The 72,089-nt window shown below is 35.9% G+C and overlaps 1 pseudogene; it reads left to right on the forward strand.

Annotated features, from left to right (window-relative positions):
• The first annotated feature begins 9,012 nt into the window (after positions 1–9,012).
• LOC125118074 (60S ribosomal protein L36-like) lies at positions 9,013–54,885 on the forward strand (annotated as a pseudogene).
• The last annotated feature ends 17,204 nt before the right edge of the window (positions 54,886–72,089 follow it).

Here is a 72,089-nt window from a genome sequence, read left to right on the forward strand (position 1 = left end):
TTCCATCTAAACTTTTGTTTAAAAAGCATTAGAAGGTGTAAGTAAGGTAGCATTTTTGTTTGTATTTTTGTTTGTATTTATTGTTGTCTCTACTTTTTATTAGTTTTTCTACAAAAATGAACAGTAGGGAATGTAAATATCTCTTATTTTTTTGTCTCTGTTTTTTTATGTTTTCTACCTTTATTTTAATAATATATTGTTGATATAATTTCTATATATATTTTCAGTAAAGATCATATACAAATTTTATAGATTTATGTCTATAACCTATTTCTCTACTCTTTAGTAGAGTTCGAGACATTGAAGTGCAATAATTGTGCCCAAATTAGGCAATTATTTGCTAAAAAGGGCCCCTTTCTTTTTTTAATCAATTTATCTTTGTAGTTTAGTATGTAGTGCATCAGAAATCATGTTGCATCTGTCATCTTAAGTCTATAGTCCACTATTAATTGGGTCTTGATCTTCTGAAATTTGTATATAACAGCCTAGAAAATCACAAAGAAGGTGGATGTATTCAACACCTAATTCAAATAAATATACCTGTAGATAAAATCACATACTAAACTTATAAGACTAAGGGATTTTTGTCATTCTAGCTCAACCTACTGAAGAAAACCACTGATAACAAGATAAAAGTCAGGAAGGAACTTTTCAAGAGATGTAACTATAAATCTACATCAAACATGTTACTGTATAGAATTTTAAGGAAATGTGCAGAGGGAGAAATGAGGTTCATGACCGGCTCTTGGGGTAGATAATAAATACCCCAATAACACACACACACACACACACACACACACACACACACACAACTAACAAAATCTCACATATGAAACAAAATATGTCATTCTAAACAAAGAATACATGAGTATTCCTAGGGAATATTAATTTCCTTCTGTTATTGTTCTTTATTTTATTCTTTATCCTCTTCACTGGCTGTGATCTTCTGTGTGCACATTTCATCAATTTACAGAAACACCATCAACTTAGTTTTCCCCCATAGCAAAACTGAGAAAATGTCTTGTTTCAGTATTACACTAAACCAACAGACAATTGATGTTTTTGTTGGATTTTTGGGGGGTGGTGAATATTTCTTTTTGATTAAATTAGATGTAGACTTTGTAATGTGCAACTTGAAGATATGTAATTTATGATTAAATTGTGTGTAAATGTTGTATTATAAACTGTGGTAAATTTCACATAATTTCATTGGTGAAAGTTTCTACTGAATGTTGTAAAAGCTTCTCTTCATGTCCCCAGCAGGTCACGTAGCGTTTTGAGAATATATTGTTCCCATTATGAAGCTCTTTAAATCAAGTCTGATTTGGTGTGTAGAACTTCTTAACTTTTAACTACTAGAGTTTAATTACCAAAATTTCAAATTAATTAGAATTATTGATTTTTTCCTCCTTTGTGTTTGTTAATGTTCAAAAGAACCTGGAGCATCCTGGTATTCAAGTTGCATGTAAATCTGGAAGGACTTATGCTGTTTGAAAGTTTATTGAGATAAGACCATGTATATGTGTTGGTATTATTGCTGCTATGGTTGGTGATGAGGATTTTAGACCTGGGGAAGATAAAGAAACCCAGAATGACAAAATCAGTGCTTCCAGTAGATTTTAGAAATTTTTTCTTTCTCTAAAACTTGCAAAGATAATGTGAGAAGTTTTTCTTCAATTTTAGTCACTTCCACATATTTTTCTCTCCACATTATTGGTAAAGATATACACACACAAGGAAACAAATAAAAAAGGAGATAAAAAGGAGAAACTGAAAAGTCTATTAAATATGTCTGCAGTACGAACAGTTACTATCTATGTTAATGAAAATCAGACTAGAATCCAAAGTTAGATTTTTTTTCCCCATAGTGTGATTTATTGAGTTATATGGCTGGCTCTTAAATCCTCATATGTAGAAATTTCTGAAGTTTTGATACCTTTCCTAGAGTTATAGGAATGAACAAATATGCTTTTATTGCCCTTTCTAATTCTGATTAGTCAGACTTAGATTGTGTTTAGAATACTAAATAACTGGGCACCCTCTTCTGGGTTTGTACCAGAGAGGCTTTGATTGGAAGCAGGCTCAAAGAAGCCAAAGAGGCAAGGGGTGTGAGCCCAGTTATTGTCCCCTATGCATTCTCTTCTTAAGCTTCCTCTAGGTCTGGCCTTGGCAACCTGTAACTTCCAAGGTTTCAGATTGATGAGATATTTCTCATCACATTGCAAATTCTTTCTTTGAGTGGATGGATAGAGCCGGAGGTTGACAAAGCTCACAGGTGGCTTTTTTAATGTACAAAAAATTTAGTCCCAGTACTCCAAACAGTCTTATTTTACCACTAGTCAAAAAATATTTCCCTTGAAAAAAGTAACATTTGATTTAGTTGGAAATAAGAACTTTGAATTAAATGATAAGTATGATAATAAGACATTCAGTCAGACTGATTCTATTTTGTGGCCATATTCAATTACATGTGATTATTAATTTACTAGTTATAACATAAATATACCACATCTATAAGTATGTATTGAAACACTGTATCTTATGTGCTAAGTGCATACATATTTTTTCCTTGAACTTTATCCTCAAGTTTTAGCTAATACTGTGTCAGTGTATTAAAAACAAACTTACATATGGTACAACAATGTAATAAATTAGAGAGTACATTTTGTGTAGTCTCATTTAATTATTTAACATTTTATTTCTGATAATGTAAATTTGGTTAGAAATAAATGATTGTTAAACGATTAGTGCTATCGTGTATTGTGACAATTATGAAGAGCCTCTGCCTTCCCAAACTAATATTTGTCACACACTTTTATTAAAGTGGAGAAAAATAGACTAAAAAGTCACAAATTCTGCGGTCCTTAAAATGGAATCATGTCGCTCATTAAAAAAAAAAGTCCTTTTCAGTGATGGGAAAATTGTTTTATCCACATGAATATTTTGACATTAGGGTTTTTTTGCTGTTTATATTAAGGCTGAATGTGCATATATCTTCTAATCCACATTTATGAACATCTATTTGTTTGAGCTTTTTTTATATTTTTCTGATATATGTTTTCTACTATGGTTATCATTTCTCATCTTCTATCATATTTGTTCTAAACAAAGTTTTATAAGTTATTTTTAGATAAACTTTTTCTTGCAATCATCAGACACTATTTTGGCTATTTCCAACTGGCACAATTGCCCTGGAAAACATGGGAGCAAGAGAAGCTGAACTATATTTGGATAGGAACCTTCTTACACTAACGTGCCAATTACCACACCAGAGCAATTTTAGGCAGAGGCCTTAAAATATTCATTTATAGTGGCTTTCTTACACTAACCATCCATGTGCTTTCAGTAAATATGGTTTTTAAAAGCAGTGCAAGTTGACATGAGTAGAAGTAGCAATGAAAATGCCACTCAGAAAAATGTGTGTGCACAAATGAAAAGAGAAATGAAGGCAATTTTTTAGTGACTGTATGTGATACTTTTACAAATAAAATATGTGAAATTTATGCTATCTCTGCTTAAAATACTTGGAATTTAATGAAATATGTATTTATGTTTGTATTTTGAGAAGATTCCTCCTCTGTGACATCATACAGCATCTGAAAGTGAACAGCTTTCCAAAGCAGCTCAAGCCATGCTTTGGAAGTAAGAAGGTTGGATATTGTATGGCCGAGGGTGGCAGTATGTAGTCCAGTGGCAAATATGTATTAATTGTTCAATATCACATTCTGATTGCATGCTTTCTTATTCATTAATATAGGTATTAATAAAGGTATGAAAAATAAATGTAATTATTTATTGTATGTGCATGTTAATTCAAAAGTTAAAGGTTTTATTTTATTTTAAATCATTTTTCAAATCTGAGTTCTGTGAGCCACTGCAGCAAATTAATGGAACCTGAGGAGTAGGCACCTCCAATCTGTAGCTGGTCAGTCAGAAGCACAGGTAACAGTCTATGGTTACCATTGGTGTCTAAAGTTGGAGGTGGGTGGGACAGTCTTGTAGGACTGAAGACTTAACATATGGAATCTGATGCTATCTCTGGATAGATAGTATCAGAATTGAGTTGAATTGTAGCACACCCAGCTGGTGTAGTAGAGAATTGCTTGGCGTGGACAAAACCTTGCACACATTCTGTGACTAAAAGTATAAGAGGTGAAGTACTCTGTGTGAGAAGTAAAGGAGACACACAAGAAAAGAAAAACACAGAAGGAGGTGGAAAACAGGTGTTTCCTTTTATATGGCAAGTAGAAGAAGACACTGAGCACCTAAACACACAGAGAACAAATACGATAAGAAAATATAACTTGTTTCTAGGGTTGGGAACAAAAATTACTGGATTCTAATTTGTCTTACTTGTCTTGGAGTTGTGAAGAAGTATAGATAAATTTATTATTATGTGATAGATTGGTGCTTTGAAGCTTAAGCTTATCTACTAGGGGATATTCACGAGATATTGTCAAGGGAAAAATGCTATCAAAGATCTAGCTAATGAAAGAAAACTGTTAGCCCTTTTCTTAAGTCTTTTTAAATTTTACGCATAAACCAATTGGCTCTTTGGCACCATATATCTGGAAGTTAGAAAAATTTATTACCAAACAATACACTCAAAGTGGGAGAGTGAAGTGATTTTTCATGAACCAAAGGGAAAAAGTTGCTGCTTTCAATTTAGAATGCTTCCATAAGAACATTTCAAATTTATAGAGCAAATTACACTGTGATAGCCCAAGGTAAATTTTTCCACTACATTCTTTATTCATAGGAAGAGAAAAAAAATCAATTACTGGATGACACGTGATTGCCTTTTAGGCACAAAGATGATAATGTGTGTCACTATATATTTTCTATGAAAGCATTCATATGGTCAAATGCAATGAAACTAAGGGGCTAAGTCATACACTGCCCATTTCCAGTACTTAAAGTTATTGTCCTACATGTTACATTTCAGTCACATGCCTAGAAGGGAGCATTCATTTAAAGATTAGGCATCAAGTCCTCATATAATTAACTAGTGTGTCCAGTAACGTGTCAAGAAAGATTTTCCTACACATGTCTGTTTCTTAACCGAGAATGACATTGAAAGAAGCTGAACTTTAAACATAAATAGTAAGGATACAAAGTACTTGTCTTGCCATCAATCCAATTAGAGAAAGTATCCAATCATCCTAATATGCTTATCTGCACATATTACTGAGCAAGTGGAAAAATCCAGGAAATGCACTCTATTTAGAAAATCTTATTGTCTGTGTCTCTAGTTAAAAAAAGTCACAGTAGGGAATTCCTTTTGTGACTCAGTGGGTTAAAGATCTGACATTGTCTCTGTGAGGATGTGGGTTCCATCACTGGCCTCGGTCTGTGTATTAAGGATCAAGGGTCATTGCAAGCAGCAGCATAGGTCACAGATATTGCTTATATCTGGTGTTTCTGTGGCTGTGGTATAGGCCTGTAGCTGCAGGTCCAATTTGACCCCTAGCCTGTGAACTTCCATATGCTGCAGGTGCCACCATAAAAGAGAAAAAAAAAGTCACACCTGATTTTACAACAAAGTCAGTTCCAGCAATTAGATTTGGTAGGAAATGAAGGCAGAGTACTGATATTCTGTGATAGTTGATTTTATGTGTCAACTTTGGTAGATCATGTTGCAAGATATTTGGTCAAATATTGGTCTAGATGTTATTGTCAAGGCACTTATTATATAAGATAAACTTTTAAATAAGAAAACTTTGGATAATGCAGATTATCCTCTATAATGTGGGTCAGCCTCGTACAAACAGTTGAAGGCCCTAAGAGAAAATCTACTGACTTTTCTCTAAGAAAGGGGGAATTCTCTTAGCAGACTGCCTTCAGATTTGAGCTACAACATCAATGCTTCTTTGGGTCTCCAGCCTGCCATGGTACCTTCAGATTTTGAACTTTCCAGCCTCTACAACTATGTGAACCAATTTCTCAAAAGCAACCTCTCTGTCTCTGTCTCTATCTCTGTCTGTCTGTCTCTGTCTCTCCATATAGAGTTCTGGAGAACTCTAATATAGATTTTAACTTCAAAAAATATCTTACCTAAGATCATCACACAAGATTAGGCCTGATGAAGTGCCATTCCATTCCATATTTAGGTTTTGAAAGATGTTTCTTTTGATGTGTAGGTGAGCTTATCTAGAATTATGCCTCCAGTATTTATTTAGTGGTTATATTCTAAAACCATACAAATTCTGCTTAAAATATAGATTACTTACTATGGGGCAATTTTTTTTTTTGGTGGCACCCACAGCATGCAGAAGTTCTCAGGCCAGTGATCGAACCTATGCCAGAGCAGTGACCCAAGCCACTGCAGTGACAACACTGGATCCTTAACCAGCTGAGCCCCATGGGAACTCCTCCATGGGATAATTTTTAAGCCTCCATTTTCTAATTTTTGAAATGGGGTTAATATAGGTAAATTTTGTAGAATCATGACAATATGTGACTTGAGAAATTTGGCTGAAGAAGGAAGAAGCTAAATGATAAAGAAACGAAGTAAAAAATTTTTCCTCTGGAGTAACACATATAAAATTCACCTCGCTAGGCTATTACTTCTTTCTTTTCAATGGGGAAGCACAATAAAGAAGAATGGACTAGTTAACCCTTCTCTGCCCTAGAGAGGGTTTCTCAGCCCTGAGATCCTTGAAATCTAACCACCTGATGAAGTGAAGTTTTTAGTCACCTGAAGAATACAAGGGTCTCTCATCCCATTGGAATTGAGGAAATGTTGATGGGTATTTTCAAACACCTAACCTGATCATGGCCATTATATTATGACTAAAATTTTACGCCTATGACATTATTAGTGAAGAAGAAAGCAGTAAAGGGAAGAACTTAGAGAAACAAATATTTAGAGAATGAGGTAGTGAGGCAGGGAAGGAAATAAGAAAAACACGCTTGAAAGAGAATTCATAATTCAGTAGGTATTTAATCAGTGCCTATGAGATAGAAAGCACTGTTCTAGGCACAGAAGATACAATTATGAGATGAAAAAAGGTTTCTGCTCTTATGGAGCTTGGGAACAAATGATATGCAGGAGACAGGCAATACATAAGAATACACATACATTTATTAGAGAATGTCTGGTAGTTATAAGTGAGGAAAACCAAACAAGGTAATGTGACAGAGGCTGACCCTTTACCTAGGATGTGTATTAATTAAGATGCTTTTAGCTTCATATAATAGAAAACCCCTACTCAAATAACTTCAAAATGAGAAATTTCATTATTCAACTTAACACCATATCCTAAGGCAAGTGAGTTTCAGATACGGTACATCCAGGCTCTAACTTTGCTTCTCTGTTAATTCTCTTTGTTTTACCTACTATTTTTTGCTGGCTTTATCTTCAGGCTGGGAATAAGAAGATGGCTGCCATTTTATTGTCACATGTAGACATAGCAACATCCACAGAAAGAAAAGGAGATATTTCAGGAATGAGAAAAATCTTTCTCAGGTACCTCCTAGCTGACTATTTTCTGGGTCAAAACAATGTCACATGTCCCTAATGAAACAATCACTGTTAAAGTGAATGGAGTTGCCATGAATAAGTTAGGCTAGATGGAATAGGTTTGATTTAGTCAGACACAGAACTAGTTTTTTTGTGATTTTTGTTCAAATTACATTTGTTAGGTAAACCTGTGATGCCTGATGGTGAGCTACCAGTTCAACAAAAACCACAAGTGAAAGTGAAATAGATGAGGTTATTACTCACAGGCCCAGGAAGATGTAGCAAGCACATCTCAGAGTCCACATGGGAAGCTCAAGTCAGGGTACAGTCAGAGAGTGAGCACCAGGACTTGGGACATTTGCCTTTAGTAAAGTTCATGGTTGGAATGCTTCTCAGGTTCCTGAACTAAGGCAAGATATGTCAATTCGAACCAAAAAAAAGTGGATTTTAGGTCTTACCTAAGAGGTGCATAAGAAGAAGGAGTTGGAAGTCAGAAGAGACTGTTGAGAAGAAAGAATTTATACTTCCTTGTGAATCCGAAGGCCATTATCTATGGCATACACTTGTTAGTGAGTCTAGTGTCAGTTCAAGTCCCCTGTAGCCCAATTAGCCATGTGAAAATGCTGAGGCAGCATTATCATGGTAGTTTAGCCAAATTCTCAACAATCTTAGAAGGTGTCTTTGAGAAGATATTTGAGGTGAGATGAGATACAAATAATTAAAAGAGGCAACAACATAATGAATTAATACAGCAAAGTAGAGATAACAGAAAAAAACAGCAAGAGTAGTTTGGGGGAAGTAAAAGAAGAAAACAATATCAAAAAAAGAAATGTTTGAGTGTTAAATGTCAGAACTTTAAGTTACTATACTTTTACCTCAAGTGGACCTTAATGCTGCCCAACAGCCGTATCATATTAGTGTATATTTTTCTTCTACTCTTCTAAATGACTAACTTTCATCCTTGACTGACAATATTGCTCCTTATTTTAACAGGAAAAAGTGATCAACTCAAACAAAATTTCCACAAGCTCCTACCACTAATTCCTATTTCCAACTAACTGCATCTGTGGTCCTTCTCTCTTATTTTAACCCCAGAAGTGTCTTTATGGCTGTCTCTTTCTCTGATTGTCTCTGCTAAAGTTCCAGCTGGTCTATGGTTTGTCTTTTTGTTCTCATGGGTCTAGCAGTGTCCTCAGAATTGCTTATCACCAAAATTTGCATTGTCTTCAATGCATTTCCTAGGCTTAAACATCCTCACAATTTTTTCTAAATATAGCCTGATAAAGGGGTGAGATTCAGAATTTTCTGTTCTTAACAACTTGTCTCTATCATTGTGTAAAATCTTTCAGCCATTGCTCCAGACTTTGTGATGCTGATAGTAGCTTATTACTTTCAGACATTCCTGTTTCATGCTCAAAGTGGATGGCAGCTTCTGGATTTCTCAGTTTGCCTCCTTACTAAGGAATTCCAACATTATAAGTAATCTGAAGTGAAGGTAAATAAATCCCAGTATTCTTGACCTACCATACCAAAAGAAGAGCTAACACCCCATGAGTGAGGCCTGGGTGGAGGAAGGGATTCCCAAAATTAGTCTTGCCTTGAATAGAGCTTCTGCAACACAGAACCAAGATAGGTAAGACATACTTGTAGCTCTTCCATCCCTGAAAGACCTTGTAACACAAGGCTGGAAGTTGATGATGGGTAGAGAATCCTATATTCTTGGCTGATTCCACTATGAGTGTATCTCCCAACATGATGAGCTGAAGTTGGAGACAGGGTGTGTGTTGTGGCTCAAATTCCACATATACATTCTGCTCTTATCAAGATTTAGTAGATTTTCTTGAAAAAAATTATTATATGACCTTGTTATAGGCTTCAAGTCCCCTTCAAGGAGATTAAACCCCAAAGCCCCTGGACACGTCTCATTTTAATGCCCTTCCCCCCACCTTGATCAAACTATGCTGCTCACTCCCTACTAGGGAAGGAATGTGACCTATTCCTCACCCTGTCTCTATATAATCTGTTCCCCATGCAAATAAGATATCCCACCCAAGACCAATCAGAAGATCAAATATGGCCCACATAAGATCATAAACACTCAGCTCTTACGCATGGCATAGGGGGCTGGGGCAGGAGAAATGGGTCTCCACTCAGGTCCACATTATGGGATATAAAGACAATTGCAGGGTAAGTCAGGCCCTCTTTTTTAACCTGCATGCAAGTTCTCTCTCTCTGACAATGTATTTTTACTTTAATACATGTGTAAAATGTCCACTGTTCCAATGCTTTGCTACAGTGACAGGGACTGAGAAAACCATGACTCTAACATATTAATGGTGCTCTATACCCAGATCAAGATAGGAATCCCTCCTCCCTAGAGGGTTTGCTCTCCATCTTTCACCTAAGACTGGCTATTCATGGGGGGATGTATAAATGGGAGGTACTGAACTTTTTCTTGCTGCTGCTACCGCATTGTCCACCTCACTCACCAAGCCATGGCAGCCTGAGGTGAGCAGGCAGCAGGACAAATGACTGGGGACTAGGCCTTGGTGGGCGTGCTAGCACCCACTCCTGGGAACCACCCACCCCATGCTGCTGATGCTGCAGTGTGGGCCAGGCCCTAGCTATAGGGCTGAGGCCCCCACAAAAATGATTAAAAATGTGTTTTCCATTTGGGGTATACTTTCTATAATTTCCAGGAATCAAGACACCTGTTTTGCTGGACAAGTAATATAAGACAATTTTTTTTTTCCTCACAGACTTCTTAAAATTATCAGTTGCTATTGTCCTCAATCATCAGGCAATATCAACAAAACTAATAAAAAAAAAATGGAGTTGTACGGAACAAAATTAACAAGTGGGATAAAAACAGCTAAGTATGATTATAATTTTGTGGCTTTTGTTTAACATATCACTGGCTTTTGATCTTTGTTTTTCAGATATAAGAAACCTTTCTGGAGTTCCTGTTGTGTCCCAGCAGTTAACGAATCTGACCAGTATCCATGAGGATGTGGGTTAAGTCCCTGACCTTGCTCAGTGGGTTAAGGATCCAGCATTGCCATGAGCTGTAGTGTAGGTTGCAGATGTGGTTTGGATCCCAAGATGCTGAGGCTATGGTGTAGGCCAGCAGCTATAATTCTGATTTGACCCCTAGCCTGGGAACTTCAATGTTTCAAGGGTGCAGTCCTAAAAAGACAAAAGACAAAAAAAAAGAAGAAACTTTTCCTTTTGAGTTACTTAATGAAGAGCAACAATTTGTCTATTTACATCTGTGGGTAAAATTAAAACATTTTTCCTTAGAGTTCCCATTGTGGCTCAGCCGGAATGAATCCAACTAGTATTCATGAGGATGCTGGAGAGAATGTGGGTTTTATCCCTGGCCTTATTCAATGGGTTAAGGATCCTGTGTTTCTGTGAGCTGTGGTGTAGGTCACAGACATGGCTTGGATCTTGCATTGCTGTGGATGTGGTGTAGGCCAGCAGCAGAAGCTCTGGTTTGACCTCTAGCCTGGGAACTTCCATATGCCACAAATATGGCCCTAAAGAAAAGAAAAAAAGAATTCCTTTTTCATTGCCTGGTCCCTCCAAAAATTCAAGTCCTCTGGGTTCTTCAGCTGTATTAGGTAAATAAAAACTGTCTCCTGAAATGTAAATAATATCTGCTCTGACCTTGACCATGAATATGAATTTTCTTCTAAGGTTACTGAGTTTACTGTTTAGTGTCTAGAAACTCACCCTGGATAGTTCTTTGCTTCTATGTTACATTACTGTAAAATTTAATTGAATTTTAAAGAAAATATTCTAGGTGTGTTTTTGAAGCTGATTGCTATAATCTATATCAGATGCCCTATATGTACTGGGAAGGTTATCATTTGAAAGACTGTCTCCAAGTGAGATAAAAGGATTCTTTTTAGGTATTCCTAAGGGCCATATGCAGAAAGAAATTGAAAAATTAACTCAAATTTATATTTCTCTCTTAAGAAGGGCCTTGCTTTGGACTGGTCTATACAGTGAACTCCAAACTCAAAATAAGGTTCAAATAAGAAAAAGAAAAATGCAAATCCCAGGAAAATAAAGACTACCTCAGAAGTAGACAGCTATCCCAAGACTGCCAGACATGACCATATGGTTACTTTTCTTCTTCTTTTTTTTTTTTTTTTTTATTTTCCCACTGTACAGCAAGGGGGTCAGGTTATCCTTACATGTATACATTACAATTACATTTTTCCCCCAGCCTTTCTTCTGTTGCAACATGAGTATCTAGACAAAGTTCTCAATGCTATTCAGCAGGATCTCCTTGTAAATCTATTCTAAGTTGTGTCTGATAAGCCCAAGCTCCCGATCCCTCCCACTCCCTCCCCCTCCCATCAGGCAGCCACAAGTCTCTTCTCCAAGTCCATGATTTTCTTTTCTGAGGAGATGTTCATTTGTGCTGGATATTAGATTCCAGTTATGAGTGATATCATATGGTATTTGTCTTTGTCTTTCTGGCTCATTTCACTCAGGATGAGAGTCTCTAGTTCCATCCATGTTGCTGCAAATGGCACTATGTCATTCTTTTTTATGGCTGAGTAGGATTCCATTGTGTATATATACCACTTCTTCCGAATCCAATCATCTGTCGATGGACATTTGGGTTGTTTCCATGTCCTGGCTATTGTGAATAGTGCTGCAATGAACATGCGGGTGCACGTGTCTCTTTTAAGTAGAGTTTTGTCTGGATAGATGCCCAAGAGTGGGATTGCGGGGTCATATGGAAGTTCTATGGATAGACTTCTAAGGTATCTCCAACGGTTCTCCATAGTGGCTGTACCAGTTTACATTCCCACCAACAGTGTAGGAGGGTTCCCTTTTCTCCACATCCCCTCCAGCACTTGTTATTTGTGGATTTATTAATGATGGCCATTCTGACTGGTGTGAGGTGATATCTCATGGAAGTTTTGATTTGCATTTCTCTTATAACCAGCGATGTTGAGCATTTTTTCATGTGTTTGTTGGCCATCTGTATATCTTCTTTGGAGAAATGTCTATTCAGGTCTTTTGCCCATTTTTCCATTGATTGATTGGCTTTTTTTCTGCTGGGTTGTATAAGTTGTTTATATATTCTAGAGATTAAGCCCTTGTTGGTTGCATCATTTGGAACTGTTTTCTCCCATTCTGTGAGTTGTCTTTTTGTTTTCTTTTGGGTTTCCTTTGCTGTGCAAAAGCTTTTCAGTTTGATGAGGTCCCATGGGTTTATTTTTGCTCTAATTTCTGTTGCTTTGGGAGACTGACCTGAGAAAATACTCATGATGTTGATGTCCGAGAGTGTTTTGCCTATGTTTTCTTCTAGGAGTTTGATGGTGTCCTGTCGTATATTTAAGTCTTTCAGGCATTTGGAGTTTATTTTTGTGCATGGTGTGAGGGTGTGTTCTAGTTTCATTGCTTTGCATGCAGCTGTCCAGGTTTCCCAGCAATGCTTGCTGAATAGACTTTCTTTTTCTCATTTGATGTTCTTGCCTCCCTTGTCAAAGATTAATGGACCATAGGTGTCAGGGTTTATTTCTGGATTCTCTATTCTGTTCCATTGGTCTGTCTGTCTGTTTTGATACCAGTACCACACTGTTTTGATGACTGTGGCTTTGTAGTATTTCTTGAAGTCTGGGAGAGTGATGCCTCCTGCTTGGTTTTTGTTCCTCAGGATTGCTTTGCTGATTCTGGGTCTTTTGTGGTTCCATATAAATGTTTGGATTGTTTGTTCTAGTTCTGTGAAAAATGTCCTGGGTAATTTGATAGGGATTGCATTGAATCTGTAGATTGCTTTGGGTAGGATGGCCATTTTTCCAATATTGATTTTCCCAACCCAGGAACATGGAATATCTTTCCATTTCCTTACATCTTCTTTGATTTCTTTGATTAAAGTTTTATAGTTCTTGGCATATAGGTCCTTTCCCTCCTTGGTCAGGTGTATTCCGAGGTATTTGATTTTGTGAGGTGCACTTTTAAAAGGTATCATATTTTTGTATTCCTTTTCTAATATTCCATTGCTGGTAAACAGAAATGCAACTGACTTCTGAATGTTCATCTTATGGCCTGCTACTGTGCTGAATTTATGAATCAGTTGAAGGAGTTTTGGGGTTGAGTCCTTAGGGTTTTCTGTGTATAGTATCATGTCATCTGCATACAGTGACAGTTTGATCTCTTCTCTTCCTATATGGATGCCTTTTATTTCTTTTGTTTGTCTAATTGCTGTGGCTAGGACTTCCAAAATGATGTTGAAGAGCAGTGGTGAGAGTGGGCATCCCTGTCTTGTTCCAGATTGGAGTGAGAAGGCTTTCAGTTTTTCCCCATTGAGGATTATATTTGCTGTGGGTTTGTCATAAATGGCTTTGATTATATTCAGGAATGTTCCCTCTATACCCACTTTGGCGAGGGTCTTGGTCATGAATGGATGTTGGACTTTGTCAAATGCTTTTTCTGCATCTATTGAGATGATCATATGATTTTTGACTTTTTTTTTGTTAATGTGGTGTATGATGCTGATTGATTTGCGTATGTTGAACCATCCTTGTGAACCTGGGATGAACCCCACCTGGTCATGGTGTATACTTTTTTTGGTATGTTGTTGGATTTGGTTGGCTAAAATTTTGTTGAGAATTTTTGCATCTATATTCATCAATGATATTGGGCGATAGTTTTCTTTTTTGGTGGTGTCTCTGTCTGGTTTTGGAATGAGGGTGATGGTGGCATCATAGAATGTCTTTGGGAGGATCCCTTCTTCTTCAACCTTTTGAAAGAGTTTCAGGAGGATGGGCACCAGTTCCTCTTTATATGTTTGATAAAATTCACCTGTGAAGCCATCTGGTCCTGGACTTTTATTTGTAGGGAGTGATTTTATGACCTCTTCAATTTCATTTCTAGTGATCGGCCTGTTCAGTTGGTCTGTTTCTTCTTGATTCAGTTTTGGCAGGCTGTAAGATTCTAGAAAATTGTCCATTTCTTCCAGATGGTCAAACTTGTTGCCGTATAGTTGTTCATAGTATTCTCTTATGGTTTTTTGTATTTCTGCTGTATCTGTTGTGATTTCTCCTTTCTCATTTCTAATTTTGGTTATTTGGGTTCTTTCTCTCCTCTTTTTAGTGAGTCTGGCCAGGGGTTGGAGTTTGTGAATGTTGTTGACCTTTCCAAAGAACCAGCTCTTGGTTTTATTAATTTTCTCTATTGTTTTTTGAGTCTCTATTTTATTGATTTCTTCTTTGATCTTTATAATTTCCTTCCTTCTGCTGACTTTAGGTCTTTTTTGTTCTTCTTTTTCTAGTTTGTTTAAGTGGAGGGTTAAGTTGTCCATTTGGGATCTTTCTTCTTTTTTGAGAAAGGCCTGTGTTGCTATAAATTTCCCTCTGAGCACTGCTTTCGCAGCATCCCATAGATTTTGAGCGGTTGTGTCTTCATTATCATTTGTTTCAAGGTAGTTTTTAATTTCCTTCTTGATTTCCTCATTGACCCATTGGTTTTTTAGTAGCATGTTGTTTAGTCTCCATGCAGTAGGTTTTTTCTCTTTCCTTTTCCCATGGTTGATTTCTAATTTCATGGCACTGTGGTCAGAGAAGAGACTTGAGATAATTTCTATGCTCCTAAATTTATTGAGGTTAGCTTTGCGTCCCAATATGTGGTTGATTCTTGAGAATGTTCCATGAGCATTTGAGAAGAATGTGTATTCTGCTTTTTTCGGATGTAGTGTCCTGAAGATATCAATGAAGTCTAACTTTTCTATTGTTTCCTTTAGGATCTCTGTTGCTTTATTGGTGTTCTGTCTAGAGGATCTGTCCATTGATGTGAGGGGGGTATTAAGGGCTCCTACTATGATTGTATGCTCATCAGTATCTCCCTTTATGTCTGTTAATATTTGTTGTATGTATCTGGGTGCTCCTGTATTTGGGGCATATATGTTGACGATAGTGACATCCTCTCCTTGGATGGATCCCTTAATCATTAAGTAGTGTCCTTCTTTGTCTTTCTTTATGTCTTTGGTTTTAAAGTCTATTTTGTCTGATATGAGCGTTGCAACTCCTGCTTTTCTGTCATGTCTATTGGCGTGAAATATTCTTCCCCACCCTTTCACTTTCAATCTATATGTATATTTTGTCCTAAGGTGAGTTTCTTGTAGGCAGCATATTGAAGGTTTTTGCCTTTTTATCCACTCAGCCACTCTGTGTCTTTTGATTGGGGCATTCAGTCCATTGACATTTCAGGTGATAATTGATAGATGATTATTTATTGCCATTTGAACCTCGTGTTCCAGTTGGTTCTATGGTTCTCCATTCTTCCTTTCTTTTTTTTTTTGGTTGGATGGTCTCCTGTTATTATCTGCTTGAGTGTATTTTTTTTTCATTTTTTGCGAATGCAATATTTGGTTTTGGCTTGTGGTTGCCCTGTTTTTTAAGTATGCTAACCCCTTCCCATAATTGTGCGTTTTAGCCTGATGGTCGTGTAAGTTCAAACACTTCATTACTATATTAAAATTAAGAAGAGAAACATACAAACAAACAAAAAGGGTTATTTACTTCCTAACATCCCTTGCCCACATTTATGGTTTTGAGGACTCTTTTTTATTTTTTTCTTTTTAATTTTATTTTGTTTGAGGCCTGTTCATGATTAAATCTGTATGCTGGCTTATGTGAGTGACTGCTCTCTGATTGCGGTTTCCTCAGTCCTAGTTCTTCCTCTTCTTCTTTTTTTTTTCTTTTCTTTTTTCTTCCCTTTCCTTCCTTTCTTTTTGGTTTAGAGAAGCCCTTTCAATATTTCCTTGAACCTGGGTTTTGTGTTGCAGTATTCTTTAAGTTTTCGTTTGTTGGAAAAATTTTTATTTCCCCTTCTATTTTAAATGATATTCTTGCTGGATAGAGTATTCTAGGTTGCATATTTTTTCCTTTTAGCACTTTAAATATCTCTTGCCATTCCCTCCTGGCCTGTAGAGTTTCTGTGGAGAAGTCAGCTGATATTCTTATGGGGGTTCCCTTGTAGGTAACATTCTGTTTTTCTCTTGCTGCCTTTAGGATCCTCTCTTTATCACTAAGTTTTGCCATTTTTATTATGATGTGTCTTGGTGTGGGTCTGTTTGGGTTCATTTTGTTTGGGGCCCTCTGTGCTTCTTGTATCTTGAACCCAGTATCCTTTAGATTTGGGAAGTTTCCAGCGATAATTTCTTCAAATATATTTTCCATCCCCTTATCTTTTTCTACTCCTTCTGGAATTCCTATTATGCGTAGATTGGCCTACTTTATATTATCCCATAGGTCTCTTATATTGCTTTCCAGTTTTTGGATTCGGTTTTCTGTCTGTTGACCGGATTGAGTGATTTCCATTTTTCTATCTTCCATATCACTGATTCGTTCTTCTGCATGATTCATTCTGGTTTTTACTGCCCTTAGTTCGGTTTGCATCTCTGCAAATGAATGTTCTAGTTTTTCTTGGCTCCTCCTTATATGTTCTAGTTCCTTTCTGAGGGTATCTGCATTACTGTTCCTATCTTCTCTTCATTCCTTCAGTATTTTCACTATTTCTCTTTTGAACTCCAGGTCTGTCAGACTGCAGAGATCTGTTTCATTGTTGACTGTTTTAGGTGAGTTCTCCTGTTGGTTTGACTGGGGGTGGTTTCTCAGCTTCTTCATCTTGCTTGTTGTTTTCTTTCTCCTGAGGGAGTTGTACTCTCCGTTATCGGGCAGTGTTTGCCTTGTCACTGCCGTGGAATATTTCCTGAGGGCTGGCATTGTTGGTCAGTCTTTGTTGAGGCAGTGTGGCTTTTCTGGAGTGTTGATGGGGCTAACAGTGTCTCTTTGAAGCAAAGGAGGACTTCCTGAGGGCAGACAGGACTGGGAGGTCCACACCACGATGGTAGCAGATTTCACTTGGTCATGCAGAGCTTGCTCTGGTGTTTTTAGGCTGTGGGGTTCTTGCAGGGGGTTGGTGGTGTTGGGCAGCTGTTCCTCAGGAGTGCAGCACCCCCTGGAGGCTGGAGAAGCTATCTGGGTCACTGAGAACCTAAGAGGCTCTTCCCTAGGGCAGCCCAACTCAGAAGTCTGGCCCGAGAATGTAGGCGGATCGTTTCACAGTCTGGCCAAGCTTGTTGCAGCTTTTCTGGGCTGCAGGGGCTCTTCTAGGGGGCTGGTGGTGCTGAGTAGCTATTCCGTGTGAGTGGGGCACCCCCTGGGGGCTTGGGCGGGTAGCAGTGCCACTGGAAACCCAAGAGGCTCCTCCCCAGGGCAACCTGACTCAGAAAGACCGTCTGAGATCTTTTCCCAGCTTGGCCAGGCTTGTTGCAGCTTTTCTGGGCTGCAGGGAGTCCTGCCTGGAGCTGGCATTCCTATGCAGCTGATCCACTAGGGCACCCCCTGGGGGCTTGTGCGGGTAGCAGGGCCATTGGAAACCGAAGAGGCTCCTCCCTGGGGCAGCCCGACTCAGAAAAACTGTCCGGGAATTAGGCACATCTATTCACTGCCTGGCTAGGCTTGTTCTAGCTTTTCTGGGCTGCAGGCCTTTTCTCGGGGGCTAGTGGTGTTTGGTGCTACTCTGCAGAAGTGTAGCCCCTCCAAAGGGCAAGCAGGCCTGTGCAGGGACAGCCCCTGTGGTGGTAGGCTTCAGGCAATTGTTGAGGCCAGCCCTCCTGGATGGCAGGCAGCCCCAGGTTCGGCAAGAGCATAGGGGGTTGCGGGGGTGGGGGGAGGGCATGCACTGGGAAGCACAGCTTTCAGCTAGCTAGCGGGCCTGTAAGCTTGCTGTGGCATGGGGGGTATTCTATGGGGACCCACCCCTTCTTCTCTCCTCTCCCCAGCACGGGTGCAGACCAGGCTCTTTTCCCAGGTTCCCTCTGATGCGGCTTTCCACTTCCCCACCCCTAGAGTATTGCTCCCTTCCTCTGCGACAGCTTTGTTTTCTAGTCTCACAGGCAGTCTCTGCCCCGTCAAATGGTTTCTAGACCTCCCAAGCAGTTTCCGCTCCACCCCGCCCCCCCAGCCCGGGGACTAACCTCTGGAGCCTAAGTCTTAGTGTCCAGCCCCCACCCAGGTGTCCCCCGGCCCTCCCTGGGGACTAACCTCTGGAGCCGAGGACTCGGTGTCCAGCACCCACCCAGGCGTCTCAATTTTTGGTGACTGTGCCCGTAGTTCAGATGGTCCGTTCGGTTCTTGATCGGCTTTCCATACTGCAACTTACTGCTACACTCTTCTCTGCATCTGGAGATTCCTCCGGTTCATTTGATCTTTCCCCCGTGTAGGTGACTTTCCAGGTTGCGGGATCCCTTTCTCCTCTGCAGTTCCCTTTTGGGAGCGCCCGTCCCGCTCAGATTCACCTTCTCTCACTCTCCTCTTTTCTCCGGTTCTGCCCCGTAATGTCACGAACTTCTTGCCGTTATTGGAGTTTAGGTTCTTCTGCCAGTGATTGTTTGCTGTTCTGTGCAAGTCATTTATTCTGTAGATGTGCTTTTTTTTTTGTTGTGTTTGTGGGAGAGGGCGAGTGTGTCCCTCTACTCCTCCGCCATCTTGTCCTCTCTCCTCCACTGTTCGGTTTCTTTTTGTTTTATACACAAATCAAATGCTTTCTATCATGGGCATGATCCTATGTGAGTTTTAAAAATCAATCTAATTGTTTGGTTTGCAGTCAATTACCCACAGCTAGTACTTATGATTTACTTTGGTGGGTTTCTTCTCTGCATGGCTGTTATTAGTCAGCCCTTTGGTAATTTATTCTAGGAAAAATATAATTTTGTTCAGGCCACTATTCATATTACTATGGACAAACCAGTATATAATTTCCCTTAAAAAGAAAGAACAGACAAAGCCAGGTGAACTGGGATATACTGGCCTGCATTTGGTAAAAGCTCTTGACTTACATTTCTATTTATAATTTTACTAATACTACCAACTATACTATTTTCTAGTAACTGTATTTACAAAACTGTTATTTCTTACATAGCCAAATTTATAATTGAGTCTCTGAAATAACATACAGTTTCATATGAGATCAGTGTAACTCTAGATATGAGAAAATGCAACAAGAGGGTATAATTTCCTTGACCATAACAGACTAGTAAAATAGGTGGTCCAGCAAATTTTGGCTGCTGTTAATAAGGCCTAGTCCATTAACAGCACATTGAGTGACCTGCCAATGAAATCTTCACCTGACCTGGGAGTGACCATTCCTAGCACTGTGGGACAAAATGGTCATGGAATGCCTCCCAAAATCATGGTCAAACTTATGACCAGTGGGATCCCTGTGAACTGGAGATTGACAGTTGTCACATGCCTCTACATGGATTAAATCATGAACCACTGTAGCTGTTCCCTCAACACCCCCTGAAAGGAATTCAGGGTGGAGTTCAAAAATGAGGTACTCTGTGCTCTGGAAAAACTGATGGAACAATATAGATATTTTCAGGTAAAGATTTTTATGAGCCCAAATTCTTGCTTCTTCTCATGTCTAGGAAAACAATAAAATCATTAACAGTGACATCTGCTTTAGCCATTTAGGAGAAAAATAAAATTAAGACAAAATGAAATAGCTGTGTTTCAGACATCCAAGGTAATATCAGATACTATTTTGGGAGTAATTTTAGACAAATGCTTGTATTGCTAAGAACTTAAGGTTTATACACACTTGATGTCACTAGCCATTCTCAAAGCAACATCAGCTGGCAGCTGGGAGATGTGACCTTACATTTTCAAGGACCCCTCTTGTAATAATGAAAAGATAAAAACATATAATGACAAATAGCTCGTGTTATTTATTAGTCAATACCATATTGATGGTTAAAGTCTAAATCTACTTAGATAAAAGTAGACAACTAACTACCTAGAAACGATTATCCCCAAAATGCCAGGTCCAAATTATGTTTCATGCCTGTTCAAAAAATGAAATTTCTTTTGTCTATTAACATTCAAACAGTCACTTCTCCAATTGTTTCTGACTGTGTCTGTTACACCTACATTAAATATATAACTGCATTAAGTGGCTTCATTACTTTACAATAATTCCCTTGCTTATATTTGGCCTCGACTTTTAATCTGCTTCTTAAGTTTGTTTCTTCTAGAATACAACAAGCAAGTCTCCAAAGGATAATTCAATGGGGATATCAACCAGCAAACATCTCAACAACATTGGAACAAGCCATCCCAAGAAGCCACACCTCCCTCTTCAGAAATGCCCTGACAGAGAACAGGCAGAGGGAAACCAGAGCCCTACAATGCCCCTGTTCAGCAGGAAGGAGCTAGAGCAGTTATTGGCCCCTTTCCCTTATAATCTGAGTTCCCAAATGCCATAGAGGGAAATAGGCAGGTAGTTAGACATGAGCAGAGTATTCAAAGGGGACGAAGACTTGGCCCTCAAGAAAAAGAGGGGGGTATGTTATAGGCTTTGAGTCCCCTTCAAGGAGACTAAACCCCAAAGCCCCTGGCCATATCTCATTGTAATGCCCCTTCCCCCACCTTGACCAAACTGGGCTGCTCACTCCCTACTAGAGAAGGAATGTCAGCCATTCCTCATCCTGCCTCTATATAAGGTATCCCACCCAAGACCAATCAGAAGATCAAATATGGCCCACACAAGATAAAAAAAACACTCAGCTCTTATGCATGGCATTAGGGGCTGGGGCAGGAGAAATTGGGTCTCTACTCAGGTCCACATTGTGGGGTATAAAGACAATTGCAGAGTAAGACAGGTTCTCTTTTTTAACTTCTGTGAACATTAGTTCTTCCTCTCTCTGAAAATGTACTTTCACTTTAATAAATTTGTAAAATGTCTGCCATTCCAACGTTTTGCTATAGTGAGACAGGGACTGATGAAACTGTGGCTCTATCACACTTAGAACAATTTCCAGAGACTTTATATGGTTGTTTGCTTTTACTTTTTAATGACTTTTTACCAATTATGGTTGTTTTATTGGAGCAAGCTCCTCACAATGCTATCCTGGAATCCATTTCCCTAAAATTTAATCTTAAAAATTGAAGAAATGGCAAATAAAATCAAAGGTTAATTCTTAAATAAAACAAATAAAGAAGATAACACTCTATCTAAACTTAGTAAGGATAATAAAGTAGCAATATATCACATAAGAAATAAGAAAATATATAATCATGGATATGGAAGTTATTAAAAATTTTAATGTGGAACACTACTACAATAATTTTAAAATCTGAAGGAAATAAATTATTTCATTGCAAATGTAAATTACCAAAATTGACCAAAGAAATGTACAATACCTAGAAATAAAAGTAATCTCATAATACAGAAGAGAGGAAATTAAAGACCAACCTATTGAAAAAGTGACTAGACATAGATGTTTCCCTTTCAACTATATATAACTTTTACGACATATAAAACTCCTAATTTTTTGAAACTCACTCCATTGCTAAGGAGGAAAATATTTTCCTTTATGCTTCTAGGTTCTTCTGGTTGCTGTAAGAATTAAATTGACATGAGACAGATTAAGAGGAGAATATCTAACAAAAGTATAATAACATATATACATGGGAACAATGCAGGAAAACTGAGTAATTCACCAAAATGGCTGAAACTCTTAAATATCATTTTCAACTAAAGACAAAGGAGGATATTGGGGATAGTCTAACCAAGCTAGTGCCCTGTGTGGTTCCTAGGCACACAAGCATTTTTGTGTCCTACATTTCTTGTTTTTAGGGAATAAACCTCAGCCTCCATGACCTTCCTTGAGTTCCAAGGGGCAGTTGCTAATCAGGGAAGGGAGGGGATGCAGAGACCAGGGAGGAGCAGTGCAGCCTTGGGACAGGTTCTGGTTTCTCCTCAATGAATATACATAACAATATCTTTGAGCCTTTCATAGAACTAAAACATCCAACGAAGAACTACTTGATGAAACATTCTTCATTGGGGAAGAAGGAGGACCCCCAGAACCAGTCCTGGGGACACTAAACACCAGCTTTGAAAGACAAAGCAAGCTTGCCTCTACCCTGATCCTTATTCTACTCCCCAAACTATAAAACCACCCCCTAACCCCTTCCAAAGGGGGCACAGTCTTTAAGGCATTAGCCTACTGTGGCTCCCCTTGCCTGGCAAAGCAATAAAGGTATATTTTTCTCCTTTACCCAAAACTCTGTCTCTGGGTTTCAACTTGGCACCACAGACAGAGGCTGAATTTTGTTGACAATAGTGTTTTGGGGCTTCAAAGGGAAGAAGGCAAATCACATGGAGATGGAAAAGCAAATGTTTGGTAAACTAATGTTTGTTTACTAGACCAGGCAGAGACAATGGGACACAGAAAGGAATTTTAACAAATGGATTTTGCTAGTTTCCTCCATGTCTACACACCCAGTTCATACTATAGTTATCTATGATGATAGCACACTTCTTAAAATATGTCTTCAATCTACATTCTTTTAAGCAGTTAAAGAGAAGCTCAAAGTTTCTTCCTGAGCCTTTTGCACCTTAAAATAATAAACCTAAATGAATCTTCATGCCAAAGATACATTTTGGTGAGGCAAACTTTTGCTCCCCTACACCATCTGTAAAAACAAAGGTGCATAATTCAGTTTATGAAACTAACAAAACTTGGCTACTTAAATATTAAAGCTCCAAAGTAACACAAAAGGAGAAAATGTTAAACAAATTTAAATTATACATAAAGTAAAAAAACTAAAAAATATTTAGTCTTTCAAATTAAGCAATAAATGAGGAGAACAATGTACAAATATACCATGATGACAGAGTATATTTTACACTGTATATGTAAAATTTGGCTTTTCTTTAGAAAAACTATCAACAGAATTCACTTTGCCAATAAATTAAAGGGGAAAATATATGAATATATCAATAGATATTGAAATTAAACAGCCAACTCAAATAAAAGTAGATAAATGGAAATTAAAGGAACTACAAAATATGGAATACATTTTACAATAAAACTAACAACAGACATAAATAATAATGAAATACTAATTTCCATTATTGTCAGAAAAAGACAAATACATGCTATCATCACTATTATTCAACATTTTTGGAGATTTTATATAGTGCAATAAGATTATAAAATGAAAGTTTTAGTATAAATCTTAAAAAATTAGAGAAAAACTTATTTTCAATAAATATTGAAAAATTGTTATTTATTAAATGTTCTAGGAATTTACACTCTTCTGTAAAATAGTGAAAATAGTAAGACAACTTGACTATTTGAAATCAAATTAAAGAGTAAAAAATATTTTTTAAAGGTCAATAGCTTTTCTGTAGACTACTCAATTAAAAGTAGAAAAAAAACTTATTCACAATAATATCACCACAAAATATACTGGAATAAATTTAATAGGAATAGAGCAGGGTCTATATGAATAAATCTTTAAAGTTTCAAAGAAAATCATAAAACACCAAATACAAAGTGGACACAAAAGCCATATTCTCAGATGGGAAGATATAATACCATCTGACTAAAGTCAATACATTTCTTTAGTCATCAAGTAATAATCCCAATGGTGTTATTATTTTGAGAATCTACATCAAATTATTTTAAAGTTCAAGTAAGTATTTTTGAAAAAGAAGAGTAATAAGGAGAATGACTTGCCTCACCAGATGTTAAAATTTACTATTTACTCCTTAAGATATGATTCTAAGACAGAAATAGAAAAATAAATCTTTGAAAGGGAAAGATTAGAGGGTCCAGAAATAGACCCAAGTACATACATAATGTTGGCTAGGATTAAGTTAAACTGCAAGAAATCCAAAATATCAGTGGTTCAAAAAGAGGTAATTTAACTTCTCTCATTTGTCTGGTGGAAAAAATTCAATGCTGGTATGCAATGCCACTGTTTTAGTGATACTGACTTCTGTCTTCTCTTATTCAGTCTTCATTTTCAAGGTCATTTTTGATCCAATGTAGTGACTTCAGCTCGTCATTCAACCTGGATTCCACTCAGTAAGAAAGAGAAAGGAGAAAATAAGGGGGGAAAAAAAATCCTTCCTTTATTTTCTGAAAAGTCACAAACACAACTTCTACTCAGAAAGTAGTAACCTAGTCACACCAAATACAAAGTAAGTCAAAAGATGAAAAATATTTACTTTTGATAGCCATGTGCCTAATTGAAAAGTGGAGGATATATAACTATAGAGGAAGGGGAAAACAGATTGATAGACAATGAGCTATTTCTAACAAATATATGACAAGGTTAGAATTTCAATTCAGTGAGGGTGAGATAGGTCATTTCAATGATTCTCAAACTTGAGCATGCATCAGAATCATCTACAAGGATTATTTCAACACAGATAGCTAGGTCTTACCCCCAGATTTTCTGATTCAGAAGTTCTGGGATTCAGCCCCTAAAATTGCATTCCTAACAAACTCCCTAGTGTAATAGAATTTATGGTAGACTCTGTGACCTCCACCACCTATTGTTTACTCTTTCATGGAATTCCCTGTTTTTAATTACTGGCAGTACCTGTGACTTGATTTTAGCCAATAGAATATGGCAAAAGGGATGGGATATATGTGATTATGTGTTTGTGATGATGTTACCTAAGATTATAATTTCTGTCTTGCTAAGAGGCTCTCTTCCTTGCTGATTTAAGAAGCAATCAACAATGCCATAAGCTGCTGTATAACAAAGGCCACATGGGAAGGAAACTAGGACATCCTCTGATTGATAGCCAGAAAAAAAAAATTTAATTCTTTATAACAGTAGCCATATCAAATGCTCAATAACCACATTCATCTAGTGGCTACCATATTGGAGAGTGAAGATAGAGGATATTTCTATCATTATAGAATGTTCTGTTGGATAGTGTTAGTCTGTACACAGCAAAGAAGGATAGTGGCAAGCAGAAACTATTAGGAAAGTCTTTTGAACAAAGAACTACAGTTTCTTTTCTCTCTTATGATCTACATAAGTAATAAATCTGACATTTTGATCACTTGTCTATATCATACATCTATCCCTTAATTGGTTCCTACCTTCACAGAGGAAGAAAGGAATTTTATGTAATCACCTTTAAAAAATTCAATACTGTTCATCAGAATAAAAATGTAACATGATCACTGTCTTATATAAAATCACATGCCAAATGTCTTAAATATCTATTTATAAAAATAAAAAATAATTTGATGAAGGTATATGAGTCCATTGATATCTACTGGGAAAGTCAAGAAAGATAACTTGTTAAATTTATAGAGAATGTGTCCCAGGTTACTAGGAAAATCCAGCAGATGGCACAGAAATTAATATTATGTGGAAAAATACATAAACATATAACTTTGGATTTGAAGACCAATTCAGAATGTTGGGCTCTCAGTGTAAAAAAAAATTAGGATTTTTTTTTTGTCTTTTCTAGGGCCGCACATGTGGCATATGGAGGTTCCAGGCTAGGGGTCGAATCAGAGCTGTAGCTGTCAGCTTACTCCAGAGTGACAGCAACATGGGATCTGAGCTTCATCTGCAACCTACACCACAGCTCAAGGCAACACCAGATCCTTAACCCACTGAGCAAGGCCAGGGATTGAACCTGCAACCTTGTGGTTCCTAGTCAGACTCGTTAACCACTGCACACCATGACAGGAACTCTAGGAATATTTTTAATCAAGTTACTACATATATGTTTTCTTCTTTGTGCACATTAAAGATTATTGTATAAAATCTACATCTAAATAAGTGTTAAATTTTAATGAGATTTTTATAAGCTGTAAGTTATAAGAAAGTATTGTGTCAAAAAAAAAAAAGAAAAGAAGAAAAAAAAGTGTTCTCTGGTGGCCTGGTGTTAACGATCCGGCATTGTCATGCTGTGGCTTGGGTTTGATCCCCCACCTGAGAACTTCTACAATGCTGTGGGAGCAGCCTTCAAAAAACAAACAAAAAAAAGAAAGTATTTTGTTACTTGAATTGGCAATGCCATTTTCTTTCTTTGTGGCATATAAAATAATGATCCATCATAAAATAGATGGTGTCTTAATAGAATTAAATAAAAAAGTAATAATAGTAATATTTATTTTAGGAGAAAATTTGATAAAATATTTTGTATAAACATGAGAGGAGGAGAAATTAAGCTAAGAAGTGAATCCACAATCTGTAAAGCAAAATATGAATATTTTGATTGCCTAAAAAAAGTTATTTGGAAAAGATACCACAAACAATGACAAAATATGAACAGTAGACTGAGAATAAATTTTTCAAAATGGAAGATGGAGTAAGAATTATTTGCATAAATATATAAAGAGCTCTTAAAAATTGAAGTAAAAATCAAATAACTGTTAAAATATGAAAAAGGGATATTGAAAGAAAATTCAACAAAGAAAGATGTTTTAATAAAGAGAATAGTTGCTTCATTCACTAATACTATACTCTAGAAATTCCTTGCAAAGTCCAAAGTCCTGGCTAGAGTCTGAGTGTTGTTATTTATTCTGATCACAAGCTTTAGCAAGAATCCTGCTAAGAAAATTTAACTAGAACACCCCCATTCTTAACATCTGATCAAATTCTACTTTCCCTGCCTTTATGAATTAAAGTCTTCTTAATAATTTTTTATTTACTGACTCCTTCATCCTGCCCATCAGCTATAACTTCACATATGCCCTTTATGTATTTGCATTTGAGTTCAGTTATGTACTAAGGTCTCTCTCTCTACTACAATAGATCAAACACATTCTATGTTAATATTTTTAACAAATGTCTAGTGCAATTTCCTTTTAATAGGTGGGTCAGCCCCATAGGATATTTTTGTGACTGTTTAAGAAATTTCATTAGAGATTATATTTTAGGTATTATTATTGTTTCAATTCTAAATATTTTGGGTATGGTAATGGTATGTGAACCCTTGTTTTAGGAGATACATGTAGAAGTATATACAGGTAAAGTTTCAGGATGTCCAAAACACACTTTCAAATGATTTATCTACCATGTCAAACGTATGCATGTGTATGTGTGTGTGGAGAGATAGAGATAGGGATTGCAGTAGTGCTCATTGTTATACTTTAACTTTGTTGAAGCATTGAAAAATTTCAAAATATAAACAATTGGAGAGAACAAAGAGTACAAAGCATCTGTAAAGACGCAAATCTTGTACCAGCTTCTCCTTCCACACAATTCTTCTCCCCATATGACTGTTTGGACTTTCTCACAGTTATGTTAGCTAAATTCTAAGAATGAGAAACCAAAGAAAAACAAACAGAAGTGTTATCATGTTTTATGTTCTAGCCTCAAAAGCCACATATTGTCATATCTGACATAGTCAAAAGGAGAATCAAAGTCATACTGTAAGAAAATTGTAATAAAAACTTGTAGGACTGGCTATCTTTTGAATTAACAATCTGACACACAAGTTTAAGACAGAAATTGGGAATAATAATTTTAAAGTTCAATGGAAAATAAAGTAGGTTAGAAGAGCCAAAAACATATAAGTATAGAAACATAGAAAAAATAAAGAGGAACTTAGTTTTTCCAACATATGAAAACAATATGGTACCAGCAAAAGTATGATTAAATAGGTTAATTAAACAAAAAGAGAGCCTAGAAGTAGATTTCAGCACATACTGAAATATATTCAAAAGACAGTATTCCATGCAAATGGTGAAAAATATTTTATTCAACAAATAGAATGGGCACATCATTACCCTTCTGGGAGAAAACACGGTTAGACTCCAGAAAACATCATATTCAGAAATAAATTCTAGGGAGTATAAATATATAAATATAAAATTGAGAGCAATCATAACCTTTTTGAACTTATAGATTATATATGTAACGAATGACCTGGGGAGAATTTTCTAAGATAGGAAATACAGAATCTATAAAATATAAGAAAAAAATGCTTGACTATTTAGGAATTAATTTTTTTTTCAAAAGGAGTTAAATATATTAACTACATGAGGTAATTAACGTGTTAATTATCTTGATATTTATTCTATATGTCTATGAATATCAAATCATAATGTACACTTTAAATATATGCAAATATATTTGTCAATTATTCCTCATTAAAGTTAAAAAAATTAAAAATGTTTTGTCAACATGTATATTATACAAAGTCAAAAGATAAACAATAGATTAGGAAAAGATGCATGCAAGGCATATGACCTAAAATGTTGATGCCTAAAGGTGTGGATTTCTCAAATTGAGAACAAAATACAAAAATCTTAATATATAAATGAGAAAAGAGTATGATCAGATAATTAACATAAGAACAAATCCAAATGGCTGATAAATAGAAGATCCCTAATGGAGAAATTCAAATTCAAATTCAAATGAACTGTCTTTTTTTACCCAAAAGATTGATGACATTTTTGAATGTCCATAAAAATATTCCTGGCAAGGAATTGTCTCTGGAAAATGATACTCATTCATTGCCAGTGGATTTGCAAATTGTTTTAATTTGTGGAAACATAGTCTTGCAGCAAGAATATAAAAAATAAGTGAAAATATACCATTGCCTTTTTGTTGCTTTTAATGTTTTTGGTTCTCTCTCCCTTCTCTCTCCTCTCCTCTCCTCTCCTCTCTTCACTTCTCTCCCTCTGTCTCTCTCCATTTTCTCTTTTTCAGCTGTTCTTCAGAGAATCTATCCAATAGAAATACATTTACACAAGAAAAATTGCAGCTTTCTTTGCACAATATTTGGCAAAACATGGAAAACACAATGTAAATACTGATCACACAATGGAATATGATGCAGTCATTTTGCAAAAGAGTTGGAGGTCTACCACTTAATTTCATATAATTTTCACAATGTACTTTAAAAAATTATTGAAGTACAGTTGATTTACAACATTGTGCTCACAATGTACTTTAGATTGATATAAAATACGGAGAAAGATAGTAAAATCCTATTTTGTTAAAAATTGCATATGTAAGTATAAATGTACATTTGTTTGGATAAATATGAACATGGAGAAAGCTATGGAGAGAGCCACACCAGGCTGTGACCATTGGTTAATTAGAGAGTGTAGCTGGATTAGATGCCTAGAGGTAAGGGAATGGGTAGTAGTGTGGAAAACTGCAAAGAGTACTATTTTTGTTTTGTTTTGTTTTTATTTTTTTTTTAAAGCAAGCAAAATCGGGTTGTTGGAATGAATGAGAGATCAGGAGGAGATACTGAAAGGCCTTGATATTGAAACTCTAGAAGACATTTAATCAAATAAATAATTATAAAGGCTCTATAGTGATGTTTCAACAATATATGATAAATATGTATGCTCATTATATGTAAAATAAACAAATTATTGTATCTACTACTTGTCAAGTAGTAACTTGACAATGTATCTATATCCACATCTATATTTCTACATCTGTCTCTATCTATCACCTAGTTAGCTGGCTAACAATATTACATACACATATGTACAAGTACTATAGGGGAACATGGAAAAATGAGTATACTACAATTGTTTGGGATGGAATGTTGAATTTGTTACCATTTTTTGATTTACCATCTATGCTACCATTTGCCACTAAAAAAATCTTTCCACTGGAGTTCCTGTAGTGGTGCAGTGGTTAATGAATCCAACTAGGAACGATGAGGTTGTGGGTTCTATCCCTGGCCTTGCTCAGTGCGTTAAGGACCCACTGTTTCTGTGAGCTGTGGTGTAGGTCACAGACATGGCTCAGATCTTGCATTGCTATGGCTCTGGAATAGGCTGGGGTATACATCTCCACAGCTCCGATTAGACCCCTATCCTGGGAACCTCCTTATGCCACGGGAAGCGGCCCTAGAAAAGGAAAAAAAAAAAAAAAAAAAAAAAGGAAGAAAAAAAAATCTTTCCACAAAATATGAGTAGTTGCAACTTATGTTGTACATAAGACATTTTCTATTTCTCATTTTCTATCACTACTGTGTATTTTTTTCTATCCTCTTTTTTCATATCTAAGATTTACCCTTTCCATATGTTTACCTGTTCATTTTTAGTGCTATTAGTTTTAGCATCTATATTTCTTTTTCTTATTTTTTTCCTTTCTCTGTGTTTACCACATTTTATTTATTTGATTTTTGTTGTGTGCTTTACTATAACTCTCTTATTTACTTATTTATTTTGGCCTTGCTGGGAGCATATGGAAGTTCCTGGGACAGAGATCAAATCTATTCCATAGCAGCTACCCAAGACACTGCAGTGACCATGCCAGATTCTTAACCTACTGTGCCACAAGAGAACTCCCTACACCTCTTTAAATTGGTGAATTTATATTAATTTTCATTCCGGTTGTTCCACATGTGCAATACAGGGTTCTGCCAAGATTCTGCACTGTGACAGCATGACCTTCCTTCCTTCAGCCTTGTGATCTTCTGCCATCAGCATCTACATTTACAGGGGCAATTTTACCAGGTGGAAGATTCCCACACCACTAAAGAGCCATGATTTCCTAGAAGATGGAATTTGGAAGACTATACACTTGTTCCCTTTTTCTCTTTGTTTCTGTCTTTATTATAAAACTTTCCTGTTCGTATGGCTCTTCTTCTATTTGCTGTAGATAATTATATTAGTGTATTTTTTCCTTTTTTATTATTCTCCCTATCTATTTATTATATATTTCTTTGGATTTTATAGACTCTCTGACTCCAACATTCTCTAGGTTTTTTGTCTTGTATTCTACCTTTTTTTCCTAAACTTCTAATTTAGTGTTTTACCTATTTTTCTAATACTTCTATTTCCTGTAATTTTTTAAATCTACTTTTACATCTGTCACCTGCTCCTCTTTCAACCATGGAAGCATGCTGTTCTTTTCAGTAGCTCTTGATTTATGCTGTGTACTGTCTTCATAAAGAAATAATACCAGTAGGAGTTCCCATCATGGCACAGTGGTTAACGAATCTGACTAGGAACCATGAGGTTGTGGGTTTGATCCCTGGCCTTGCTCAGTGGGTTAAGGATCTGGCGTTGCTGTGAGCTGTGGTGTAGGTTGCAGACGCAGCTTGGATCCTGAGATGCTGTGGCTCTGGAGTAGGCTGGTGGCTACATCTCTGATTCGACCCCTAGCCTGGGAACCTCCATATGCCGCAGGAGTGGCCCAAGAAATGGCAAAAAGACAAAAAAAAAAAGAAATAATACCAGTAACTTATTGAGAGCCTACTACATGCTTGATACTGTATTTAATACATGACACCTATATTATTTTATTTAATCTTTAAAATGGACATGGCTGTGTTCCAAAATACTTTATTTACAAAAATAGGCAATGTTCTTAGATTTGGCCTATGGACTGTGGTTTGCAGACCTTTCTGGTAGACATTCATTGATTTGTTCTTTCATTTAATAAATATGAATTGAGCAATCTGTACCTGAAAATACAGCATAGTGGTGAAAACCATATGTCTACAAATAAGACTTTAGATTTCCAATCTGCCTCTACTATTTACAAGTCATATAAATGAGGTAAGTTATATCGTCTGTGTACATGGTCTTCAATCATTAAAGAAAAGTAATAGTTCCTAACTTATAAGGAAATCATAGAGATAAACAATTTCTAGGCATTTTAAATAATGACTATGTGGTAACTATTACTATTCTAGATGTTTGGAATATAGCAGTAAATAATTCACTCACAGTTTGCACCATAGAGTGGAAAGGTCAGATAGGAAACAGATAAAGAATAAATAAATCCCATTGGTAAACATATTGGTGCAGGAGAACAGATTCTAGGAAGCCTAGAGTGGAAGCATAAAAAAAAAATAACAATCTTTTTTAATAACCCAGGCAAAGTATCCCTGGTGAATATGGATACAAAAATTCTCAACAGACTACTAGCAAACTGAATTTGCAGCAAATTAAAAGAATCATATACCATGTTCAATCAAGACTTAGCTCTGGGATGGATTTTTTTTTTTTGAAATTACAATACTTTTTTTAAATTTTTCTTTTATTTTCTAATCAAAAAAGATGCAAATACGCAGGGTACGATATTGTTTACTTTCTTTAGGAACAATGGGAAAATTAATGAGAAATATTAAGACATCCTTGAGAGTTAATCAGCATATGTTCTTGATGTTGTGACTCAGTAGGAAAAAGGCAACTGCTTAGTCTAAGGCTAGGTGCAAGTTTCACTGGACCTCTGTGGTACACATCAATTTGAAGGTGTGGGTTACAGAAGTATTGTAGTAGGAAAAATGCTATTTTTTTTAATGTTTGGAGATTGTTTTTCTTTAAAAAAATCCTTTAAGAAGTATAGTTGATTTAGAATGTCAAGATTTTGAGAGCAGTATGCTAAGTGAAATAAGACAAAGAAAGACAAGTACTGCATGATATCACATATATGGAATATTTAAAAAATGAGCTCATATCAACAGATGGAAGAGAAGTCACTGCCTGGGACTAGGGGATGGGAGAAAAAGGGAGACTTTGATCAAGGGAACAAATTTCCAGTTAAAAGGCAAATAAGTCCTTACATTATAGCATGTAGAGTGTAGTTAACAGTACTGTTCTACATATATATGTTATGAAGAGAGTAGATCTTAAATATTCTTACCACAGATACACAAAAGAGATAATTAAGTGAGGCAATGGATGTGTTAAGTAATTGTATTGTGGTAATCATTCCACAATATATAGGTGTATCAAATCATCACTTTATACCTTAAACATACACAATGTTATATGTCAATTAAATTTCAATAAAACAGGAAAAAAATTCTAAAAATTTAAATATCTACCAATAGGAAAATTTGTCATCATTAAAATTGATGATTGTACATACACTATAATGTAATAAGATATTTTGAATAAAATTTAAAGAAAACAAACAAACACACACAAAAAAACCTACACAAGAAATGCTGGTTGTTTAGAGAATTTAATGGCATTGGAGATGGCTGCAGTCCCTGAAAATATAGTATGTAGCTTAGTATAAAGTTATGGAGAAAATGTTCCAACTAAGATATAGGCTCAAAAAGGAGAAAAGTCACAAATGAACAAGGTTTGACAAATAAGAGTAGACAAGCCAGACTACCTAAAGTGAGTAGACTGCTTGGAAAAACAGTTAAATAAAAATGTATTATTTGGGACATCAGCAAGATGTTGAACTGGGAAGCTCCACGTTCTTATTCCCCCCATTAGAACATTAAATAAACAACATGTAAACCGAAGTAGCTTCATGGGAATGATAGAAACCAGTTAAGAAACTGTAGCAGCAAAGTGAGCCCCAGGCCAAGAAAAAGGCACACCTAAAACAGTAGGAAATGTGGACTTTTGCTTGTCTTTGCCCTATCCTCTCCCCAATGAAGCATAGTCAAGAAGAAGCTGTCCAGTTGCTTCTCTTTGGAAAGCCTGAAAATACTAAAAATTATTTCCAGTTTTATGATTTGTCTTGGAGCTGCCTAAGAAACTGATTTCTGTCTCACCTGATCAGAATACTAGCTTGAATGGTAAAATTTGGATATTAGTTTGGAGGTCAATAAAAGTAGTGACAGGCACCACTGTGTAAGAGAAGCTACAGGGAGACTACAGACCCACAGGCATCTGAGAGCAAGAGACTATAGGTTAAAAAAATTACAATATAATATCTAAGGATCTGAGAATATATATGAGTGGGACTCTTAGGAAAACTCAGATGTTTAAAAGTATCTATGTATATGGAGGAATTGGGTGAAAAGCACATGCACAGGCCCAGTGAAGGACTCATACCAGAACTGGATCTAACACTATAAGTCCTAACTCTAGGCTGATTAATGAAGTTCCTCCTCTGGACAGAACCACTCAGCAAAGACTAGGAGTTCTTCAAGAAATGCTAATATGAGTTCTTCAAGTTAAAAAAAAATTGGCACTAGGTAGTAACTTGAACACAAACAAATAAAACAAGCATTATTAAAATTCTGGTTGGAATCTCACTTTTAATTATTTTATAGGATTTAAAGATAAAAATAAAAATAATTATAAGTCTATGTCAATGAAAAAATAAAGATGCAATTTTATGACCCGAATAAAATAAAGATTGACAGAGATATAAAGGAGTAAAATTTTTGTATGATTGAATTTAAGTTGTCATCAGAATAAGCTAGACTGTTATAATTTAGGGATGTTTTATGTAATCCTCATGGTAATCACAAAGAAAATATCTATTGACTACACAAAAAAGAAAAGAGAATAAAAATTATCTGACTAAAAAAATACCCACTACACAGAAAGGAAGCATTAAGGGAGGAAATGAAGGACAAAAAGAAGCAAATAATGAAGTGACAATGGTGAATCCTTTCAGAAATTACTTCAAATGTAAATGGCTTAAACTTTCCAATTAAAAAAAAATAGTTTGTAGGAATGTATTTAAAAATAAACAAATGAATAAGATCCAACTGTATGCTATCTAGAAAATAATTACTTTACCTACAACCACACATGTAGGTTGAAAATGAAAGAATGGAGAAAGATATTCTATGCAAATTATAAGCAAAAGAGAGCTGGAGTGGCTAAAATAGCATCAGAAAAAAATAGACTCTAAGTAAAAAACTATAACAAAAGACACAGGACATTACATAATGATAAAAGGGTCAATTCAATAAGAAAATACAGTGATACACATACCAAACATCAGAGCTCCTCGATATATGAAGCAGACCTTAACAAAATTAGAAACTTTTATAATAATGTAGAAAATTTCAATATCCCTGTATTAATATTCAATATTTGATAGAAAAAAGAGCTTCAAATCTGTGTTCAGTGTTGATCTGGAGCTTCACAATACATTTAAAATGTTAGGAGTTTGGGTGACAGAATTTTAGAAAATAAAAATATCACGGAGTTCCCATCGTGGTGCAGTGTAAATGAATCTGACTAGGAACCATGAGGTGGTGGGTTCAGTCCCTAGCCTCGCTTAGTGGTTTAAGGATCTGGCATTGCCATGAGCTGTGGTGTAGTTGCAGGCGCGGCTCAGATGGCTTGGATCTGGCATTGCTGTGGCTATGATGTAGGCCAGAGGCTACAACTCCAATTAGATCCCTAGCCTGGGAACATCCATATGCCACAGGTGCAGCCCTAAAAAGAGAATAGACAGGAAAAAAAAGAAAAGAAAAATATCAAAACAATCATTAAATAAATAAACAGTATTTAAAATAGTCATTACTACAGTAAAATATAGACTCAGAAAGTCTACAATATCATCAATATGTATCACTCTATTCGCTAATCTGTTCCTTTAGTTAAATCATTAAAGCTTTTTACTGATTTGAACTTACCCTCTTATACACTCATGAGGCAAATTTCACTAGCTTTCCACGGAATGAAAGATTTTTGTATCTAAAAGAGCTTGATGTTTGCCATACATTTTCCTTCTTTTGTTGCATCTCACAACAGCACAGCTCAGGATTCTGACAGGTTTTGCTAGAAAGTATGTATTCTTAGTTATAACAAAAATGAAATGTATGAGTTCCCGTCATGGCTCAGTGGTTAGCGAACCTGACTAGCATCCATGAGGACACAGGTTCTATCCCTGGCCTTGCTCAGTGCATTAAGGATCCAGAGTTGCCATGAGCTGTGGTGTAGGTCATAGATGCAGCTCCTACCCAGCATTGCTGTGACTCTGGCATTGACTGGCCTCTAGAGTTCTGATTTGACTCCTAGTCTGGGAACCTCCATGTGCTGTGGGTGCAGCCCTAAAAAGACAAAAAGACCAAAAAAAAATGTATACTTTGACAGATATTTGGCAATGTATTGGGAAGGGGTTTATGGCACACATGACTCTTTGAAAGTCTATGTCTTAGTGATGGAATTCAACATATATCTGTTCATTACAAAGGCCCTGTAGTTGTTTACCAAAGTGTCTAAGTGCCCAAAATTGGCTATTCTTCACTTAGTATGACTGGTCAGTCATAGAAGTACAATTATGGGAAAAAGATTAGGAAGATAGAGTAACCGTGAATCATATCTGAGAGTACTATGAGGATAAACCATAATCTCAAAGATATTTTACCCAGATATGGTTACCTAGATAATCTCAGGGAAAAGAGTTCATTCTAAAATCAGGGAAAAGGGGTATTTTTCTATGGCTGTGCTTGTCAGAATGCTAACCTCGCTTATCAAATCCACCAAGATTGCTCTTCACATCATACAGTGGCTACCTGTATTAGAACATCTATGATTTTTAGAATTACTTTCTCTGAATGTTTCCCACTGCTTTCTCAAAAGAAAGATTTATGAGTGAAGTAATACATTATTAATGCTACTTGTCATAAAGTAAAATATATTCTTTTTCAGATCTTGATTCTGTAATCAAAAATAAATGAATGTATTTGAATTATTCAAAGAACTTAAAATTATACAAATTGTACTCAAATTGAATATTTTGAATATTCTACTCAAAATGTAACAAAAGGGATCACTCGACATTAACCTATACTTTTACAAGGTACCAGTTAGATTCTTACATGAAATATTTAATCATGCATTCTTTATGAATTAAAATGAAAAGAATGTCTTATAAATTGGAAAATTTGCATCAAATGCAGAGTAAAAATTCACTTATCTTGACATGAAAAAGTTATTGTGCTAGAATGAACCTCAGGAGGTCAGATTCTAAAGCATCCCATTCCATACCTTTAGCCAAACATCAATCAAGATTGCCATGACAATGTGATAGCTTTCTATCTTAAGTGATATTTATAACTTCTTGGTGGTTTTCAATGGCTACTTGAAAAATGGCTTTCTCAAAATGCTACAAATTAACAACAATGCTTTAATTTATTCTGTCACACCTATGAGAGAACAGAACTACATGAGACTATAAGAGTCTAGGATTAGAGGTAACCTATTTTTATGATGTCTAGTCTTTTTCTTTTTTTTTTTTTTGCCTCAGGCCTTCAGTCTATGGAATGGATATTTTAAATGTATTTTAATGGAGTTTATGTTGTTGTTACTTAATTGCTTAATCTATTAGTTACAAAATTAGTTGAATTCCACTATACTGAAGACAAAAATAACACAGGATTCTAAGCTTTTTGTGTTATAGTAAAATAGAGAGTCACTGTGTACATTAAATTATTTGAAGAATGCAAATCATATTACTTGACAACCAATAATAGTAGCTGGTGCTATTATAACTATAATTCACTCATCTACATTTACACAAAATGGTTCTGCTATCCTTTAAAAGTTCTCCTAACTATACCTTATAGGACATGATAATAACTATTCCTTGCACAATAGGAATTCCACTTCTGTAAGGATTTTCTGTCTCTGTTTTCATTCTTTCTTTTAAATTTGTAAACCATTTCTTTTGCAACCAATCCTACAAACCTACAAAAAATTGTATGATGCTATTCAAAATTAGAAAATATCTTGAAGTGCCCAGGCTCACATCTGTAGTTGAATAAGTTATTGGAGTACCTGTAGGCAGAAGCTTTCATTTATCTGTCAGGTAGACAAGTTTCCATGACATCATGTGTGCTCTTTACAAGTACTCAGCCTCTTTGGAGTTCTGCAGTACCTATTGTTACATTTTCTACTAGGTAAGAGAGTTTTAGAAAAAATATTGTGCAGAAAATAAGAAATTGACTGAAAGACTGAATACTGAAGAGTAAATTTTCCATTTGGTTCCTCTCTCCTAGAAAAAAAACGGGCCACTTCCCAAAGTCTACTGATAAAATTGATTTTTCTAATCAAAAATAAATTGAACCTCCCAGAGTGAAACTTTCTGAGTTCTAGCATTTGGGAAACCACCAATATAATGGCCAAATCTCAGTCCAATCAAAGAAAGCTCTACTAAGCTCATCAGTAAGAAAGCCACATCAACCTATACAGAGCATCTAAATAGTTTTTTGTTCTTGATTCTTACCTTTGGAATAAATTCTTACTTTTGAGGAAAACTGGAATATAAGTCATCAAATAAAATGGAAAGGAAGTGATGTTAGCAAGATGGTAAGATAGGAAATCCCAGCCCTCATTCCCTGACAGAAACATCAATTTTAAAATAATATATAGATCAAAATACCTTTATGAAAAGTCTGTAATTCAGTTAGAAAGTTGCAGTACTCCAGATGAGCACAAGACAAAGAACAGTCACATAGAAAAGAGAAAGAAGAGCAATTTTATTTAACCTGAGCCAGTCCCTCCACCAAGTTGGCACAGCTCAGCACCTAGAAATAACTTTGACCTGAAACTTCTTTCTCTTCAGGGGAAAGAGAATGGAACATGCCTCAAACATCTTGGTGTTTACATGCATTGCTGGAGAAGTTGGTTTCTGCCTTGCCTCATATGTAGTGCTGATAAAACTGGCGGAGTTCAAAAGCCAGGGAGTGGTTAAGAAAAAAGAAAATGGGGAAGACAGCCTGCTATGGCTAATACTGCTCTTTGAGGTTGCAATCAAGTGCAGAACCTGAAACTTCTCCCCTTGGAGAGAAAGAGAGGAGTGGAGAATATCTCCAACATCCTGGCATTTTGCTAGTCTGCCAAAGATGCTGGTTTCTGCCACACCTCAACAAGGACCTTGATGAAAACAACCTAGTTTTATGAAGGCAACTAGAAAGAAGAAAAAGTGAACAGTGTCTTGGTGTTCTCATTATTGCTCTGCACAATTGGGAGAAGGGAAAGATCTTAAGACTTTTTCAAAGGGAAGGAGAGAAAGGAGTAGAGCATGCCTCTAATGTCCCAGTCCTAGTGGTTAGACATCAGAGAGAGAAAGAGATCACAAATTCTTGATCCCCCAAAAAAAGAAAGAAAAAAGAAAAAGAAAAAAAGAAAGAAAGCAGTAAATAACTCTAATTCACAATCTACATGCCCAAGTTTAGGGAAGATACATTCATACAAAAGGTTTGAGAGGCTCCCAGAAACTCTAGCTTGGCTGATTAGTGAAGGTCTTTTCTTGTCAAAGCCAGTCTGTAAAGATTGGAAGATGCCGATGTTTCTTTGAATGCACAGACATAAAAGCAAACCTACAAGGAATACAAAGAACCAGGAAAAAAAGATACAATGAAGGAACAACAATCATCTAGTAATTGACCCTAAAGAAATGGAGATCTATGATTCATTTGACAAAGAATTCAAAATAATCATCTGAAAGAAGCTCAGTGAATTATAAGACAACACAAACACACAACTAAAGAAAATTAAGAAAGTAATACTGTTATGGCAGCTGCCCAGCAGCCCTGCACCACAATGTGTCAACTCTAGTGACAGCCCTGTGGCTGTAGTGTACCAGCTCCAGAAGCTCTGTGGCTGCAGTGTATCAGCTCTTTTACCTGGCAAGAAACCAAGTGAGCAGAGAGTTGGAGAACTCAGGTTTATTAGGCCAGCGGGCTAAGGGGAGATCACTCTCCAGAGTCTGAGCCCCAAAGAAGGGTTTCACAAGGCATTTATGGGCTACCTCTTCTGGGTCCATGCTTGGCTGGTAGGACTGGAGTGAGGTCAGGCAAGGTAGTAGATGTGGAAACAAGTTTACAGAAGCAGATGTATGGGGGGGAATGGTTAGGGGTAGTTGGCTGGACTTTGCCCAGTCATCATGGCCAGGTCTCTCCTACAAGCCCACACTTATGATTAGAGGATTACAGAAGGACATAAAATATCAGGAAATGGGAATTAGAGGTAATCTCAGTGGCTTCTTTCCACCATAGTTATCCTATAAGGCATAATTTTCTGCAGCATGTTTTTGGTTATCATATTTTGTAGATTTATCCATGTCAAGCCATGATTTAATCATTTTAAGTATTGTTTAGTACAATTTACTTAACCATTTTCATCATGTTAAGAGGCTAACATAGTTTTATATTTTATACCTACCAGAATTGTACAAGAGAACATAATTCCTTCAGCTTTGACTTTCAATATATCTGTATTATTTTCCTTTAGTAGAATGATCAGATATGGCTTCTGTACTTAGAACAATTATTAGAAATTATAGCATAAATTAAAATATACATCATTCAAATCTGCGTGTCACTGTGATCAGCCCTATCATGTGACGTTAGACAGAAACCCAATGACAACCACTACAAAGTCCTGAAAAACAATTTAAATCATCATTAAGTAATTTCAGAGGAATGCATATACATGACACATCTAGAAGTGCTAAAATTATCCATCTCTCATCACAATGTCTAACTCTCACAATGCTATTGTCCAAACTCTAAATCCATTATGATCTCAACTTTCCCAAGAATTACTATAGATTTTAAAATTTCAATTTATTTCTCTCAATTGTCCCTCACTATATTATTTTATAAGCCATTGTAGTATCTCTGGATTTCACTCAGGAGTTTTCTTCACCCATTATCCTGTTTGCACATATTGTCCCAAAACTTAACAATTTAGGCAAACACAGGAATTTTCCTGAGAGAGGGGTGAGTTTGATATGAATAAGGGAATTGGAGAGAGAAAACCTGTAAATGCATTATAATTCTTTGTTTCATAAAACCAAACTCTACCTTGAGAAAAGGAAGAATGTATAAAGAATCAACTTGGTTTAGTACATTAAACTGGTGGGTTTTGATAGTGTCAAAATTTAAATCAGTTGCTATGATAAAAATTATTCTACTCAACATATGTTAATGGCACAATATCAGGGAAACTGAATTTCAAATTTCTCTTGAATTCTCTGATCCATCTGTACTGTGTTTCTTGTGTTTTTTTTTAATTAACATATTAGGATGTTTTTCCTAGTAGATATAATAAACACTACATTTTAGTCAAAGACAATTTATCTACTCAGTCAAAACAGAGATATGCATATGAATCATTCCTGATCTAACAGGGATTATACAGAATATTGATTACTAGCTATCTTAGTTGGCTTTACAGTCATTTAGAAGTATTAAGGAACATAGAAGTATTAAGGGACAAAGTAAATAGTCATGCCTAACTCATCTAAATGAGGTCTTCAAAACTAGCATGCATGCCAGAATCTAAAATAAAATAGTCTACGTTATTTAGGCAAGGAAAAACTATGTTGTGCCAAAATAATCTTCCCCTTATTTTCCCACCTTCAAACCTAGAAAGGATTCTAGATTCACAGATATCCTATCCATTCTCCCACTGAATTGAAATGTCTAGTCTCTGTCGCTATAATATTAAGTCATCTTGGAACACATCTTGACTGCAGCTGGGCCCACATCTTTAGTTTCTTATGCAAAAGGGAAAGGTTGTGAATTTCAGTTAGGTCTCCAGGTATCTTGTACTCCAGCAGGATATGGGTCTTAAAATAGTGTTTATAGGCTACCTGCCCTCTCTTCTTCCATTTCTCTTACTAGAAGTAGTGTCTGCTTCTTTTTGATCCATAATTCCCAACACTGTTATATCAGAATCAAGAACCAACTTTTAATCAGAATATTTAAATTTAAATTGCCCTAATTAGAAGCAGATGCCCAAGTGTCAGAGATTCAACTCTTTTATGTTGCTTAATGAGAGAAATTTTAATATGAGTAACCAAAATATTCTTTAGGCCATATAAGCAAGGACTAGTATACAGTGTTTATTTTGCTTTGTCATAATATTTGAGATCATAAAAAAACTTGATTTGTTCTCCTTTATGCGTCCCTAAAGAGAAATAATCACAAGCAATTTGAAGACATTCCTTACTTTAAATCTAAATTGGACTTTCATCACAATATTCCCCAAAATTATTTTGATGTCTGTATGTTCATCTCAACCATTTTTTACATATTTTTCTAAAATTCTAATTTTTTTTTCAGATCTAGACATTACAGTCTCTATTGGAAGTTGTTGAAAAAAGGAAAAGAGCACAATAAATAAAAAATAAAATAGAGATCTATGGAAAGAAAATTTGCTAAAAATTATACATATAAAAATAATCAGTGCATTCTTTAAAAATAGGTCAATTTTCTTCTTAACAATGTAAGTAATGGCTGCAGTACTGATAAATCTTGAAAAATGTTTAAATATATTTTGATATAAAACATATATTTGCTCTATAATAAAATACTTTAAAAATCCCTGTGTATAGAATAAAAGTTGACAATTTATGAGAAGATAATAAAATTCATTTGTATTTAATGTGTTTGGAAGTTATGCTTTTTTTCCTAGGGTATATTTAGTAGGGTGAATAGATATCTATGTCACTCCCATAAAATCTTATTTAACTTCTGAAGTCCCTTAAGCATTGTTCTAAATAGATTGTAGCTCAGAACATTATATTATGTTTAACAAAGCTTCTATGGAAAAATATGTTTACAGTTCCAAATTAGACTACTAGGAATAATTCATCCCTCACTGAGGTAGGTCATTGTAGATAACACTTATTGAGCACTCATTCTGTGTTGCAAGAGGATGCAATGCTTTACATACATACAGCAGAATGAATTTTTCATTATTTCCCTAGATGATTTACCTTCTGTATAATTTTTTTTAACCTTCTACCATTAACACTAAAACTAGAAATTAAGAATTACATTCTTCAAAGAAGAAAGAAAAGAAATATGTATTGAGATAATTATAGATTCACATACAGTTATAAGAAACAATAGAGTAATCTACTGTGTATATTTTACCTGGTTTTCCCAATAGAAATGTTTGAAAATAATACAATAATATCACAGCCAGAATATTGATACTGGTAAAACTCAATGATCTTGTTCAGAGTTCACCAGGTTTACTTGTACTTATTTGTGAAGTGTGTGCATGTACATTTGCATTTAGTTCTACAACAGTTTATCACTCCTCAAAGCTCATGAATCTGCCAGCACAGTCAAGATAATGCACCTTTTGATTAAAAAGAATCCTTAACATTGCCTTTCTTTAACTGCACCCACCTCCTTTCCCCTCCTTCCTGTCTCTAATCCCTGGAAATCTCTATTTTTCCTCCATTTCTAAAACATTTTAAAAATGTACATAAATTAAACCATATGGTATGTAACCCTTTGGGATTGATTTTTTTTTTTTTTAGCTCCATATAACTCCAAGGAGATTCAACTAAGTCAAATCAGTATGTTTACTTGTTTAAATTTCTGAATAGTTTTTGTTTGTATCAATAGTTTAATTGCTGAGGTAGTTTTCCATGTTATGCATATGCCACATTTTGTTTAACCATTCGCCAGCTGAAAGACATCTGAAAATTTTGACTCTAACAAATATGGCTGCTACGAACATTTATGTACATACTTTTGTGTGAATATGTGTAGTTGTTTCTTTGGATAAAGGACCAAGAGTGGAATATCTAGATCATATGGTAATTGCATGCTTACTTTTATTAGAAATGGCCAATCTTTCCTAGAATGGAGAATTTCAATGTATGAGTGCTTCTGTTTCTCTTGATCTGGTTGTGTCAGAAATTGGTGTTGTCAGTATTTTTATTTTAGCTATTCTAATAAATGTGTAGTGATATTTCATGGTAGTTTTTGACTTGGATTTCCATCATGGCTAATATGGTGCAACACATTTTAATGTACTTATTTTATATATACATATACTTTTTAGTGAAATATTCAAGTATTTTGCTCATTTTTAATACAGTTCTTATAAATGCTTAGTTTCGAGAATTCTTTATGTAATCTAGTTCTTGCTTTGGCAACACATATACCAAAGAATTCTTTATGAAATCAAGATTCTAGTCCTCTGTAGGTTATGTGGATTACAAATGTTTTCCCCAAACCCATGACTTTTCTTTTTATCCTCTTCACATGGGTTTTCACAAAGAAAAAAATATGTTTCTAATAAAATATCTTTAAATACATGTTTTTAAAGTTTTTTAAATGAGGTTCAATAAGTCAACTTATCTTTTTATAGATCATGCTCTTGGTGTCAAGTCTAAAAACCTTTTGCCTAGCTCTAAATCATGAAGATCTTCAGTTACTACTTTTCTTACATTTTAGTTTTACATTTTACATTTGTCTGTAATAATCCATTTTGAATTCTTAAAAATTTTTTTTGTGTGTGTGTATGGATGTCTAATTGCTCCATGATCATTTGTAGAAAAGGTTATATTTCCTTGTTGAATTATTTTTTTCATTCTTGTCAACAGTTGGTTGGGCATATTTGAATGGATCTATTTCATTATCCTTGTGTCTATCCCTCCATACAAATCCTACACTGTCTTGATCACTGTAACTACATAATAGGCCTTAATATTGAGTGGACAATACCTCCCACTTTAGTTTTCTTTTCATGATTATTTTAGAATAAGCTTGTTTCTGTCTTCAAAATCCTTGCTCTGATTTTGATAAGAATTGCATTAAACCTATATAGATCCATTTGGGGACAATTAACACTGTGACTATATTGAGTCTTCCAATTTACATATATGGTATATCTTTGCCTTTGGTTAATCTATCTTTGATTACTTTCATCATTTTTTTTTTAAATTTTCAAAACCCATGTATTTTTTTTTTTTGCAGTATCTACCTAAGCATTGAATTTTCTTTACAGTGATTATAAATAATATTTTGGTTTTAATGTTAGTTTCCAAATGTTCATTGTTAGTACACAGAAATGCAATTTATTTTAAAAATTTGATTTTCTATCTTGCAAATTTGCTAATCTCACTAATAAGTTTTAGGAGGTTTTTAGTAGATTGCTTGGGGTTTCCCATGTATACTACTGTAACCAAACCCGATTTCAGCTGCTCTGTGCTCATAAGCCAATAATTTGAGATGCAAGTGTCAGTAGAAGGGAAAGATGCTTTAATCAGAAAAGCCAACAATCTGGGGAAATGGTGGACTCATGTTCAGAGACCACCTCTCAAGATGCTGCTCAGCCATGACAGTTTTTTAAAGGGAAAAATGGCAAAGGTTTGGGGGAGCAGACTCTCAGTGGATAGAGGCAGAAGGTTGAGTTCTGCATTATTCTCCATCGAGTGCAGATTGTGTGTGTGTGTGTGTACATGTATGTGTGTGTGTGTGTGTGTGTGTATTTGTTGCCCCTTATATATTCTGGCTATCTAAGTCAGAGATAACTTTACCTGATGGAGTTCATTTGGCAGTGTCTGTAGACATTTTTGGTTGTTACATTATTGGGGATTCTACTGCTGACAAAACTCAGCTTCTGTCCACTGGTGACAAAGTGAAATGTGGAGAGAGAGTTTTGGGTGAAGGAGAAAATCATAGCTTTTATTGCTTTGCCAGGCAAAGGAGGCCACAGCAGGTTAATGTCTTAAAGACTATGCCCCTTATTGGGAAGAACTGGGGGTAGTTTTAAAGTAAAAGGAGAAAAAATGGTTTTCAGATAGGAATCAGGATTTGGGTGAACATACATTCTTCTTTCTTTGGGGGAATCTTAGTCTTCGAAGCTGGAGTCAGGAGATCTTGGCATGATCATGATGGTAGTCTTCTGGGTTATTGCCTACTTGTGAAAAGAGCCTATTGATCAGTGATTAGAACAAACTGGGAAAGTTCCTAGAAAACATCATGTGCTAATAATCTTTAACACAAAGGGCAATTTTCCTCAGGGTGCTTAAATTTTTTTTTTTTTTGCTTTGTAGGGCCACACCTGAAGCATATGGAGGTTCCCCAGGCTAGGAGTCTAATTGAAGCTACAGCTGCCAGCCTACACCAGAGCCACAGCAATGCCAGATCTGAGCCACATCTGTGACTTACACCACAGCTCAGGGAAATGCCAGATCCTTAATCTACTGAGCAAGGCTAGGGATCAAAACTATAACCTCATGGTTATTAGATTCATTTCTGCTGCACCATATGGGAAATCCAGGGTGCTTAATCTTTAGCTTAGGAGCAATTGTGTTTAGGGTACTTAAATTAAGCCAGGGAGAAGGACAAGGAAGGACTCTAAGATGTTCAATTGTAAATTATTAATTTCTAAAGAAGTACAAGGAATGTAACTTTTCTCTTAAGTGTATAAGATGCCTATATCATTATGTGTATTCCTTGAGGGGGAACCAGGACTCTGCCCCAAGACTGTTTCTTGACTCTTCCTCTCTTGTCTTTGCATCCCCTTCCTTCCCTGATCAGCAACTTTCTGAACCTGCCTGCTGGAACTCAGAGAAGGCCACGGAGCTTGAATGAGACCCATTTCCTAAACCAAGAAATGGGGGATACAGAGAGAATTTGGTGTCCCATGGGGTCCTGCTCAGTTACACTACAGATATCTAGTGGAATGTTGTTAAATACTCTTAAAATGCAAAGGATAGTCCCCCTCACCAAAGGATTATCTTACCAAAAAATTTAATAGTACTCCTACTAAAGCTATTAAACCCTGGCTCAAAATTGTCATCAAATTTGGAAAATTTTTCATGATTATTTCTTGAAAGATTTTTGTTTTTTTTCTTCTTCTTTGCTGAAATTCAAATTACACAAGTATTTCTGTTTTTCCCCTCTGTGTTCATTTTGGGTAGCTTTATTGATATGCCTTCAATTTCACTAATCTCTTCCTTTGCTTTTTCTAATCTACCTTTAATCTCAACCAGTATATTTTTCATATTCAAAGTTTAGTTTTTTATTTCCAGAAGTTAATTTTGTCTTTTTTTTAAATTTTCCACATCTTTTACATGCTTGTTCATTCTAACTAACATCTTAAAGATAGGAAATATTTTCATAATACATATTAAATGTTCCCCTGTATCAATTTTATCATCTTTTTTTTAGGTCTGTTCTTATTATTGACTTTTCTCAAAATTATGAGTCATTTTCCTGCTTCTTTCTGTGCCTGGAAATTTTCCTATCAGATACCAAGCATTGTGAATTTCATATTGTTTAGCACTTATGCTTTATTTTAAAATCCAGTTAAATAATTTTTAGCTTTGTTTTGAGAAAAAAAATTATTTGACAACAGTTTAATTTTTGTGAGGTTCTCTTGTAAGCTTTATTATGTGAAGCCAGAACAGTCTTTAGTCTAGGGCTAGTTTGACATCATAGCTGATGCAATATTCTTTGGATAACTCTATCCAATGTGTGTATGAAGAGGTTTCTCCTTTCTTTGGGGAGCATAAACTAGTGCCAGTTTTATGTGTGCTTTAGGATTTTTTCTCATTGCTAATTTCTAGTGGTTCTCTCTCTGTCCTCTAGTAGTTTAGAAACTCGTTTTGCACTAGTGAGTGATAAACTGCACGCTCAAATAAGCCTCTGCAACCCTCCAGAATTCCTTTTTCGTGTAGCTCCATTGGTAGTCTTCCTTGTCATTGCTGTTTTCTTTCCTAGATTTCTCAACTACATCTCTTCAAATCAGGACCATCAGTGTGCTTTCTATAGGACTGCTATCAATGTGATTCAACTTGGAAACTGGGTCAATGATAAGCCTGATCTCATCTGTTTGTCTTTTCCTGGGGATCACAGTCTGGCACTGCTCATTGCCCAATGTCTATGCAGAATTTTTAATTTACTGTATGTTTCTGTTGTATGAACTGGTAAGGTAAACTCCTTTTTTTTTTTCCCCCTCAGTTGTCACTGGAAACAGAACTCCTAAATTCTAACTGTGATTACTGATGAAAACCCTTGGTTAAAAAAAAAATCAATAGATTTTTTTTAACATGGTAATGTATATTTTTTTCTCTCTTAAATGAGTGTCTTAATTAATGCAAAACACCAAAGTCATTTTCACTCTTGTATATAAACAAGGTAAAAAAGCTCATTTTCATCAATACTATTTATCATTGTGTTTGAGGTACTAGGAAATGCAACTAGATAAAAGAAAACAATGGAGGCTTAAGAATTAGAAAGGAAGAATTTAAAGTATCTCTATATGTACTGATTTTATACTACATTTGTAAAACACGAGAGAATCAATGTTTTTTTAAAAAAATCCCTCAAAATATAAAGAATTTGAATGAGATAGGAGGATAAAATATTAACATGCAAAATCAATATACAATAGATATCTGAGTAGCTGAAGATGCTTCCAAGATCTGTTCTTTCAGAAACAATATGAAAATAGAAGATGTTTTCACGATCCTGGTACAGGCAATGATTTCCTAGATAGGATGCAAAAAGTAAAAATTAATTAAAAGTAAAAATGTATAAATTGTACTTCATAAAAAGTAACAAGTTTTGTTCTTCATTAGACTATTAAAATGAAAACCAAAGCAATGGATTGGAAGAAAATATTCACAGAATATATGAAGAACTCTTACAATGAAAGACATACTACTCAATTAAAAATGGTTGAAATATTTAAATGTGTCATAGAAGAGGATATGCAAGTGGTCAATAAACACATGAAAAGGTAATATAAATATTAAAAAGAGAAATTCAAGTTAAAATGACAATAAGATACTATCACATGCTCACTAGACCAGTAATAATGATAATAATTTTATCAGGCATTTGTTAGGTTGTGGAGCTACTGGAATTCTCACATGTTGTGGTAATAAAAAAGTTGTACAATCAACTTGGAAAACAGCTTGGCAGTTTCTTACAAAGCTAGGACCACACTAGCTGTACCAGCTAGCATTTCCACTCCTAGGTATTTACACAAGAGAAATGGAGAAATACATCCACCCAAATAGTTTTAGAAAATATTCATAACAGCTGTTTTTATAATAGCCAACAACAAAAAACAAGTCCAAACCTAATCAACAGAAGAGATCAACAAATTGCAATATATCCATTCAGTTGAATGTACTTGAAAAACAAAAGAACAACTCATACCTGCAATAACATGGATGGGGTTTCCCTGGTAGCTCAGCTTGTTAAGGACTCAGAGTTGTCACTGCTGTGGCTTGGGTTAAAGCTGTGGCACATGCCCTATGCCTGGCCTCAGAGCTTCATGTGCCATGGGTGTGGCAGAAAAAAAAAAAGATGAATCTGGAAAACAGTGTGCAGACAAAACCAGAAGAAGACACAAAACAATGCAAGCTATATGTAATTGATATGAAATTCTTAAATGGGCAAAGCTAATCTATATTGAAAGAAAATGGGACCAAGAGTTGAGAGGAATGAGTACAAAAAGGCAGAGCTGAACATTTTAAGTTAGATAGAAATAGTCTGTAGCCTGATTTGGGTAGTGATTGTAGGTTTATATACAATTACCAAAAAAAACTGAAGTGAACTCTTAAGATCTGTGGTTTTTTTCTTGTAAATTATATCTCAATATTGTTGATTTAAACCTTAAAATAATTATTCCAATTATGGAGTCTAGGCACTGACCATCATATTTTATTTGTTTACTGAATTCTTTACTTGGGAAATTATGATTGTAGCTCTTCAAGTGTCCTTTATTATTTTTCTATTTCTGTCTTCATCTATCTCCCTCAGCAAGTTTTCTTGATGTACTTGAATGTATTGTGTATTCTCACTGATCCCTATTTCTGGTAGTTTGAACCATTTAAGTGAATTATTTAAATTGTTACCTCATCACCATTTAGATATGGTTGTTGGAGTATTCTAACCACTAGTTTTTGTAAAAAATGGGAAGGAAGAAATACTCTAAAATGTATCCTCTTGGGCTGGCAATTGAGAAGCAGACAGGCTACTAGTTTTCTGCTGAAGTCCCTCTGATTTCTGCATAATCTCACAACATCAAGGACAATGAGGACTCAACAAATAAAAAATGAAAGCAATTTAGTAACAAGCTAAATGTCTTTTATTCAAAGGAAAACAGTCTAAGGATCAGGGGAGTACAGTGCCTTACAAGCAGTGGCACAATCTTCCCAAGGGATTTTGGGCAAGAGTTTTCTAACAGCATTAGAAGTGATAACATGGAAACAGGGGTATGTTTGGCTAGGGTCATATATCTGGTTTGTTTAGAGAGATCAAGGAATAAAGAAACAAGTATGAGCCCAGACTTGGCCTGGAATTTTGAGATTGGCTAATTGGATATACTGTTGACCCTTGAACAAGGCAGGTGTTAATGCCAACAACCACACAGTTGAAAATCTGTGTGTAGTCCACTAAATGGAAAGGATTTATATTGTATTCATTAAAGTATATTTAAAGATTTTCTTAAAAAGAAAAAAACAAGGTAAATCAATTATAATGGAAAAAATAAAAATCACAAAAAACAAAATAAAATGAAATAAAATAGCTCATTAAACAAGAAGAAAAAAGAAAAAAAAAACCCAAACATATCCATGGTTCCACTCTACAGATTCAAACAACCTCAAATCATGTAATACTGTAGAACATATTCATTGAAAAAAATCCTCATATATGAGGACTTACAGTTCAAACCCACATTGTTCAAGGGCCAGCTGTATCTCATTTCTGGTCAACTGCATTTTTGGTCAAGCAGAGCATTTATAGTTTGGTTTGCTGACTTGGCAACTTGGGCAACACTACATAGTCAACTTCTTTTGCCTTTTGGTGGCCTTATTGACTAGAGAAACACATATTAACTAGTGGTTACCTGCTTCCTGAGAATTGTGAACTGAAGTTTGGTGCTTGGCATAAGCCTCTACATGGAGTAAAACATGAGCCACTGCAGCTACCAACCCACAGCACCCCCTGAGTGGAGCTCAGGATGGAGAACAGGAGTGAGGCACTCTGTGCTCTAGGAAAACTGGAAGAATAGGCCTTCAGATAGTCAGATATTTTTAGGAGAAGATTTTATGTGCCCAATTCTTGCATCTCCTCATATCTAGAAAAACACTAAAATCCTTCATGGTGATGCCTGCTCCTTGTGACTGGTGGTAGCATTAAGGAGATCAGCAACAAACGTTTGTAAAATGTATGTATGCATTGTAAAATGTGTGAATGTTGCATGCACCTCCCCTCACATTTATCACATCCTGATATTCCCCCTTTTCCTCCTTGGGTAGTATTTCATTCAGGTCTGTAGTTAAGGATAAAGAATGTCTCCAGTGAGTCCTGAAGGCTATGAAAACTCAGGATACTGGCCCTGATAGTGGAGGTGCATATCAAAGGAATGATTTAGTGAGCCCAGGCCTCTTTTGTTCCTGCTCCCTGCCTATATATCCTAGCTCCTAACTCATCACCTTGGAGGGGAGTGGTTTCTCAGAGGTAAGTGAGATGCTGTCTATAGGGCTTAAGTCCTAATTTTGCCCCAAATAAAACTTGACTCTCAACTTTCAGGTTGTGTATTTTTTTAGTAAACAGAATCAACAGATCATTGTAGGGTCAACACTTTATAGAATCATTAATATGCTTTAGGAGCTTTAATATAATTAATCCAGTTTTTAAAAGAAGAAGAAAGAGGAAAGTATAAATTTAAAAAGATGAAAAAAAGAGACAAACATTAGGGAGATAATGTATAATTTAAATGTATAACATTTGTTTGGAATCCTATATGAATAATCTGTAAAGTGTGAATCAGTGGATGAATTTAAACAGACAGGATAGTGATTTTTATTATTTGTTTTATATGTGATAATGTTATTATGATTATGATTTAAAAGAAATCTTATCATTGGACACTAAAAAATAACCTGGCCTGAAACTCTGGATTAAAAATATTCCCAAGAAAAACAAATATTTCAGTATGTGATCCAGGAGAATGAAAATCTTGTAAAGTTCTTCTTTGTTCCACATAGATTATAAATGTTGAGTAGTGTGGCAGATACTGCAGAATGACTACTCAAAGCCGTATACAACTCAATTTTACCTTATTTTAATGACTAGAAAACTAAAATATCCACCTTTTCAAATCCTTTCTTTTGCAGATAAATTGGTCATTTGTCCAGTTTCTGGTCAGTAAAATGTAAGAGTAAGAAGCTTAGAAATGTCTCTTGGAATTCTTTTGAAAGGGACAGGATCAATGGCTATGTGGAAGTAAAGACCACCCAAATGAGAAAAAGCAAAGGCTATTCATTCAGAGCTTGCTATATAGCAAGTCAGGCAACTTCATTGCATTTAGCAGAAGCTCAAAGATAAGCAGAGGAGTGCAAAGCTTTATAGTGGTAAAATGGGAAGGCTTCAGGTATGCTCTTTTGGGGGCTGTTGGGATAGGACTAACTAGAAATGGGACATCCTATTTGATTAGTTAAGGGTACATATTTAACTTCCTCCAATTGGTCCTAGTTTGGAAAAGGGAGCACAACTTAGAATAGTTGTTAGTCATTAATTGAGCCTTGATGATTTGGGACCTATTATTTCAGGGGTTATTGTTTGGCTTCCTAGATTTGTTGCTAAAGATAATAGATTGATTTCCTGGAATGGATACTATAGATAATGAATTGGCATCCCAAGCATGTTGTTAGAGATTTGGGGCCAGAATCCTATTTTTATATGTGATCTGACCATTCTCCACTTGTATATTCAATCTCTCAGCTGTTTCATTGAAATTTTGCCCTTTGCCCTTCACCTTTCTTCTTTTTGGAGGTGCCTTAGTTACCTTGAAAACATAAAGACAAAAAAATCACATGATGAGGATAGTAAAGCATGAAGTAGAGAGACTGGGTCCTTTACAACATTGTTTCTGAATTGCAAGGGTTCTGGACTTCCAAACTTCTTATTACATAAGAAAAACCTTATGGTTATCAAAGGGAAAACAGAGGAGGGATAAATTAGCAGTTTTGGATTAACATATACACACTGCTATGTATAAAATAGATAACCAACAAGGATCCACTGTATAGCACAGGGAAATCTACTTGATAATCTGTAATAACCTCTAAAAGAAAATAATCTGAAAAATAATAGATATATGTATATGTATAACAGATGTATCACTTTGTTGTATACCTGAAACTAACACAACATTGTCAATCTACTATACTTCATTAAAAACAAACAAACAAAAACAAAGAAAATCTCTTCTTACTTGAGCCACAATTAGTGTGGCTCTCTGTTGTTTGTAGCTAAACGGATTCTTTTTAAAAAAAAGTTTATTAGAGTATAGTAGACTTACAACATTTTATTAGTTTCAGGTGTACAGCAAAGTGAATTAGTTATACATATACACATATCCATTCTTTTTTCTCGTATAGGTTATTTCAAACTATTGAGTAGGTTTCCCTGCTATAGAGTAGGTACATATTAATTATCTATTTTATATACAATAGTGTACATATATTATTCCCATCCTTCTAATTTATCCCTCCCCTCCCCCCACCACAGTTTTCTCTATGGTAACCACAATTTTGATTTCAAAATCTTTTTTATCATTTATTTTTATATTTTTTTCTGCTGTACAGCATGGTGACCCAGTTACACTTACATGTATACATTCTTTTTTCTCACATTACATATTCCATCATAAGTGACTAGACAGAGTTCCCAGTGCTACACAGCAGGATCCCATTGCTAATCCATCCCAAAGGCAACATTCTGCATCTATTTACCCCAAGCTCCCAGTCCCTCCCACTCCCTCCCCTTCCCCCTTGGAAACTCCAAGTCTATTCTCCACGTCCATGATTTTATGAGTTTTTTTCTGTTTTATAAATAAGTTATTTTGTATCATTTTTATTAGATTCCACATATAAGGGATATCATATACTATTTGTTTTTGCATGGCTTATTTCACTAGGCATGATATTCTCTAGGTCCATCCACATTGTTGCAAGTGGCAAAATTTCATTTTTTTAATAACTGAGTAATATTCCATTATATAATATTATACACACACATCTTCTTTATCCATTAATCTGGTGGTGGACACTTGGGTTGCTTCCATGTATTGGCTATTGTAAATTGTTCTACAATAAACATTGGGGACTAAATAGATACCTAACTGGTACATGTTGGCTACTGACATGAGTGAAGAGAGAGTCTAAGTGGAAGGTGATAACAGCAACCTAACAGAATCCCAAATACTCTTCCTATGATTTAGGATGAGTAATCAGTGTTTTCTGGGTTCTTCTAAAAGTTCTATAGAAGTGGATGGGAGAATATTGGCAAATTATGTTTATATAGAGTGAGTTGTGTTTATTGCCAAACTTGCTAATACTACCCATATTTTTTATTGAAGTTGTATACATAAATAATATCATAAAATATTGGGAAATATGAGTGCAATAAAAGTGTTTCTATAGAAACTAAGTTGAATGCTCTGGAAAGACTTAATACCAGAGAGATGCTAAAAATAACTACTATATAGTTAAGTGCAGTTAACTCAAAGTTAAAAGGTTGGAGATTGAATTATAGCAATTTAAAAAGTTTCTGCAGTGAAGTTCCCATTGTGGCTCTGTGGGTTAAGAACCTGATGTTGTCTCCCTTAGGGCAGTTTCAATCCCTGGCCTAGCTCAGTAGGCTAAGGATTCAGTGTTGCAGATGTGGCACAGATTAGTTGTATTGTGGCTGTGACATAGGCATTCAAGCTGCAGCACCTATTTGACCCCTAGACTGGAAACTTCCATATGCCACAGGTGCAGCCATAAAAAGAAAAAAGAAAAGAATTTTTTGCCCTTCTATGGTGGCAGCCGTTGCAGAGCAGCAGCCAAGGGTCTGTGCTACCCCATGGCTGTGGGTCTTAAGAAGGGCCACGGGATGATCAAGAACATGAGCAAACCAAGGCACAGCTGCCTCTTTGGGCACCTCATCAAATACACCAAGTTCTTGTGGTACATGATCTGGAGGTGTGCAGCTTTACTCCTTGTGAGTGACAGACCATGAAGCTCCTCAAGGCCTCCAAGGACAAGTGGGCCCTCAAGTTTATCAAGAAAATTTGGGGACACGCATCTATACCAAGAGGAAGACAGGAAATGAGAAATGTTGTTGTAGCCATGAGGAAAGCAGCAGTCAAGAAGGACTGATCCCACTCCCCTCTGAGCATAACAAAGCTTTTCAGAAAAGAAAGAAAAAGTTTCCACCTTCAGATTGATTCACAAGTATATACAAATTATTGCTCCAGTTAAAAAACATGAAACAGGAAATTGTAGAAGTTGCATTATGGATAAGCTTTAGATAAGAGAGGTGATGTGAGGGGGGCCCAGAATACAGCTCCATACATAAAATTATGACAAAAAATTAAGCATTGGCAGTATACCAAAAGATTGGTAAACAAATGTGCATTGGATTAACCAACTAGTCTCTGTTTTCAATTTTCTTTTTTTTTTTAAATTGAATCCTTTGTTTTATTTTATTTTATTTTTGTCTTTTTGCTATTTCTTGGGCCGCTCCCATGGCATATGGAGGTTCCCAGGCTAGGGGTCCAATCGGAGCTGTAGCCACCGGCCTACACCAGAGCCACAGCAATGCGGGATCCGAGCCGTATCTGCAACCTACACCGCAGCTCACGGCAACGCCGGATCATTAACCCACTGAGCAAGAGCAGGGACTGAACCCACAACCTCATGGTTCCTAGTCGGATTTGTTAACCACTGCACCACGACGGGAACTCCTGTTTTCAATTTTCTTATTTACAAATGTGTTTTGTTGATATATTATGATTTCCTTCCTGAGTTTGTCAATATTAAAAGAATAAATAAAAAACCCAAATATTTAAATAATTTTATTTTTTTGTTTATTGTTTTCAATCTAAAAAGATTGTATGTAAAGTCCTCATTAAAAAAATCTAATGACTGTTTATAGCATCATTTCAATAAAATATATAGATGTGTTTCATAGGAAATATAAGTCATTTTCTGTTTACTTTGCAACACAAATCTGTTATTTATTAGTCATACTCTTTATTTTAATATATTTTAGCTCATTAGTGCTATATAAATATATCTTGTCACAAGACATGTTTCCTTGAAAACTCCATCTTGTCCTTCTTTACTTTATCCCATCTTCCTGCTTTGAAAAACAGTCACAGTACTGGTAAGTGATTTAAGCTTAAGAACAAAGACCTAAAGGCATAAGTGACTTAAGCTTAAGAACTGTTATGTGCCTAGAGGGCAGAGTAAGAGCTTAACCCTTTACCACCTAAGTGGCTTTTTAAATAGTAAAAGAACTTATATAATAGTAAACAAACCCTGTATCATCCACCCATAGCCACTCCTCACTTGATCTCATCTAAAGAGCACAATAAAAGCAGTGTGGTTTCTTGAGGCAGGGCTCTTGGTCCCTGAGACCTTGAGTCCCCTGGTTCCCACGTTTGGCACCACTTGCTGGGGCCATCTCAGCAGGATGGGGCTAAAGAACAGGTGCTGTGGAACTTAAGGAAAAAAAGTTATCATAAAACAAGACACAGAGACATTTATCTTAAGTAGAGGTGGGAGCAGGGAGACTCAAGGTCTCAGGGACCAAGAGCCCTGCCTCAAGAAACCACACTGCTTTTATTGTACTCTTTAGATGAGAACAAGTGAGGAGTGGCTATGGGTGGATGATACAGGGTTTGTTTACTATTATATAAGTTCTTTTTACTATTTAAAAAGCCACTTAGGTGGTAAAGGGTTAAGCTCTTACTCTGACCTCTAGGCACATAAGTCACTTATGCCTTTAGGTCTTTGTTCTTAAGCTTAAATCACTTACCAGTACTGTGACTGTTTTTCAAAGCAGGAAGATGGGATAAAGTAAAGAAGGACAAGATGGAGTTTTCAAGGAAACATGTCTTGTGACAATATCTGACTGAAATTTTCTTTCCATTGTTTTCTCCATACATTTTTATCAAATTTTGCTTGTGTGTATTTTGTTGCTGTATTGTTGAGATATATACTCAAATTTTCAAAATTCTTTACTATAGCTTTTATCTTTGTACCATTAAATTACTCCTCTTGAATGGGGTTTCATTATTTACATCCTCCTTTAGACATAATCACTTTAACTTATGTTTTCCTTGCTACTTAAAATCATATCACAAACCCATCTTTTATTCTATTTAATATTTTTCTAAAAGGAGCTCTTCTAGGTATCACTATATTACTAGATTTGTGATTTATCCCAATGTTCTTTTGATACAGGAAGTGAGTATTCTGTCATTATTGTTGTATCTGTACTATTTTCTTTTTTTTTGTTTATAATCTTATTGTTTAGAAGGGGAGAGTGTTTGTTTTCTCTTTTCCATTATGCCTGTTTAAATTATGAACTGTGTACTATTTGCTGAAATCTGCCAAGACAATAGCCTAAATTTGGCATTATTGGAAAGTGTATATCTATTTTTCTAGGTTCCAAAAGAAAATATTATAAATAACACATACTCCAAGAATGTAAACATGGAAATTTTAGGTTGCTAGGTGTGTTGGGGACTATATAGGTCTTAAATTAATTTTCTATCAAATGTTATACATTTTGTGAAAAAAAATCATTGAGAATGGATTAAATATTATAACTATCTAGGAAATGTAGTGTTCCTCAAGAGAAAAAAAAATCTTTAGATGAATTCATTTCCTTCAATATCTTTTATGAAAGTTTCAGCCAAAAAGAAATTTAAAGACATTGATGGTACACCATTATGACTGTGTCATATTTAAAAATGTGAAAAAATTTTATTTACATCATTTTATCTTCACAACTACTCTACAAATTAGATTCTACAATTCAAAGTGAGGGAACCAAACTTTCAAATGTTTAAATATATTGCTTAAATTATTTGAGAATATTTAAATAATATCCCCAAAGTCTTAGAAAGTGGTGAAGCTGGGATTTAAATATAATTCAGTCTAACCCAACAGCCCACTCAAAAAAAAGAAACAAACCAAAAATATAATTTCACAATTCTGAGTCATATATTAACAACAAAACCTGGGATAAGAAAGAAAATATTCTTAATATACATCAGAATTTTATTGTAGAAAGCTGTAAAATTTTAAAAAAATCACATTCTGAATACAATCTAAATGCAATTTTCATTCTTGTGTTTTCTTCATCTCAGTTGTAATGGATATCTATAGCCAAACAATCTTCATCTTCTTTTGGTCAAAATCTTATTGGGTACATTTTCATGTATAATGACTAAAATGACCCTGGCAATTTCATTGTTACACAGGCACATATTACAGAAAAAAAAAAAATTTTCCTAAAGGTTTCTGTTTTTAAAATTGGGATAATACCCTAGCCTGTGATAAGCTACAAAAAAACTATTTTTTAAAGATAAAAGGAAGATCAAAGATCAATTTGTAGTGTTGATTGGTGTTTACATAACATTAAAAAATCAATTACAACAGAAAATTTAAAATATTCAATTCTTTTATATATGCTTTACTCTTTCTCCATTGACCTACGACTGAAACAATCATTATTAAAAATAAATTGAAATGATTTTTACATTTTTTAAATCTGCAATTTTGTATTACTTTCATTTATCTAATGATAATTGAGATATACTTTTGATAAATACAGAAAGTTTGAGGAAGAAAATCTTCTGATTCTTCATATTTCACTTTGCATACAAATTGCCTCTTGAGTAATTCTATATAAATCAAAATTATAATTGTAACCCAGAATAAAATGTATTAAATAAAATATTTACTTACTTATTCTTTCCCTGAAAAAAAAAAAAAAGAAAAGCTGCCTAAACACAAACATCATTGGAAAAAAGTAATCTTTCTTGGTTTTATCATATTTAAAATTAGATACTTGGTATTTGTGTCTTCTGTAGAAGAAATACATTTCATTTGTTTATATCTTTCCTTTGTATTACTTGAAAAGTAAATAGTTGAGGTGCCAAGTTTATTAAAAAATGCAACATTACACAATGCAGTTGGAAGGTCTAAGGCAGAAATCCTGTTTTTGTCTCCAGGTTAGCAAATTCTATTGATTTGTTCTGTGATATGTTTGGCAGACGATCTCCCTCCATTTTTTAAAAAAATGGTTTTTATTTTTTAGAGAAGTTTTAGGTTACAGCAAAATTGATAGGAAGGTACTGAAATTTCACACATACTCCCTGCCCCAAAACATGTATACCTTCTACCATTATTAACATTCCTAGAGTGGTACACTTGTTATAATCAATGAACCTACATTGACACATGATTATCAAACAATGTACATAGTTTACACCAGCATTCACACTTACTGTGTATTTTAGGAGTTAGGACAAATGTATAATGATATATATTCACCATTATAATATAAGAATAGGTTAGTTGCTCTAAAACTCCTCTGTACTTTTCCTCTTCATCCCTCTCTCCCCAATTACTCCTGGCAACTATTGAACTTTTTACTCTCTCCTTAGATTTGCTTTTGCCAGAGTGTCATGTAGTTCGAATTATACAATACGTAGACTTTTCAGAATGACTTCTTCCACTTAGTAATATGCATTTAAGTGTCCTCCAGGTCTTTTTTGATTGATAGATCATTTCTTTTTAGAGCTGAATAATATTCCATTGTCTGGAGGTACCAGAGTGTGTTCACCTACAGAAGGACATTGTGGTTGATTCCAAGTTTTGGAAGTCATGAATAAAACTGAAAAACATCTGTGCAGATACTTCTGTAGACATAAGTTTTTAACTCCTTTGGGTGAATATCAAAGAGCATGATTGTTAGACCATATGGTAAGAGTATGTTTAGTTTTGTAAGAAACAAACTGTTTTCCAATGTGTCTGTATCATTTTGCATTCCCATCAGGAATGAATGAGAGTACCTCTTGCTTTACACTCTCACCAGAATTTGAATTTGTCAGTGTTCTGGATATTGGCCATACTAATAGGTGTGTAGTGGTATCTTACTATTATTTTAATTTGCATTTACCAGATGACAAATGACATGAAGTAATTTTTAATATCCTTATTTATCATCTATATATCTTCTTTGATGGGATGTCTTTTAAAGTTTTGGGCCACTGGTTAATTAAGTGGTACGTTTTTTTTATTAAGTTTTAACAGTTCTTTGAGTAGTTTGGATAACAATAATTTATGTGATACATTTTTGCAAATATTTTCTCCCTGTGCAGATATTTGTAAGTTTTATTCATGATTGTCTTTTCATTCTCTTGACAGTGTACTTTTGCAGAGAGCAAATTTTTGTTTTTAACAAAGTCCAGCTTATCATTGCTTTCTTTCATAGATTGTGCCTTTGATGCTGTATCTAAAAAGTCATCACTAAACTCAAGGTCATGTGGGTTTTCTCTTATGTTATTTTCTAGGAGTCTTATAGTTTCGCGTTTTACATTTACATCTGTGATCTATCTTTAGTTAATTTTTCATATATATATATATATATTTTTGCTTTTTTAGGGCTGCACCTGCTGCATATGGAGGATCCCAGGCTAGGGGTCCAATTGGAGCTACAGCTGCTGGCCTATGCCACAGCCACAGCAATGCCAGATCCAAACCACATCTGCAACCTATACCACAGCTCACAGCAACACCAGATACTTAACCAACTGAGTGAGGCCAGGGATCAAACCTGCAACCTCATGTTTCCTAGTCAGATTTATTTCTGCTGCACCATGATGGGAACTCCTATCTTTAGTTAATTTTTGTGAAAAGTGTAAATTCTGTGTCTAGATTCCTTTCTTTGCATGATGACATCCAATTGTTCCAGCAGCACTGGTTGAAAAATTATATTTGTCCCTTGTATTATTTTTACTCCTTTGTCAAAGATCAGTTGACTATATTTATGAGTCTGTTTTTTGGCTCTCTATTACATTCCATTGATCAGTCTGCCTTTTCTTATGCTAATATCATACTCTCTGGATTACTGTAACTTTACAGTAAATCTTAAAGTTGAGTAGTGTCAGTCTTCCAACTTCATTCTCCTCCTTTTGATATTGGCTATTCTGGATCTTTTGTCTCTTACTGAAAATTTTAGCATCAGTTTGTCATATCCACAAAACACCTTGCTGCAATTTTGAGTGGGCTTTTACTGAATCTATATATCAAGTTTGAAATAACTAACATCTTGACTATATTGAGTCTTCCTATTCATGAATATATAATATCTCTATTTTTAACTTAGCTCTTCTTTGATTTCTTTCTTCAGAGTCTTGTAGTTTTCCTCATATAAAGCTTGCACATATTTTGTTAGATTTACATGAGTTTTTTGCTCAGTTGGGACCGCTAAAACTAAATACCATAAACTGAGTGGCATAAATAACAAACACTATTTCTCCAAGTTCTAGAGGCAGGGAAGTCAAAGCCAAAAGTGCTGGCATATTCAGTGTCTGGTGAGAGTGCTCTTCCTGGCTCACAGATGGCCATTTTCTTGCTGTGTCCTCAAATTGTGAATAGAGAGAGATCAAAATTTCTGGTCTCTTCCTATAAGAGCACTAATTCCATCATGAGGACACACTCATGACCTCCTCAAAACCTAATTACCTCTCAAAGCTCTACCTTTTAAAGGCATCACATCGGTTCTTGGAGCCTCAGTATATGAATCTTGGCAGGAAACATTTATTCCATACCATTTCTCCCCTGGCCCCCCCAAATTTATTTCCTTCTCATACACAGAATACATATATTCCGTCCCAATAGTCCCCAAAATCTAAATTCATTCTAGCCTCAAATCTGAAGTTCAAAGTCTTATCTAAATGAAAAGTAAATTAGATATGGGTGAAATTCAAGATGTTATTCATCTGGAGGTGAAATCACTCTCCAGAAGTGAAACCCTGAAAGAAAACAAATTATGTGTTTCTAAAATACGATGATGGAACATGCATAGGATTGACTTACCCATTCCAAAAGAGAAAGTAAGAGAGAAGGTAGAGATAATGTGTTCCAAGCAAATCAAAACCCAGCAGGACAAATCCCATTAGATCTTAAGGAGTGAGTAATCAATATTTTTTTGGTTTGATATTCTGCCTTCCTCCCCACTTGAGTGTCAGTGTTGCTCCCATGTTTGGGTAGTGTGCATCTCCTCTTCTGCATGGCAGAACTGTGGCCTGTGTAGGTCTCCTGAGGAAAGCCATGGCAGATTCTGCAGAGTGGGGGTCCCACATACAAGGCTCTACTGAGTGGCTCACTCTTAGAGCATTAGGTGGCCTGCCCTCATGGTTTCAGGGGGATGCTGTATAGACTTTTAAAATTGAGGTGGTGGTCCTAATGATCTCTGAATTGCTTTTGTGGCCACCATTTCCCTTTTTAAATTTATTTTATTATTATTATTTTTTTATTTTCCCAATACATTATTTTTTTCTACTGTACTGTACCCTAAGGATTCAACCCAAAAAACTGATCAACAAATTCAGAAAAGTAGCAGGATATAAAATTAACATTCAGAAACCAGTCCTTTTTTTTTTTTAAAGAATAGCACATGTTCACAGCCAAATAGCTTTATCATCCTGTCCTGTAGAATTTAGGAGGTTCAACAGCCTTCCTTCATTCTGTTTCATCTACATCCCCTTTAGCTTAAACTGATGCTGTTCCTGCTTGAGTAGCTGTTTAGATCCATAGCTCACATCCATATTAAATTCCTTTGAAAGGCTCAGCCCCATCCTTGTAGTTTCCTTCTTAACAAACACACTTTATATTTTTTTTCAATATGGACAGACAACTTTCCAAATCTTTAAGTTCAGCTCATTTTTTGTTTAACAATTATTTCTTTGATTCATTTATCTCTTCTCATAGTTTACTCTAAGCAGTGAGGAGGATCCAAGATACTTCTTTAACATATTGCTTAGAAATCTCTTCAGCTAAATATCCAATTCATTCACTCTCAAGTTCTACCTTTTACAAAACACAAGAAACAATTCAGCCAAGTTATTTATTAATTTATAAAAATTGCATTGTCTCCATTATTCAATCACATATTTCTCATTTCTAACTGGGACCTCATTAGAATGAACTTACTCAAATATATTTCTACCAATACTCTCTATGTAATTATTTATGTATTCTCTAAGAAGATGGATGCTTTCTCTACAGCTTTTCCCTTTTCTTTCTGAGTTCTTACCATAATCATCTTTAACAATTCTTCCAAAGCAACATCAGACCTCAAAGATTTAGTGTCTGGTTGGGTCATCTTCCTGGCTTGCAGATAGATATCTTTTTTCTGTGTCCATCATATGGCTGAGAGAGAGAGAAAATTATATAGTCTCTTATGGCACTAATCCCATCATGAGGACCACACACTCATGAACTTATCTAATCCTGATTACCTCCAGATAAAATCATTTTGGGTTAAAGCCTTCAAGATATGAATTTTAGAGGGACATAAATTCAGTTCATAACACTAATTTTTTTTCTTTTTTTTAGATGCCAATGTGAATGAGATTGTGGGTTTTATTTATTTTTTTATTTTAAATTCCACATATTCATTGCTGGGGTATAGGAAAGCAATTGATTTTGTGTATTAACCTTATTTCTTGAAAACATTGTGTAATTACTATTAGTTCTTGGAGTTCTTTTGTCAATTCTTTTGGATTTTCTGCATAGACATCCATGTCATTTGCAAATAAATACAATATTTTTCTTTCTCCCTTATCAGTATATGCTTTATTTCTATTTCTTGTCTTATTACATTGGCTAGACTTCCAGTATGATAGTGAAAAGCAGTGGTGAGTGGGGACATCATTGCCTTATTTCTATTATCAGAAGGTTGTCAATTTCCTCACCAATAGGTGTAATGTTAGCTGTAGGTTTTTGTAAACATTCTAAAGAAAATTGAGGAATTACCCTCTATTCCTAGTGAACTGAAAATTTGTATCATGGATGGGTATTGTGTTATGTTAAATGCTTTTTCTGCATATATTGATATGATCATGTTATTTTTCTTCTTTAGCCTCTTAATGCAATGAATTCTATTCATTGATTTTCAAATGTTAAAATATATATAATATATTGGAGCATGATAATGTGAGGAAAAACAATGTATACTTGTATGTGTAACTGGGTCACCATGCTGTGCAGTAGAAAATTGACAGAACACTGTAAACCAGCTATAATGAAAAAAAAATAAAAATCATTAAAAATTCTAAAAAAAGAAAAAAGAAAACATATATAATATAGATACTCCTGCTTTATTTAGATTGGTGTTAGCATGGTATAACTTTCTCATGGATTTACTTTAAATTTATACATGCATTTATATTTAAAGTGTGTCTCTTATAAATAACATATATTTGATACTATTGACTGAATTATTATATCCCCAAAAAATCCATATGATAAAATCATACCACCCCAATGTAATGGTATTGGACAGTAGACTTTTCAGAAGATAATTAGGATCAGATGACATCATGAAGGTGGAGCCCTCAAAAATGGGGTTATAAATGAAGAGACCTGAGAGAGCTTGTTTCCTGTCTTAACTCTCTGTCATGTACAGATACAATGAGAATATGAACCTCTGAAATCCAGGAAGCAGGTCCTCAACAAACATAATATCTTCCAACATCTTGATATTGAATTTCCCAGACTCCAGAACTGAGTTATAGACGTTTGTTGTTTAACTTGCCCAGCCTGTGGCATTTCTGTTAATAACAGCCCAAACTGACTAAAACAGTTGGGTTTTATTTTTTGATCACTTTGACAGTCTCTGTCTTTTAATTGGTATATTTGAATCATTAACATTCAAAATGATTATTGAGAGGTTGGGAGCAAATGGCAGAGGAGTAAGATGTCGCACTCACCTTCTCCCACAAACACATCAAAAAAATACATCTACATGTAAAACGACTTTCACAGAACATCAACTGAATGCTGGCAGAAGAAATTAAACCTCCAAAAAGGGTAAGAAACTCTTGACATAACTGGGTAGAACAAAAGAAAAGAGAGAGAGAGAGAAAAGGAATCAGGACAGGACTAGCATTCCCAAGAGGGAGCCATGAAGGAGAAAAGGAACCCACCTACTGGGAAGCCACCTAATTGATGAAAGATCAGCTGAGTTGGCAAGACCTCAAAGTCACTGAGAAAAATGCAGCAGGTGGACTGAGAACAGCAAAGCAGAGTGAGAGCTGCACAGATCATCTGAAGCACTGGCCCAGACACCACAGCCTGAGACACTCTGGTGGGGGCTGGGCACTAAAACTCAGGCTTTGGAGGTCAGTCCTGGGGAGAGAACAGGGAATGGCATGAAGGGCTAAGGAGCAGTGTGCCATGGGCTAAGGAGGGGAATGCCACAGCAGAGGGAATCTCAGAGAAGGTCTGGACCCACAGGACAGGCAAGGCACCATTGTTGGGGAGGGGATAGAAGGAGGGGAGGGCTGCCATAGGAAACTCCCTGCCCCAAAGCATGCGCATGCCCATGGGCCTAGAGGGAGGGCAGCTCTGCAGAGGCTATGGGCAGCAAGAAGCCTCTTGCTCATTTAGGGGACATTAAGTGTTCTTGAGTAGGCTACTTGTGGCCAGACACCTATTGTCTGGGCTAAGGGCATAAGGGGACTAAGTGGATGTGGTACCTCTTGCATGACCTATAGGTGGCAGGGACAGACTGCAGCAGTCATCTCAGAGGCAAGAGGGAGGCATGGCTTGCCACCATGGGGGGCTGGGAGTGGGCTCCACCTGCAACCCCAGTCACCTCAGGGGTTGGCAAAAAAGAAAGAGGGCACTGCAACCAAGAATCATATGCTTTTGCTCTCACTCCCATGGAAAAACACCTGCCCTGCAGCTACCACTTCCAAATGCTCTGAGTGGCACCCAGACACATGGTCACTGTCACTTCCCAAGACCCTACAACTAGAAGCAGCTGGTGCAGCACCTCCTGCATGAGCTAAGTGGGACAGGGTGCTTCTTGCATGGTCTGCAGGTGGTGGGGGCAAAACGCCACAGTTATTCCTGTTTCCAGAAGTGAGCATGGCCCACCGCCACTGGGGACCCCTGAACAAAAGTCATTTGAAGCCCCAACCACCCAAAGGGCACCACAGAGAAGGACACTGCTATGAAACAACACCTGTTAGTGCTCTTGCTCCCCTGGGAACACACATGCCCTGCTGCTGCCACTGCCAAACACTCTGGGCAATGCCCAAACACTTCCCAGGACCCTGCAACTAGGAGTGGCTTGTGCAGCACCTCCTGTGGGGGCTAAGCAGGATGAGGTGCTTCTGGCATGGTCTATAGGAGGTGGAGGCAAACCACTGCAGTTATCCCTGCCTCCAGAGGTGGGAGTGGCTCGCCACCATTAGGGATCTAAGAACACACACCACTTGCAGCCCCATTCACCTGAAGGGCACCACAGAGGAAGGCACTGTGACCAAACACCACCACCGGGAACACACCCACCCTGTTGCTGCCACTGCCAAACGTTCCGGACAGTACACCTGATCTCTGTCACTTCCCAGGATCATGAAACTGGCAGAAACCTATACAGCACCTCCTTTGTGGGCTAAGTGAGATGGGTTGCTTCATGCATGGTCTACAGGTGGTGGGGGCAAAACAAGACAGTCATTACTGACTCTAGAGATGGTCATGGCCTGCTCCCATTAGGGGTCGCCGAACAGGCACAACCTGTGCTTCCAATCACCTCAGAGGAGGGCATTGCAATGAAACACAAGCTGTGGCTGCTCTCACTCCCCCTGGAACTCATGCACCCTGCTGTTGCTACTGCCAAATGCTCTGGTCACCTTGAAGATCTGCCTAGAGCTTATTACCACTTCCCAGGGCCCTGCAACTAGGAGTAGCCTGTGCCACCTTCCTGCAGGTCCTTGCTGCAGTTGAGAGCCCAATGACCAGACACTGACTGCTGGCACTACCCATTGCCTCCCTCTCCCTGAAAACACATTGAGAAGCCTGGGACCAACAGCCTGCTCACACCGAAGAAAGAAACAGCAAATATTCAAACTCACACACCAAAAATAAATAGTACCCCCCCAAAAAAAACAAAGTGGTATCCTTGCATAGAAGTAGCCTTATAAGACTACAATTTGGCCTCCCCTAACTCACAGAAAAAGAAAAACACAAGCAAGATGAAGAAGCACAGAAACCATTCCCAGTTAAAGCAACAGGAGAATTCACCCTAAGCAGTCAACAATGAAACAGACCCCTTCAGTCTGAAAGACATTGAATTCAAAAGGGAGATAGTGAAAATACTGAAGGAATTAAGAGAGGATATGAACAATAATACAGATTCATTTAGGAAGGAACTATAAAATATGAGGAGCCAAGAAAAACTAGAAAATTCATTTGCAGAGATACAAACTGAGCTAAAGGCAAAAAAGAGCAGAATGAATAATGCAGAGGAACAAATTAGTGACTTGGAAAATAGTATAATGGAAATCACCTAGTCAGGACAGCAGACAGAAAACCAAATGAAAAAACATGAAAGCAATATAAGAGACCTATGGGATAATATAAAGTGGGCCAATCTATGCATAATAGGCATTCCAGAAGGAAGAAAAAGAAAAGGGAATTGAAAACATATTTGAAGAAATTATGGCTGAAAACTTTCCAAATCTAAAGCACACTGATATCAAGATACAGGAAGCACAGAGGCCCTTGAACATGTTGAAGCCAAACAAGCCCACAACAAGACATGTTACAATAAAAATGGCAAAAGTTAAAGATAAAGATAGGAGTCTAAAGGCAGCAAGAGAAAAGCAAAGCGTTATTTACAAGGGAACCCCCATAAGGCTATCATCTAATTTCTCTGCAAAAACACTACAGGCCAGAATGGAATGGCAAAATATATTTAAAGTGCTGAAAGGGAAAAAATTGCAACCTGGAATACTCTATTCAGCAAGAATATCACTTAAAATAGAAGGGGAAGGAAAGAATTTCTCCAGCAAACAAAAGCTGAAAGAGTACAGAAATACTAAACCAATTCTTCAGAAATACTGAAAGAGCTTCTCTAAATTAAAAAAGAGAGAGAGAAAAGAAGAATTAGCATGGAGGAAACCACAATTGCGAAGCAGTCACTTAAATAAGGCAGCATACAGATCTAAACATGAAGATGTTAAAAAAAAAAAGACATCAAATCATACAATGTGGGGAAGAAAAGTAAGAAAATATAGACTCTTGTTTTTTATTTTAATGATGTGTCTGAGTCTATATGACTATCAGGCAGAAGCAAGCAGATATAGGAAGGGCTTAATGTGCTTTAAAAACAGGGCAACCACAAATCAAAACCAAACAATACATTCACAAAAACTGAAACAAAAATTACTCAAGCATAAAATAAATGGAAACCATCCAACTAAAAAAAGAAAAGAAGATAAGAGAAACACAGAATCAACTGGAAAACAAGTTTTAAAATGGCAATAAATATGTATCTATCAATAATCACCTTAAATGTCAATGGACTGAATCCTCCAATCAAGAGACAGATAGTGGCAGATTGAATAAAAAGCAAAAACTTTCGATTTGCTGCCTACAAGAAACTCACCTCAGGGCAAAGGACACATATAGATTGAAAGTGAGGGGACAGGAAAGCAGGAGTTGCAATACTCATATCAGACAAAGCAGACTTTAAAATGAAGGCTGTAAAGAAAGACAAAGTAGGGCACGATTTAATGGTTAAAGGATCCATTCAAGAAGAGGATAATACAATCGTTAATATATATGTCTCTAATATAGGAGCACCCAGATACCTACAATGAATATTAACAGACATAAAAGGAGAAATTGATGGGAATACAGTCATACTAGGAGACATTAACACCCCACTTATATCCATGGACAGATCCTCTAGACAGAAAATCAATAAGGCAATGGAGATCCTAAAGGACACAATAGAAAAGTTAGACTTCATTGACATTTTCAGGACATTACATCCCCCCCCAAAAAAAAAAATCAGAATATACATTCTTCTCAAGTGTAGATGGAACATTCTCAAGGATCAATCTCATACGGGGACAAAAAGCTAACCTCAACAAATTTAAGAGTATAGAAGTTATTTCAAGTATCTTCTCTGACCACAATGGTATGAAACTAGAAATCAACCACAGGAAAAGAAATGAGAAAAAAACTTACTACATGGGGACTAAACAACATGCTACTAAAAAACCAATGGGTCAATGAGGAAATCAAGAAGGAAATTAAAAAATACCTTGAGACAAATGATAAGGAAGACATATCCATTCAAAATATATGGGATGCCATGAAAGCAGTGGTCAGAGGGAAATTGATAGCAATACAGGCCTTCCTCCAAAAAGAAGAAAAATCTCAAACTGACAACTTAACCCACCAATTAAATGAAGTAGAAAAAGAAGAACAAACAAAACCTAAAGTCAGCTGAAGGAAGGAAATCATAAAGATCAAAGAGGAAATCAATAAAACAGAGATTAAAAAGACAATCAATAAAACCAAGAGCTGGTTCTTTGTAAAGGTATGCAAAATTGACAAACCTCTGGCTAGACTCACCAGGAAGAGGAGAGAAAAAACCCAAATAAACAAAAGAAGAAATGAAAAAGGAGAAGTCGCAACTGATACTACAGAAATACAAAAAATCATGAGAGAATACTATGAACAATTGTATGCCAACAAATTTGACAACCTAGAAGAAATGGACAACTTTCTAGAGACCTACAGCCTGCCAAAACTGAATCAAGAAGAAATAGATCAACTGAACAGACTGATCCCTATAAATGAAATTGAATATATCATAAAAATACTCCCTACAAATAAGAGTCCAGGGCCAGATGGCTTTACAGGCAAAATATACCAAACAAACAAAGAGGAACTTATACCCATCCTCCTTAAACTTTTGCAAAAGATTGAGGAAGAAGGAATAAACCCAAAGACATTCTAAGAAGCCACCATCACTCTAATATCAAAGCCAAAGATACTATCAAAAAAGAAAATTATAGGCCAATATCTTTGATGAATATACACGCAGAAATTCTCAACAAAATTTTAGCCAACTGAATCCAACAACATATAAAAAAGATCATACACCACGACCAGGTGGGATTCACCCCAGGTGCACAAGGATGGTTCAACATATGCAAATCAATCAACGTCATATACCACATTAACAAAAGAAAAGTAAAAAACCACATGATCACCTCAATAGATGCAGAGAAAGCATTAGACAAAGTCCAACATCTATTCATGATAAAAACTGTTACCAAAGTGGGTATGGAGGGAACATACCTTAACATAATCAAAACCATTTTTATGACAAACCCACAGCAAATATAATACTCAATGGAGAAAAGCTGAAAGCCTTCCCACTAAAATCTGGAACAAGACAAGGATGCCCACTCTCACCGCTGTTATTCAACACAGTACTGGAAGTCCTAGCCACAGCAATCAGACAAACAAACAAACAAACAAAATAAATAAATAAATAAAAGTCATCCAAATAGGAAGAGAAGATGTAAAACGGTCACTCTATGCAGATGACATGATTCTTAATATATATAGAAAACCCTAAAGACACAACCCAAAAACTACTTGAACTGAACAATAAATTCAGCAAACTAGCAGCATATAAAATTTTCATTCAGAAATCAGTTACATTCCTGTATACTAACAATGAAATATTAGAAAATCAATATAAAAATACACCTTTTAAAATTGCACCCCAAAAAATCAAATACCTGGGAATACTCCTGACCAAGGAGGTAAAGGACTTATATGCTTATATAATAAAACATTAATCAAGGAAATTAAAGAAGATGTAAAGAAAGAAATGGATATTCCATGCTGTTGGGTCGGAACAATTAATATTGTAAAAATGGCCATACTACCCAAAGCAATCTACAGATTCAATGCAATCCCTATCAAATTACCCATGACATTTTTCACAGATATAGAACAAACAATCCAAACATTTATATGCCAAAGCAGTTCTGAGGAACAAAAACCAAGCAGGAGGCATGGCTCTCCCAGACTACAGGCAATATTACAAAGGTACAGTCATCAAGACAGTGTGGTACTGATACTAAAACAGACATACAGACCAATGGAACAGAATAGAGAACCCAGAAATAGACACAGATACCTATGGTCAATTAATTTTGGACAAAGGAGGCAAGAACATAAAATGGAAAATAGACAATCTTTTCAGCAAGTATTGTTGGGAAACCTGGACAGCTGCATGCAAAGCAATGAAACTAAAGCACACCCTCATGCCATGCATTAAAATAAACTCTAAATGGCTGAAAGACTTAAATAGAACACAAGACACCATCAAACTCCTGGAAGAGAACATAGGAAAAACATTCTCTGACATCAACCTTAAAAATATTTTCTCAGGTCAGCCTCCCAAAGCAACAGAAATAAAAGCAAAAATACACCAATGGGACCTAATCAAGCTGACAAGATTTTGCACAGCAAAGGAAACCAAAAAGAAAACAAAAAGACAACTTACAGAATGGGAGAAATATTTTCAAATGATGCAACTGACAAGGGCTTAATCTCTAGAATATACAAGCAACTTATACAACTCAACAGCAAAAAACCCAATCAATCCATGGAAAAATGGGCAAAAGACCTGAATAGACATTTTTCCAAGGAAGATATACAGATGGCCAACAAGCACATGAAAAAATGCTCAACACCCCTGATTATTAGAGAAATGCAAATCCAAACTACCATGAGATACCACCTCACACCAGTCAGAATGGCCATCATTCGTAATTCCAGATGTAACAAAAGCTGGAGGGAGTGTGGAGAAAAGGGAACCCCCCTGCACTGTTGGTGGGAATGCAAGCTGGTGGAGATACCTTAGAAATCTATACCTAGAACTACCATATGACCCAGAAATTCCACTCTTGGGCATATATCCGGACAAAACGTTCCTTAAAAAAGACACATGCACTGGCATGTTCATTGCAGCACTATTCACAATAGCCAAGACATGGAAACAACCCAAATGTCCATTCACAGATGATTGGATTAGGAAGATATATATACACACAATGGAATACTACTCAGCCATAAAAATGAACAAAATAATGCCACTTGCAGCAACACGGATGGAACTGGAGACTCTCATACTGAGTGAAGTCAGTCAGAAAGGGAAAGACAAATACCATATGATATTGCTTCTGTCTGGAATCTAATATAAGGCACGAATGAACCTTTCCACAGAAAAGAAAATCATGGACTAGGAGAATAGACTTGTGGTTGCCAAGGCAGAGTGGGAGGGAATGGGGTGGTTGGGGAGCTTGTGGTTAATAGATACAAACTATTGCCTTTGTAATGGATTAGCAGTGATATCCTGCTGTGTAGCACTGGGAACTATATCTAGTCACTTATGATAGAGCATTATAATGTGCGAAAACAGAATGTGTATATGTATGTATAATTGGGTCACC

Source organism: Phacochoerus africanus, chromosome X, assembly GCF_016906955.1.
Source record: "Phacochoerus africanus isolate WHEZ1 chromosome X, ROS_Pafr_v1, whole genome shotgun sequence".
Taxonomy (NCBI): Eukaryota; Metazoa; Chordata; class Mammalia; order Artiodactyla; family Suidae; genus Phacochoerus; species Phacochoerus africanus.